General features: G+C 42.6%; 1 protein-coding gene across 1 annotated transcript; it reads left to right on the top strand.

Moving 5' to 3' along the window:
• Positions 1-17,394: 17,394 nt before the first annotated feature.
• On the top strand, positions 17,395-66,725 carry sfrp5 (secreted frizzled-related protein 5). The gene is made up of 3 exons (XM_038990618.1): positions 17,395-18,437; positions 34,870-34,947; positions 65,774-66,725. The coding sequence occupies exons 1-3, from the start codon at positions 17,849-17,851 to the stop codon at positions 66,100-66,102; spliced, it is 996 nt and encodes a 331-aa protein (XP_038846546.1). The 5' UTR covers positions 17,395-17,848; the 3' UTR covers positions 66,103-66,725.
• Positions 66,726-72,089: the final 5,364 nt, after the last annotated feature.

The raw sequence follows: 72,089 nt of genomic DNA, 5'->3' as shown, positions 1-72,089 counted from the left end.
TGAATTTGGCGCGCTCCAGCTTCACCGGATGTTGTCAATTTTGATCCCATTAACGGGATTCGTGCGCTAATAACCAATCCCTTAGCTTTTCTCAAACTAAGTTAAGAGATGTATCATGGGCCGAATTGGTGTAATTTTGACCTCATGAGAATTCGTTTTTCAAAGGTTTTCCAAAATGTCCAAGATAGAGGAAAATCTATAAGGGCAGACCTTTTTGGTCCTTGAGGCAAAAAGAATTCAGCATGAGCAAAGACACCTCTAGGTCAAACTAGACGGTCGATATGCGGGTTTAAGTGATACTGCTTGTATCAGTGCCACTTATAGTTCAACCGGTGCCATTCTTTTTGACCAAGTTACTCATGGCCTTTAGTTTGTGCCAAATTAGAAAAAAAGAAAAAAAGTAATTTTATGAATATAACTAATGTTCCCTGAAGGAGGGAAAGGAGGCACAACATACTATGGGGAGTCACACTCTCGCAACCTGGGTTGACGGCTCTACAATCACACCTGACAAGGCCAATGAAATCTACACCTTGCTGGAAGACCCACCTTACACAGGTGATAAGCGTGAGGCTCAGATTCATTCCCTCAATTTAACACCGCTCTTCCCCGAGCCCAGGAATAGGCGGAGCAGGGCCAAACAGGTGTTGTACCTCATTTCTCTTCTTCAGGGAACAGTAGTTAAAGTCATAACGTTACGTTCCCTTTCAGTCAGTCAACTTCGGTATAACATACTATGAGGAAATATAGTATGTTATGTGTGTGTTACACACACGGCGCGCTGCCTAGTGACTTTCCCTTGTCCCAGCAGTAAGCACACTGTGTGCTATAATGGGAGCAGTGACATATAAGCGATAAAACCTCACAAAAGTGTGGTGATGCCCAACTCGCCGCAGCACAAATATCTCCTATACTCAACCCTTTAACCCATAAGAGTCTAAGCCCTGTCTAAGCCGGGAGAGGGAAGGGGTTCTACTAAGCTATATGGAATTTTTTAAAGAAGGTCATACTAGAGGACATAGAAGGCACAGTATGTGGGTATGTGTGGGTGTATAGGGAGTGTGATGTAGTTGTGATGGAAGATGGGGTGTGTGTTTTTATGATTGGAAAAGTGTGGTGAGTTAAGTGAGTGAAAAAGGAAAATGGTTTACATTTTGGGTAGATAGAGGATATACGTTTCAAAATAAATTACAAACATAGTCTATTTATTTCCTTTCATGATGGACCCAACCCTATACCCTAGAAACCCACCTGAGCGACCCACACACAAAGGAGAAGTCCTTATCTGTTTCATAGGCCTACTGCAAGTAGCTTATATGCAGCCAAGACAGAAAGATAAATGCCGTCAGAGACTCACTAAAGCAGTACCGCCCTCTCCAGAGTCTGAGCCTGCCTCGCAGTGTTGGTCCAACAAAGCCAAAGCCCCCGGGTGGGTGAGCATAATATACAAGGAATTTCTCAAAGCTGCTAACGAGAACCTTGATGACCTTGTCCCTAGCCGGTGGGAATTCCGGTGGAGACCCCCACCAAGGTAGTGGCAGTGCTGGCAACACTAGCTGCAGTAACCCATGGGGATGGGGACACACTCGGAGAATCAGAGAGGGGGCAAATTATTGTGGATCTGGCGGCACAAAATAATCAAAAGGTCTGACTGCTCAGAGATGCTTGGGAAAATGGTCACACCGGTGGACCAGCGTGTGTGTGTTTCAGGGGAAAGGAGTGTATCTGAGCTCCATCAGCTAGGACTTGACATTAGTTAAGTAACTCTCCCCATTCCTGAAAAATGTTGCATGCCTTCTCAAACAGCTACAACTGTATATGCATTCACACATCAAGTCTTCTCTTGAGTTGGGCTCAGGGATGGAACCACTGTTGAACACCTGAGCTTGTGGTTGTTTGTGTGGGAAGGGTGGGGAGAGTGTGTGTATGTACCCCACATCTGTTGCTAAGGGGTAATGATGTTAGGGACAGTATTGGATGAATCACATTTGTAATGCCAGTCCTGTTTATAGGTAACAATCCTTTGTATGAAGTGCCTACATTATTATGCATATTATTTGTTAATTGTGGAAATAACTTTTTAATAATAAAAAAATAACAAAAAATAACAGTATAGAATACAATTGAGGAGAGGGAGTTTGAAATGCTTTTGGCTTTTAATCTGCTTCTGTCCCTAACATCATTACCCCTTAGCAACAGATGTGGGGTACATACACACACTCTTCTGAATGGCACCGGAGGGGTGCCATTTTACAGGCTCCTAACCAACTGTGCTATTTTGTGTGTTTTTTCACATAGTTTTTTACTGATTTTGTACATAATGTTGCTGCTACCATCTCTTATGACCAAAAATAGTTTCTGGATATCAGAACAGAGAGATTACTGCTTCTCCAAAGCTGGTCATTAGCGTGAAGTAAAGACGGAAAAATAGGGGGCGGAGATCGTCAGCAAGTGGTTAACCCGCCTCTATCATCCGTTCTTTTGGCCAACGTGCAATCACTGGAGAATAAACTGGATGATCTCAGTTCAAAACTATACTACCAATGGGACATTAAAAACTGTAATATCTTATGTTTCACCAAGTCGTGGCTGAACGACGACAGGAATAATATATAGTTGGCTGGGTTTTCCGTGCATTGGCAGGACAGAACAGCTACGTCTGGTAAGACGAGGGGTGGGGGTGTGTCTATTTGTCAACAACAGCTGGTGCGCAATGTCTAATTTGAAGGAAATCTGAAGGAATTGTACCTCATGAGCTATAGACCACACTATATTCGTCGTAGCCATCTATTTAACAACACAAACCGATACTGGCACTAAGACCGCACTCAACGAGCTGTGTAAGGCCATAAGCAACCAAGAAAATGTTCATCCAGAAGTGGGACTCCTAGTGGCCGGGGACTTTAATGCAGGCAAACTTAAATCCATTTTACCTCATTTCTACCAGCATGTCAGATGTGCAACCAGAGAGGAAAAAAACTCAAGACCACCTTGACTCCACACACAGAGACGTGTAGTAAAAGTTACGCTACAGGACTGTTTTGCTAGCACAGACTGGAATATGTTCCAGGATTCATCCAATGGCATTGAGGAATATACCATCTCAGTCACCAGCTTCATCAATAAGTGCATCGAAGACGTTGTCCCTGCAGTGACCGTAGGTACATATCACAATAAGAAGCCATGGATTACAGGCAACATCCACACCGAGCTAAAGGCTAGAGCCACAGCATTAAAGGACCGGGACACAAATATGGACACTTAAAATAAATCCCGTTATGCCCTCAGATGAACCACCAAATCAAATCAAATCAAATTGTATTTGTCACATACACATGGTTAGCAGATGTTAATGCGAGAGTAGCGAAATGCTTGTGCTTCTAGTTCTGACAATGCAGTAATAACCAACGAGTAATCTAACCTAACAATTCCACAACTACTACCTTATACACACAAGTGTAAAGGGATAAAGAATATGTACGTAAAGATATATGAATAAGTGATGGTACAGAACGGCATAGGCAAGATGCAGTAGATGGTATCGAGTACAGTATATACATATGAGATGAGTAATGTAGGGTATACATAAAAGTGGCATAGTTTAAAGTGGCTAGTGATACATGTATTACATAAAGATGGCAAGATGCAGTAGATGATATAGAGTACAGTATATACATATACATTATATTAAGTGGCATTGTTTAAAGTGGCTAGTGATACATTTTTGATCAATTCCCATCAACTTCCATTATTAAAGTGAGCTGGAGTTGAGTCAATATGTTGGCAGCAGCCACTCAATGATAGTGGTGGCTGTTTAACCTCTAACGAGTCTCCCTCCCGGATCCGGGATCCTCCTCATCAAAAAAGCTGACTAGCATAGCCTAGCCTAACGGGACAGAGATATCATATAATATAATTTCATGAAATCACAAGTCCAATACAGCAAATGAAAGATAAACATATTGTGAATCCAGCCATCATTTCCGATTTTTAAAATCTTTTACAGCGAAAACACAATATGTATTTATATTAGCTCACCACAATAGCCAAACACACAACGCCATGTTTTCACCATGTTTCCACCGCATAGGTAGCTTCACAAAACCCACAAATAGAGATAAAATTAATCACTAACCTTGAACAACTTCATCAGATGACAGTCTTATAACATCATGTTATACAATACATTTATGTTTTGTTCGAAAATGTGCATATTTGAGGTATAAATCGTAGTTTTACATTGCAGCCACCATCACAATAGCACCAAAATCAGCCAGAATAATTACAGAGAGCAACGTGAAATACATAAATACTCATCATAAAACATTTATGAAAAATACATGGTGTACAGCAAATGAAAGATAAACATCTTGTGAATCCAGCCAATATTTCCGATTTTTTGTGTTTTACAGCGAAAATACAATATATATTTCTATTAGCTCACCACAATAGCCAAACACACAACGCCATTTATTCACCGCCAAAATAGCTTTCACAAAACCCAGAAATAGAGATAAAATTAATCACTAACCTTTGGACAACTTCATCAGATGACAGTCTTATAACATCATGTTATACAATACATTTATGTTTTGTTCGATAATGTGCATATTTAGAGGTACAAATCCTGGTTTTACATTGTGAATACGTAGTCACAATACGCCAAAATGTCCGGAGATATTTTGGACAGTCACCTAATCTAACCAAAGAACTCATCATAAACTTTACTAAAAAATACATGTTGTACAGCAAATGAAAGATACACTGGTTCTTAATGCAACCGCTGTGTTAGATTTAAAAAAATTACTTTAGTACAACATACAGCATGCAGTTTTGTGAGACAGCGCTCACATATTCTCCGCCTTGTTGGAGCCAACATTTACCACAAAAATACAAAATAACATCATAAATATTATCTTACCTTTGTTGATCTTCCATCAGAATGTTGTGCAAGGAGTCCTAGTTCCAGAATAAATCGTTGTTTGGTTTTAGAATGTCCATTTCTTCTGTCGAATTAGCAACTTTGGCTAGCATTGTGGCGCGAACATGCCCATCAACTCTTGGCGCCTGGAATGAAAAATTCCAAAATTCCCAATAAATGTCGAATAAACTGGTCAAACTCGGTTGAAAATCCTACTTTATAATGTTTTTCTCATATATATCCAATAAAATCAGAACCGGAGCATTTCGCCGTGTATACGTAACGCATTTCCGAAGACAATGTGGAGTTCCCCTGTGCGCCGTTGAAAACTGACAAAAGAGCGGACCTGTCACTCTAAAAGCTCTTATTCGGCCTCACATCAAGCTAGACACCCCATTCAACCTTCTACTGCCTGTTGACATCTAGTGGAAGGCGTATGAAGTACATACAGATCCATAAATATAAGCCAGTTGAATAGGCAGGCCCTGACACAGAGCCTCATTTTCAGAATTTTCACTTCCTGTATGGAAGTTTGCTGCCAAATGAGTTCTGTTTTACTCACAGATATAATTCAAACAGTTTTAGAAACTTCAGAGTGTTTCCTATCCAATAGTAATAATAATATGCATATTGTATGATCTAGAACAGAGTACGAGGCCGTTTAATTTGGGCACGATTTTTTCCAAAGTGAAAACAGCGCCCCCCTATTAAGAAGAAGTTTTAACAGTCTGATGGCCTTGAGATAGAAGCTGTTTTTCAGTCTCTCGGTCCCTGCTTTGATGCACCTGTACTGACCTCGCCTTCTGGATGATAGCGGGGTGAACAGGCAGTGGCTCGGGTGATTGTTGTCCTTGATGATCTTTATGGCCTTCCTGTGACATCGGGTGGTGTAGGTGTCCTGGAGGGCAGGTAGTTGCCCCCAGTGATGCGTTGTGGAGACCTCACTACCCTCTGGAGAGCCTTCCGGTTGTGGGTGGAGCAGTTGCAGTACCAGGCGGTGATACAGCCCGACAGGATGCTCTCGATTGTGCATCTGTAAAAGTTTGTGAGTGCTTTTGGTGACAAGCCGAATTTCTTCAGCCTCCTGAGGTTGAAGAGGCGCTACTGCGCCTTCTTCACAACGCTGTCTGTGTGGGTGGACCAATTCAGTTTGTCCGTGATGTGTACGCCGAGGAACTTAAAACTTACTACCCTCTCCACTACTGTCCCGTCGATGTGGATAGGGGGTGCTCCCTCTGCTGTTTCCTGAAGGCCACAATCATCTCCTTTTTTTTGTTGACGTTGAGAGTGAGGTTATTTTCCTGACACCACACTCCGAGGGCCCTCACCTCCTCCCCGTAGGCCGTCTCGTCGTTGTTGGTAATCAAGCCTACCACTGTAGTGTCGTCCGCAAACTTGATGATTGAGTTGGAGGCGTCCTGAGTCCTGAGTTGGAGGCAAACATGCAAAGCATCAATACAGGACTAAGATTAAGATTGAATCCTACTACACTGGCTCTGATGCTTGTCCGATGTGGCAGGGCTTGCAAACTATTACGGATTACAAAGTGAACCCCAGCCACGAGCTGCCCAGTGACGCGAGCATACCAGATGAGCTAAATGCCTTTAATGCTAGCTTCGGGGCAAGCAACACTGAAGCATGCATGAGAGTACCAGCTGTTCCAGATGACTGTGTGATCACGCTCTCTGTAGCCGATCTGAGAAAGACCTTTAAACAGGTCAACATTCACAAGGCTGTGGGGCCAGACGGATTACCAGGACATGTACTCAGAGAATGTGCGGATCAAGGTAAGTGCATTCACTGACATTTTCAACCTTTCCCTGACCGAGTCTGTAATACCTACATGTTTCAAGCAGACCACAATAGCAGATCACCAAAGCGAAGTTAACCTGCCAAATGAAGTGCTTTGAAAGGCTGGTCATGGCTCACACCATCATCCCGGAAACCCTAGACCAACTCCAATTTGCATACCGCCCCAACAGATTAACATATGATGCAATCACACTCCACACTGCCCTTTCCAAACTGGACAAAGGGAACACCGATATGAGAATGATGTTCATTGACTACAGCTCAGCGTTCAACACCATAGTGTTGAGGGTAGGCAACAACACATCTGCCACACTGATCCTAAACAAGGGGACCCCTCAGGGGTGCATGCTTAGTCCCCTCCTGTACTCCCTGTTCACCCACAACTGCATGGCCAAGCATGATTTCACAGCATCATTAAGTTTGCTGATGACACAACGGTGGTAGGCTTGGTCACCGACAATGATGAGACAGACTATAGGGAGGAGGTCAGAGACCTGGCAGTGTGGTGGCAGTACAACAACCTCTCCCTCAATGTGAGCAAGACAAAAGAGCTGATCGTGTACTACAGAAAAAGGATGGCCGAAAACACCCCCATTCACATTGATGGGGCTGTAGTGGGAGCGGGTCAAGAGCTTCAAGTTCCTTGGTGTCCACATCACCAACAAACTATCATGGTCCAAACACACCAAGAGTGTTGTGAAGTGGGCACGACAACACCTTTCCCTCTCAGTAGACTGAAAAGATTTGGCATGGGTCCCCAGATCCTCAAAAAGCTATACAGCTACACCATCGAGAGCATCCTGACCGGTTGTATCACCACCTGGTATGGCAACTGCTCGGCATCCGACCGTAAGGCGCTACAGGGGGTAGTGCGTACGGCCAAGCTTCCTACCATCCAGGACTTATATAGTAGGTGGTGTCAGAGGAAGGCCCCAAAAATTGTTAGACTCAAGTCACCCAAGTCATAGACTGTTCTCTCTGCTACCGCACGGAAAGAGGTACCGGAGAACCAAGTCTAGGTCCAAAAGGCTCCTTAACAGCTTCTACCCCCAGGCCATAAGACTGCTGAACAATTCATCAAATGGACACCCGGACTATTTACATTTACACCCCCCCCACCCCCTTGGTTTTTATGCTGCTGCTACTCGCTGTTTATTACATATACATAGTCACTTTACAACTACCTACATGTACCCCTGCACATTGACTCGGTACCGGTACCCCCTGTATATAGCCTCGTTAATGTTATTTTATTGTTACTTTTAAGTTAATTTTTTTCTTTATTTAGTAAATATTTTCTTAACTCTATTTCTTGAACTGCATTGTTGGTTAAGGACTTGTATGTAAGCATTTTCCAGTAAGGTATACACCTGTTGTATTTGGTGTATGTGACAAATACAATTTGATGTGTTCTGTACGTGGCACTGTGTGCTCTTTTTAAATGGGTCCCAATCTCAAAAAGGCCCTATCATGCTAGTGGACAGGGGTGGTCTGCCAGTCATTGGTTTTAGCGGGTGGACTAGTACAGAACAATTGGAGGTTAACTCAGTAGCAAATCAAATCAAATTACATTTTATTGGTTGCATACACATATATAGCAGATGTTATTGTGGGTGTAGCGAAATGCTTGTGTGCCTACCTTCAACAGTGCAGTAATTCCCAACAATACACACAAATCTCAAATTAAATGATTTATTAACTTCTTCTTAATAGGGGGCGCTATTTTCAGTTTGGGAAAAAATCGTGCCAAAATTAAACGGCCTCGTACTCTGTTCTAGATCATACAATATGCAAATTATTATTACTATTGGATAGAAAACACTCTGAAGTTTTGAATTATATCTGTGAGTAAAACAGAACTCATTTGGCAGCAAACTTCCAAACAGGAAGTGAAAATTCTGAAAATGGGGCTCTGTGTCAGGGCCTGCCTATTCAACTGGCTTATATTTATGGATCTGTATGCACTTCATACGCCTTCCACTAGATGTCAACAGGCAGTAGAATGTTGAATGGGGTGTCTAGCTTGATGTGAGACCGAATGAGAGCTTTTGGAATGACAGAACCCCACATTGTCTTCTGAAATGCGTTAGGTATACAAGACGAAATGCTCCGGCTCGGACTTTATTGGATACATATGAGAAAAACATCATAAAGATGGATTTTCAACCGAGTTTGACCAGTTTATTCGACGTTTATTGTGAATTTTGGAATTTTTCGTTCCATGTGCCAAGAGTTCTTGGACATGTGCGCTCCACATGGCTAGCCAAAGTGGCTAATTCGACAGAAGAAATGGACATTCTAAAACAAAACAACGATTTATTCTGGAACTAGGACTCCTTGCACAACATTCTGATGGAAGATCATCAAAAGTAAGAGAATATTTATGATGTTATTTCGTATTTTTGTGGTTTGTGTTGGCTCCAACAAGGCAGAGAATTGTTGGGCGCTGTCTCACAATATTGCATGCTGTACGTTGTACTAAAGTTATTTTTTTAAATCTAACACAGCGGTTGCATTAAGAACCAGTGTATCTTTCATTTGCTGTACAACATGTATTTTTTAGTAAAGTGTATGAAGAGTTTTTTGGTTAGATTACGTGACTGTCCAAAATATCTCCGGACAATTTGGTGCATTATGGCTACGTATTCACAATGTAAAACCACGATTTGTACCTCTAAATATGCACATTTTCGAACAAAACATAAATGTATTGTATAACATGATGTTATAAGACTGTCATCTGATGAAGTTGTTCAAAGGTTAGTGATTCATTTTATCTCTATTTGTGTGTTTTGTGAAAGCTATGTTGGCGGTGAAAACATGGTGAAAACATAGCGTTGTGTGTTTGGCTATTGTGGTGAGCTAATATAAATATATATTGTGTTTTCGCTGTAAAAGATTTTAAAAATCGGAAATGATGGCTGGATTCACAAGATGTTTATCTTTCATTTGCTGTATTGGACTTGTGTTTTCATGAAATTATATTATATGATATCCCTGTGGCGCTAGGCTAGGCTATGCTAGTCAGCTTTTTTGATGAGGCCGGATCCCGGATCCGGGAGGGCGACTCGTTAGAGGTTAATTAAGAAATAATAGAAGGAGGAATGGCCGGACTATATATATATATATAAATACACTACCCTTCAAAAGTTTGGGGTCACTTAGAAATGTCCTTGTTTCTGAAAGAATAGCACATTTTATGTGCATTAAAATAACATCAAATTGATCAGACATACAATGTAGACAAACTTCTTCTCAATAGGGGGTGCTGTTTGCACTTTGTAATAATTTCGTTCCCAAATTAAACTGCCTCGTACTCAATTCTTGCTCGTACAATATGCATACTATTATTACTATTGGATAGAAAACACTCTCTAGTTTCTAAAACCGTTTGAATTATATCTGTGAGTAAAACAGAACTCGAGTTAGAGCATTTTTCCTATGAGGATGTGAGAATGCAGAATTCTGCAAGCTGTTCCCAGGTCAGTTTATTAATTTGCCTGTCTTCTATTGGTTGAGATGCACTGCATACGCCTTCCCCTGGATGTCAGCGAATAGTGAGATTTGAAATGGAGTCTCTAGGCAGATCTGAGAGGTTGTAAATAGCTTGGGAACGAAGGGTCCGGTCTTTGTTCACTTCGCTCTGACGCAGGAAGGACCTTGGCATGTCGTAGTAGAAAGCTCCGGTTATAGCTCTTAGATATATCCGGCTCTGTTTTTATTCGATATAGCTGTTAAAGACATCATAATGTTGTTATTTTAAACCGAGTTATATCAGTTTATGTCAGTATATTGCGATTTTCGGATATTTATTAGTGTTGCGTTCTAGGGAGTTGGTGATGTCTGGCCCACATGGCTAATGTTTACTGCTAATTGCAACGTTGAAGACTACATTCTACAACCGAACAACGATTCTTTTGGACAAAGGACAACTTTCCCAAGATTCTGATGGAAGCACATCAAAAAGTAAGAACTATTTATGCTGTTAATTCGTTGTTCTGTTGAAAAATGTAAAATGCATAATCCGCCATTAATTTCCGTGCGGTCTCGCTTTAACGCACGCTGTATGTCGTAGTAACGTTAATTTAAAAAATGTGACACAGCGATTGCATTAAGAACTAATGTATCTTTCATTTGCTGTCCAACCTGTATTTTTTAGTCAAGTTTATGATTAGTTATCGATTAGAATAGGTGCCTCTCCCAAGATTTCTCCCGACATTTTGTTGGCAGCTTGGCTACTTTTCTCATTGTATAACCACGATTTGTGCCGCTAAATATGCACATTTTCGAACAAACTCTATATGTATTGTGTAATATGATGTTATAGGACTGTCATCTGAAGAATTCTGAGCAGGTCAGTGAAAAAATTAATATTTTTTGCTGGGTTATACGTTATCGCTATTTTTGGCTTGAATCAATGCTGTTGTGTGGTTTGCTATTGTGGTAAGCTAATATAATGCTATATTGTGTTTTCGCTGTAAAACACTTAAAAAATCTGAAATATTGGCTGGATTCACAAGATCTTTGTTTTTCATTTGCTGTACGCTGTGTATTTTTCAGAAATGTTTTATGACGAGTATTTAGGTAATTCACGTTGCTCTCTGTAGTTATTCTAGTCGCTTTGGTGAGAGTTGTGATGGTGGCTGCAATGGTAAACTATGATTTATACCTGAAATATGCACATTTTTCTAACAAAACATATGCTATACAATAAATATGTTATCAGACTGTCATCTGATGAAGTTGTTTCTTGGTTAGTGGCTATTTATATCTTTATTTGGTCGAATTTGTGATAGCTACCTATTCCAGAAAAAAATGGTGGAGTAAAAAAAGTGGTGTCTTTTGCTAACGTGGTTAGCTAATAGATTTACATATTGTGTCTTCCCTGTAAAACATTTTAAAAATCAGAAATGATGGCTGGATTCACAAGATGTGTATCTTTCATCTGGTGTCTTGGACTTGTGATTTAATGATATTTAGATGCTAGTATTTACTTGTGACGCTATGCTAGGCTATGCTAGTCAGCTTTTTTACTGATGGGGGTGCTCCCGGATCCGGGATTGGGAGGAATTAGAGGTTAATGTTGTAAATGACTATTGTAGCTGGAAACGGCTGATCTTTTATGGAATATATACATAGGCGTACAGAGGCCCATTATCAGCAACCATCACTCCTGTTTTACAATGGCACGTTGTGTTAGCTAATCCAAGTTTATCATTTTAAAAGGCTAATTGATCATTAGAAAACCCTTTTGCAATTATGTTTGCATAGCTGAAAACTGTTGTCTGAATAAAGAAGCAATAAAACTGGCCTTCTTTAGACTAGTTGAGTATCTGGAGCATCAGCATTTGTGGGTTCGATTACAGGCTCAAAATGGCCAGAAACAAAGAAGTTTCTTCTGAAACTCATCAGCCTATACTTATTCTGAGAAATTAAGGTTATTCCATGCAAGACATTGAAACTGAAGATCTCGTACAACGCTATGTACTACTCCCTTCACAGCACAGAGCAAACTGGCTCTAACCAGAATAGAAAGAGGAGTGGCCCCGGTGCACAACTGAGCAAGAAGACAAGTACATTAGAGTGTCTAGTTTGAGAAACAGACGCCTCACAAGTCCTCAACTGGCATTAAATAGTACCTGCAAAACTCGCAAATCAACAGTCTCAACGTCAACAGTGAAGAGGCGACTACGGCCTGCTGGCCTACTAGAGTTCCTCTGTCCAGTGTCTGTGTTCTTTTGCACATCTTAATCTTTTCTTTTTATAGGCCAGTCTGAGATATGGCTTTTTCTTCGCAACTCTGCCTGGAAAGCCAGCATCCCAGAGTCGCCTCTTCACTGTTGACGTTGAGAATGGTTTTTAAATATACAACACACTTTTTGGGTTGTTGTGTTATTTCATAGTTACGATGTCTTCACTATTATTCTACAATGTAGAAAATAGTCAAAAAATAAAGATGTGAGTCGGTGTTTACAAACTTTTGACTGGTACTGTATATATTTAAAAAAATATATATATATTTACAAAACAAATATATGGGGGATTGGAAATGATGCAGACAATTATATTGATAGAAGCCACAATCTATTTGCAGTAGTATAGCTTTTCCACACCTAAATAAATAAATAAAATATATTAATTAATAAATAAAAGGTCATACCAAGGATTGTTTTACTATTTCATTAAATTCAGACCCCGTGAACTATTAATTTGTTTTATTCTAAATGATTTGATGAAAATGTATATTTGTCCTTTGTCATGATCGTCTTCTGGTGAAAGAGTGGACCAAGGCGCAGCGTAATACGAATACATCTTCCTTTTTATTGAGAGAAGATGAATACGAAACTAAACACTTTTACAAACTAACAAAAAAAAAAACAAACGACCGTGAAGCTACAAAACGAAAGTGCAGACACAAGCTACTAACGTTTAGACATAGACAACGAAGAACGCACGAACAGGAACAAACTCACAAACGAAACAGTCCCGTGTGGCATAAACACTAACACAGGAACAATCACCCACAAACAAACAGTGTGAACAGCCTACCTTAATATGGTTCTCAATCAGAGGAAACGTAAAACACCTGCCCCTGATTGAGAACCATATCAGGCTAATTGAAAAGAACCCAACATAGAAACACATAACATAGAATGCCCACCCAGCTCACGTCCTGACCATACTAAACAAAGACAAAATAAAGGAAATAAGGTCAGGAACGTGACATCCTTGGTGCTATTAGCACATACAAACACAGTGAATAACAGATTCACTACAAAAAACAAAGGAAGTTTGTTCTGAAGTGTCGGTCCTATATCTGACAGATATAAGAAAGATCAGGAAACATTTTATTTATTTTTTAAATGTATTTAACCCCTTATTTTTGACACTACACAGTGCCCATATATATTGTACTTACATTCATGTTTTCAACTGGTGCTGGGGGACCTTCAGAAGAGTTCTAAGACGCTTGTGGGGGTTGTAGAGCAGTACGGAGAACACTATCATGTTTGTGTGAGTCTCATCTTTCCATAGAGGGGTGGTTTGTAATAGTAATAGTTTGTAGGCCAAACCATTCGGACGCTACATACGATTTTGTGAGAAAGTCTGATACCGTTCACCGCAGATGCGGAAGTGCGACATAGGCGGATGGCGTAGATTGAGATGCATCCAATGCAAAAAAATATCTCTAGCTTAAACTGACAGATTTTTATGGGGATTTTTTATTTACGCTAATTAGATTTCCACGGGGCGGAAGGAGAGAGGGTCCCAAATTAGTAAAAGGGTAGAAAAGCATGATACTGGCTTGAGACTCAGAAACGGAATGCGCTGGGATGGAGTCAGACAGCTCTTTTTCTGGTTTCTTATGAAGCCTAGAGACTGAATATGGTAGCATGGATGTGTGTAACACTGCTTGGCCCCTCGACACCGCCGCCAAAAGCCAATAGCTGTAATAGTCAGCGGCTCATGAGTTTGTAGACTCTGAGGTGCTTGGTCTAGAATGGGACATAAAGTCCCTTCCCTTTTCGTAAACAAGGAACACCGGCTGTCCCGTGTCTTCGACATAGGAACCACTTGGATTGCATGCTTCTGGAATCGAGAGGATATTTTCTCCCTCAAAATGGGCACTGAGGCCACGGGACCAGTCAACGTGATGAAGCTGCAGAAGCGTGTGGGATGCACAACAAATTGTAGCCTGTACCCTGACGTCAATGTTCGCAGGGAGACACTGCGCATGCACACCATTGGTTGGAGCAGATAGCGAGACTCCCGTGAAGTGCCATCTGAAGGGGTTGGACACCGCCTTGTGAACTGGGAGCAATTGGTTCTACTTCCATTTCCACCACCTTTAACAACTGTGTGTCTGAACATGGGGAACACTTTTTATCGAACTCACATGCAGGAGACAACACTTTTTTCACCAGTGAACACTGGAACTCAGTTGAAAAAAACAGTGTTTATGTGCCAACGTTTCCCTAAAGCCCGGCCCACTCTGGGTACACTGGCTCCGGCGATCAGTGACGTATTCCAATTGGCAGTGCCACTTGGGGGTACTGTTGTCACAACGAGTCTCCCTCGGTTTAGGTTTAGGCGGTAAGATGGGTTCCGGGAACCGGTTGGCACCCAGCGCTGGACAGCACGACTCTGCTGCCAACAACTAATCGCCTATAGAGCCCATAATCTGTACCTCATATGGACTAGTGAGCTACAGGCAGGAATCACAGTAATGTTTTTGTGGAGAGGCACACTGGTCACTCAGACCCTTGCCAAGGCCCCTTGTTCCGGGACCTACCCCAGGGACTGAACATAGGCTAAACAAGAGAGCTACCTCAGAAACTCCACCGTGGGGATGCAGGAATAGCTAGTAATAGCTAGCTTGCCTCAGTGAGTAAGCCAACCTGGTTAAAACGCTATGCAGTGCTCATTTAGCTAGCCCGGTCTCAAAACTTCACATTGGACCGGATCAGGTGGGACCAGACCCTTCATCAATAAGTCTGGGAAGAGAGGCAAGCAGTGCTTGACCGAGGCTGACACAGGCAGTGGGGTGTACCCACCAAACCTGGCCGCCCTCTCTATTTGAGTAGCCTCCTGTAACCGGCGACAGAGCGCACAGGAGTCGGGTTGGGCGCAGGCAGACAAGGCAGACAAGACATTTGCTCCGACCACCCAATCCATCTCCGCTTCCAGCACCTCGGGCCCAGCCGATACTGGCATCCGGGAAGGGAAAGTCGTCATCGATAATTCCAAGCTTCCTCAAGAATGCTACACGTCTTTCCAGGACATTTGTACACAGTACGTGGCAATGCGCACATGGACTGGTTCGAGCGAGGGCCGCCGAAGCATGCTACAAGCCGAAGCATGCTACAAGCCAAGACACACTACACATAGCATAGACTGTGAGTATCTTTCAGAGAAATGCTATAACCACATGACTGGCGGCATGATCTCGACCCCGAAACCGGCTCAGCCATCGTCGTCTCGGTTGTTTTCTTAGCATCTTACCTATTGCACCAGCAAATTGAAGAATAACTAATTGTTTGTGATTAGAAAACTTATGAGAGCAAGCACAACCTTCAACACACAATGTTGTGGGGGTGAGCACACTCTAGCACTAAGAGACAGTTTAGTTAGCACAACATAATTGATTGTTTAAGTAGCGGGAATTGTTCCTCTTCACACCAAGGTGAAGAGCAGAATAATTGAATGAATGAATCTGAGTCTTAGGCTTATCACCTGTGGAAGGCGGGGCTTCCAGCGAGCCACGGAATTAATTAGCCTTTTCAGGTGTGATTGTAGATCCTTCAACTGAAGTCGCGAGAGTGCAACTCCCCATAGTATGTTATACCGAAGTTGACTGATTGAAAGGTAAGCTTCGCTGTGAACCCCTATTTATAATATTTTCACCAGCTTTAGCATGCAAAGAACATGCAATCACAAATCCACTAAAATGTGTCTGATTGAGGCCCCTTTGCTCCACATGAAGCTAAAGGGAATAAGTAAATCAATTGACAAATTCCCAATCTCTAGCCCTGCTTTATTGTGGTATTGATGTGAATGTCTGGACAGTGATGTTTTGGCAGCGGGGAGGTTTCAGCAAAGCTGCATGGTCACTGGGTTAAATGCTGTGTGTGTGTTTGACCCCCCTAATTAGTGGACATAGCTCTAAAATCCATTGGTACTTTCTTTGTCCACCCAATATGGTGACACAACAGAATTTGAAGAATCTGTAGAACACTGAGAAGAGAAATCACCTAATTGAGGGCATCCATATGAATCCAACACACCAGTCCACCCACTAAGTTAGAGTGCTTTGAATGAGATTGAATGAGAATTGGATTCATTTTGATGCTATTGCTGTGTGTTGTGTGTGTCAGTGTTACTGATGGAAAGAGACAGAAAGGCAGCGCGCCTCTATTCAACTCCACCATAGACATTAGCATATCTCACAGAGCGTAACCAAACGACCTAGCCACCTGTAGCTGCTGTAGCCTGCCTGACTCTCAATATAGTGCACAAACATTTCACTGCCACCCCACTCTGTGCGTGTGTGTGTGTGTGTGTGTGTGTGTGTGTGTGTGTGTGTGTGTGTGTGTGTGTGTGTGTGTGTGTGTGTGTGTGTGTGTGTGTGTGTGTGTGTGTGTGTGTGTGTGTGTGTGTGTGTGTGTGAGAGCAGGGAGAGTAGAACAGTCTCGACACATTGGGCTTTCCTCTCTCACTTCTTACTCTCCCTCTCCTATCTCTCCCGCTTTCTCTCGTTCTCCCTCTCGCTCTCCTTCTCTAACTCTCCTTCTTTATCTGTCTCTCTCTCTCTCTCTCCACAGCACACAGACACACACACACACTTGGACATTGGTAGTGCTACTCTCTCTCTCTCTCCTCAGCCTGCCTCTCTCTGCCTCAGGGAGGGTGATGAGGGTGGAGAATCTCATCCCCCCTCAGGACCTCCCCCTGGTCTCTGATTGGTTGAGGTAGCACTGTGTGAGGCCTGTGATAGGCTGAGGCAGAGCTGTGTGGGGCCAGTGGGAGGGAGAGTGTTCTGGGAGTCTGCTAGGGGACCTGACAGAATACAGGGAGAAACTATCCCACTAACTGATATACTGTAGCTGCTCCACACACACTGCTAGACACAGACAGAGAGAGAAGGATAGAGGTGGAGGCAGAGACAGCGGAAGAGACAGCTGTGGAGTGAGATAGAGAGAACTGTAGGAAGAGAGCAAGAAAGAGATAGAGAGATTTAGAATTTGACACAGAATTAGACAGAGGGAAAGGAGGCACACACAGCACTCACCCTCCACTGACCCCTCGTCTTACCCTCGACTCACCCTTATCTCCCCACTTACAACAACCTGAGACAGAGACACACAGCTCTACCAGCGCAGAGATGAGATGACTGGACACACACTAACACACACATTTTCTCTCTGTTGAAAGAAGACCAGAATACACACTTTCTTTTTGTTTTCTGTCTCAGCTCCTGCTCTCGTTCTTGGACAGGAAAAAAAGGATTACAGTTTATTTCTTCAGCACAGTCTTTATTCTCCAAAATCCCCGAGTCACGTTGGACAATTTGGATACGTTCCTCTTTTCTTTCTCCCTCCAAGAGCTCGGAGCAACATGGCACAGGGACAAAAGAACCACAGCGACAGCAGGCAGCAGCGGGCACAACTACTCACTAACCCCTTCTCCACCATGGCACTGTCCCTCTCCATGTCCTTCTTCCTCCTCCTCCTCTTCCTCACCTCCCCTGCCTCGACCGCCGACGAATACGACTACTACAGCTGGCAATCAGACAACTTCCACAACGGTCGTTTCTACACGAAGCAGCCGCAGTGTGTGGACATCCCCGCCGATTTACGCCTCTGTCACAACGTGGGCTACAAGAAGATGCGCCTCCCCAACCTGCTGGACCACGAGACCATGCCGGAGGTCAAACAGCAGGCGGGTAGCTGGGTGCCGCTCCTCGCCAAGCGGTGCCACGCAGATACACAGGTGTTCCTGTGTTCCCTTTTCGCCCCGGTGTGTCTGGACAGGCCCATCTACCCGTGTCGCTCGCTGTGTGAGGCCGTGAGGGATAGCTGTGCCCCCGTTATGGAAACCTACGGGTTCCCTTGGCCAGAGATGTTGACCTGTGATAAGTTTCCTATTGATAATGATCTGTGTATCCCCATGCAGTTTGCTGGGAACCAGGCCACCCCAGCTCCAGGTAAGATCACACACACACTTATTCACAACCTTTTTTTTTCTTGCATGTTTAGAGACTGTATACTAACTTGTGTAAAAGATAGCCCCTAAATTACATGGTAATTGTCCCTTCCCTATAGTAATAACTTGTTTAGTTGACTGTTTGTCAGGTTGAATGTTGTTTGTGCCTCCACACATCACACTGGCTGGGAGAGAGCTAGATGGGAGAGAGCACAAGCCCCAATGCAGGTTAACTCTTACTCCTGCTTCAGAGCTTTGAACAGAAGATATTGTAGAACAAGATTTACGTTTCATTTTACGTAATGGAAGGAATAATCTTTGGATAGGAAAGAACAAACCACTGAAACAATGTTGATAGTTATAGATACAAATATACACCTTTTAAGTCAATGTAAGTGCTATAAGATATTCTGTAGCTAGGGAAGAAAGTATAGTAATGTTTCAGGTTAGATATCAGAATGTATTATAGTCCGTTAGGTCAGCTAATATGCAAGTCAGTGTTTCTTCTACTGTATGAGAAAGCTGCAAATAATAGATAGACCACAATGAAATGTCCATGTGTTCAATATAACTTCTACTATAAAACAGAGTGACATTAAAGAAAGACCAAGGGGACGTTTTCATGTCAAATATTGCAACGATTTATTGTTATTGCAATGGCAGAGATGAAAATAAAAGTTACTGTAGACAAGGGACACATTTTCAGTTCATGTATCAGACTACAGTAGAACTGCTAGTGTGTGTAAAAAATAAAATGAAGAACAAGTTGACAGTTTCAGACTGATCTCAGTGACAGCAGCGTTTCAGATAAACCCTTATACCAGGCACAGTCTAAGGCTATTCCTGATTCTCTGAAAACACTTTCACACATTCTGCATTCAGCTTTTAACTCCAGGAGTAGGTTTATTCTGGGTCAGGGAAACCGACCCTAAACTTAAATGTGCTTCCAAACAAATTCTCAGTTAAAACTAAAAAATAAGAAAATATCAAAATCAGATGCTGATTGAAACCATATTTGACTTTTAATATTTTAACTGATTTTAGCGAGCAACATTTCTTGAACATTATCAGTGACTGGGCTGATCAGGGAGCTATTCTATAAGAAAATCTTAAGAAAATCATAAGAAAAACTATGTAACATACCCGTAGAATTCATGGAAAGGGATGAAGTATTCTTCACAATGATATAACATGAAATATAAAATGTTACATTTAGATGCAGAAAGTGATGAATAGATTATCATCATTCATAACGTTAATGTCAACATGGTCTCATTAGTCTATGTAAAAATAGTGATATTTAACCATTTGAGACATATTTTACTGACAGTGACATATTAGTTATATTTTTGCTAATGTAACAGAAAATGGCATTAAATCTCATATGGTAGGAGTGATGTGCTGACAACAGACCTTTCCAGGGAGTTTTTCCTAGCCACCGTGCTTCTACACCTGCATTGCTTGCTGTTTGGGGTTTTAGGCTGGGTTTCTGTACAGCACTTCGAGATATTAGCTGATGTACGAAGGGCTATATAAAATAAATTTGATTGATTGATTGAACAGACAGTGAGTCTAGTGAGAAACTAGCCAGGAGTAGTTTAAGCACAGAGAGACAAGCAGCGTGGAGGGCTCTCCGGCTACGACTCGAGTGCAGGACAGAGAAATACACACTTTTCCCAAATCAACAACTGTATGACCCCTGATGTGTGTGTTTGTGTGTGCATGGCAACTAGCGAGAGAGAGAGAGAGAGAGAGAGAGAGAGAGAGAGAGAGAGAGAGAGAGAGAGAGAGAGAGAGAGAGAGAGAGAGAGAGAGAGAGAGAGAGAGAGAGAGAGAGAGAGAGAGAGAGAGAGAGAGAGAGAGAGAGAGAGAGAGAGAGAGAGAGAGAGAGAGAGAGAGAGAGAGAGAGAGAGAGAGAGAGAGAGAGAGAGAGAGAGAGAGAGAGAGAGAGAGAGAGAGAGAGAGAGAGAGAGAGAGAGAGAGAGAGAGAGAGAGAGAGAGAGAGAGAGAGAGAGTCTATGAAGGGGACACTCTCCTCTGTGTCTCTGTTGTCCAAGCCTACTCTGTCTTTTGTCTGGTCGGCCAGTTAGACAGCCAATTAACTAGCCAACTAATTACTGAGGGCGAATTAGTCTACAGAGAGAAAAGGAGAGAGGGAGGGAGGGAGGGGGGCAGTTAGAGAGAGGGGGTGAGGGAGAAGGGGGTGTAAGAGAGAGAATGAGGGAGAAAAGGAGAGAGAAAAAGAGGGAGGTGAGAGAGTGATGGAAAGAAGGAGAGAACGAGTGGGCTTTAGAGAGAGAATGAAAAAGCTGGGACAAGAGGGAGGAGAAAGAGGGGAAAGAGAGTTAAGTGAGAGAGGGGAGGTTGTGAGGGAAGTAAAGTGAAAGAACAAAGTAAAGAAAAGAGAGTGGTTCCCTTCCAGTTTCAATGAGGATGGGAAAGAGAACGTTTCATTCATTCATTCCTTCATTTATGTTTCGTTTTTTACTTTGCTACCCAGGTTGGTCAATTTAGAACCAGGGCCCAGATTCACAAAACACTTGTTCCGCAAAAACTTAAGAAACATCTTAAGAAAAAAAATAAGAAGTTCATAAGATAGTTCTTAAGTGCAATTCCTCAACAATATCTTAAGATTTGATGATTTTCTTACGAACTTCTCAAATATCTTCTTACAAATCTTCTTAAGATGGTTATTGCTAGGCAACCGTTTTAACTAGCTATCTAGCTAGCAATGGCAATCATGTTAGCATATTTCTTATTGAGATTACTGTTGTAAAACATGTTATTGGGTTTAAAATAGTCAATACTGACACTGTCAGCTGAAGTTTGTGAGTGAATTAAACATCTTTGCTTTCATGAGATTTGTTTATCACTGCCCTGAGTTTCAGACAAGGGTTTATCTATTTTGAAATTAAGAACATTTCCAATAACTTTATTTTCAAGAATCAAATTTCTTCTTTACTTTTTGCTTAAGGATAAACATAAGAACCTTTTTGAGGAATAGCAACATTGCTTATCTTTCTTCTTAAGTCTATAGTTAAGGAGAAAATGGCAGTTAAGAAGAAATGTCTTCTTAAGAAGGTTTTGTGTATCTGGGCCCAGGTTTTCATCTACAGTGCACCATCTCAGGCAGTATGAATAGAATCGGTCTATGTCATACTAGAATCCTTCTGGTTCTATGCTTCAGACTGAACATTCTATTTAAAAGAGTACAAAGACAAGAAACTGGCTTAATAGAGTCAGACAAACTTGGCCGAGAAGGACAGGAGGACAATGTAAAGTGTGGATAGGAGAAGGATGAAAGAGACATATGGCCGACTTAATCTAGGAAAACGTGTCAGTTTTAATCAGACACTCTGAATGATAACACAAGTCTGCAAACCTTTCATGTTTCATCAGGAAATATGAAGTGTTCAGGGAAAACTCATTCAGCAAGTGTCTACGAACACACGCACGCACGCACACATACACACTCACACACGCACGCACACACACACACACACACACACACACACACACACACACACACACACACACACACACACACACACACACACACACACACACACACTCAACATGTGTGCACATGTCTACGTTGATAGTATTGGAAGACAGATATTCATAGAAGCTGTTTCATTGAGCTCATGCAGAGGAGAGAATGTGTGTCCCAAATAGCACCCTTTTCCATATGTAGTGCACTGCTTTTGAAAAACGGTGCATGATATGGAGAATAGGGTGCCATTTTGGATGCAGATCATATTCCATTATGAAAATATATGTTGTGTTTTTATAGGACTAGAATCAACTATGTGACATATTCACTTTCCTGAGCCATAACTCACTCTTTTACATGGTCCTTGGAAAGTAGACGGCATGAATTGTACCTGAACTTTATCTTTTTATATGGAAAACCACATGTTTATCTATTCAAATTATAATATATAGGCTACTTCAGAGTGTACATTTCATTTCAATGACTGGTTCATGGTCAAATAGTTACAATAAAGTTGCAAAGTCCAAGCACACACTGTGATATTACAACATATGCTGCTTTTGAAATACCCAAATGTTGGTACAAATAAAATAAATGCATTATTTAAATATTTTACTCTCTTATGTTCGGATTACTGCGTTTTTTAAAACACTGATCACAGGGTCAGTGTCATAAAAAAAAAACGATTTCAAGAACAAAATACATTTTTGACTTTTTTCTGGAAACCTGGTTACAGCTTTTGATTGAATATGGCTCCCGGTGTGTGTCTCCATCTTGTTAGAGTGGAGCATTTGAGATTTACGCTTGGCAAACGTGTGTGTGTGTGTGTGTGTGTGTGTGTGTGTGTGTGTGTGTGTGTGTGTGTGTGTGTGTGTGTGTGCCTGCGTGCGTGCGTGCGTGCGTGCGTGCGTGCGTCTGTGTGTGTGAAACAGATTGAACCCTTATCAGTTCTAGCCTGGCGGGTTAGAGGCTGCTGACATGCTGTTAAGATCCAGAGCTTCTCTGATGTACCGGCTCCATGCCTCTTAGTCTGATACTACACCTAACCCTGCAACGTTTCAGACACACCATAATAATCCTTCTAACACACAACTGCTACCAAACTCCTCTAAAGACGCAATCTACACTTAAAAATCATACAGTATAAATGCAACATGTAAAGTGTTGGTCCCATGTTTCATGAGCTGAAAAAAATATTCCAGAAATGTTCCATAAGCACAAAAAGCTTATTTCTCGCAAATATTGTGCACAAATTTGTTTACATCCCTGTTAGTGAGCATTTCTCCTTTGACAAGTTAATCCATCCACCTGACAGGTGTGGCATGTCAAGAAGCTGATTAAACAGCATGATCATTACACAAGTGCACCTCGTGCTGAGGGCAATAAAAGGCCACTCAAAATGTGCAGTTTTGTCAAACAACACAAAGCCACATATGTCTCAAGTTTTGAGGGAATGTACATTTGGCATGCTGACTGCAGGAATGTCCACCAGAGCTGTTGCCAGAGAATTAAATGTGCCTTTCTCTAACATAAGCCACCTCCAACATCGTTTTAGAGAATTTAGCATTATGTTCAACCGGCCTCACAACTGCAGACCACGTATTTGGCAAGTGTGGGCGCGTGGTTTGCCGATGTCAACGTTGTGAACAGAGTGCCCCATGGTGGTCGGTGGGGTTAGGGTATTGGCAGGAATAAGCTACTGAAAACGGAAAAAATAGCATTTTATCGAGGGCCATTTGAATGCACAGAGATACCGTGCCGAGATCCTGAGGCCCAATGTCGTACCATTCATCCTCCTCCGTCACCTCATGTTCCTGCATGATAATGCACGGCCCCATGTCTCAAGGATCTGTACACAATTCCTGGAAGCTGAAAATGTCACAGTTCTTTCATGGCCTGCATGCTCACCAGACATGTCACCCATTGAGCATGTTTGGGATGCTCTGGATCGACATATACGACAGTGTGTTCCAGTTCCTGCCAATATCTAGCAACTTCGCACAGCCATTGAAGAGGAGTAGGAAAACATTCCACATGCCACAATCAACAGCCTGATCAACTCTATGCGAAGGAGATGTGTTGTGCTGCATGAGGCAAATGGTGGTCACACCAGATACTGACTGGTTTTCTGATCCACGCCCCCACCTTTTTTTAAGGTATCTGTGACCAACAGCTGGATATAGTATCTGTATTCCCAGTCATGTGAAATTCGTAGATTTGGGCCTAATGATTTTATTTCAATTGACTGATTTCATTTATGAACTGTAAAACTCAGTAAAATCTTTGAAATGTTTTGCCCACTGGTGAAGACACATTTTTTCCACATGGTAGAGTACCAGCCTAGAGGTATCTCACACATAGAAATGAAAACAGAGATCCTTTAAAAAAAAGAAATTCATGTTCAATGAGGAACGGATCAATCAACTTCACAAGTACTTGGTCTGGTCTAGGGATGCCCCGGATAGTATCTGGAGAACTGAGGGGGAACTTCAGAGTTTTAAAATATAAGCACATAAACAGGTGGCCTTAATGGAACAAATCAAAGCACATTATTTATTTTTTTAGGTCGTGATTATTTGTTAAAAAAAAATTTCATAGCCTCTGTGCCTCTACTCAGAGCTCTAAAATCACTTCAAAGTGTAATGAATGGTTGGTCTTTAGAAACCTCTAGATCATTCTTCCCTGTATAGTCTTTCTGACTTTTTATCACTCAGAGGGATCTCTCCTGTCTGTCTGCAAGAACCAGATACTAGCTATTCTGCAATTACATGATATAGCACAGCTACACACACACGCACGCACGAACGCACGAACGCACACACGCACGCACGCACGCACGCACGCACGCACGCACGCACACACACACACACACACACACACACACACACACACACACACACACACACATGCATGTTCATTCACACACACATGTGCACGTTCATTCACAGACGCGCACACACAAACACACACGTACACACACATACACAAGCGAAAAAGGAAGAGTGAGGAAAGACAGAGAGAGAGAGACAAAGAGAGAGAGGAAAGATAGATAGATAGAGGAAAGAGAGAGCGAGAGGGAGCAAGAGAAAGAGGGAAAGGGAGAAGAGAACACGGTTAGGGAGCTGGTGTAGAAACTAGCACAACAGAGTTAGATTCACTTTCCACCTCTTGTTTCAGAGAGAGAGAGTGCAAGAGAGATAGAGCGAGAGGAGCACTACCAATGTCCAACTGTGTGTCTGTGTGCTTGTGGTGTTTGTGTGCTATGTGTGTGCACATGTCCATGTACGTGTGTGTGTGTGTTTGGGCACTGGGTGTGCGATTACATGAAACTGACACCTAGAGATAGCAAGGCAACACAAACAAGCAGCGGTACCTGGCGGGACCATGGGTTTTGGGGTTGTTATAGGAGAGAGCGGAACAGGGAGGCTGGAGTGTATGAAAGCATAACAAGCAGAAGAGGATTGGACTGACAGTGCAAGTGTGTATGTGTACTGTGTTGTAGGGTGTTATGTGTACTGTGTTGAGAAACATAAATGAACGTCTAACTCTGACGTGAGGCTGTGAGAACTGGTAGGCTAGGACACTTGTTGTTATTATTTTCTGTTTTAACCCAATCCCAAACCTTAACCCTTACGTTAGCCAGTCGGGAACTAATGACTAAACGTATTATTATATATGTATTTTTAACCCTTTTTGGCCCCAATTTCGTAATTTCCAATTGTCCCATCACTGAAACTGCCCTATGTACTCGGGAGAGGCGTCCTCCGAAACACGATCCTGCCAAGCTGCACTGCTTCTTGACACAATGTGTTGGAGGAACCACCGTCCAGCTGGCGACCGAAGTCAGCTTCCAGGCACCTGGACCGCCACAAGGAGTCGCAAGAGTGCGATTGGATAAGGAAATCCCGGCCGGCCAAACCCTCACCTAACCCGGACGACACTGGGCCAATTGTACGCCGCCTTATGGGTCTCCTGATCACGGCTGGCTGTGACACAGCCTGTGATCAAACCAGCTTCTATAGTGACGCTTCAAGCACTGCGATGCAGTGCCTTAGACCGCTGTGCCACTCGAGAGGCCCAATGCCTAAACTTAACCATTAACTTTTTTCTGTTTTGACCCTAACCTGTTCCAACCCTTAACCCTTGTCTTAGCCAGTCGGAATTAATGCCTAAACTTAACCGTCAAGTTTTTCCTGTTTTAAACCTATCCCCAACCTTAACATTTACCTTAACCAGTCAAAATTTGAGACAGTGACATCTTGTTGGTCACTGAGTGTGTGATGACTGGCCTGCTGTCTACTGTCAGATTGAATAACACTGATCCTAAACAGAGTGTGCAGTATCACACACACACACACGAACCCATGCATACACACACGCACCCGCACAAACACGCACGCACACACACATATAAACACACATGCATACACACGCACACACACACATAGACACACACTCATAGACACACACTCATATTTGCACACACACTCACACACTCCCATGTATCAGAGGGGCTTTTATGAATAAACTATGCACAGGTCACAATCTCACGGCTCATTTGGGCCGTTTAACTTACGAGCAGAGACACTTCTGACATAAAACGCTGCTGTGGCGGGGATGAAATACACACACACATGAAATACAGCATGTGATTTATGTCAGTGAGGCTAACATCTGGTTAAATGCACCATGCTCACAGACAGAGAAGAGTTTAAACATCGCCCCGCAGGCCGACCCCTGGGACCACTAAAATACAGCACGCTTCTCGCATCTGTAGGAATCCTATACCCACAGTGTGTATGTGTGTGTGTGAGTGTGTGTCCTCTACAGAACAGAAATAATATTCTCCAAAGGCATGGCCAGTGTTCCGTGTACAGAGCGTTGGATCAGATGTTCCCTTTTAACATCAGCCCAGCAGTATGACTAGTGGTCATTGTGCTATTGGTGACCTGACAGTGTTAGACTGGTCCCAGATCTTTCCTGCCAACTCCTATGGTCACTGGTCAGACAGCAACCTTAGGACCTATACAACACAAATAGATCTGGGAACTGGCTATGACAGTGCTGACTGTCTGTCAATGTTTAGAACATACACTGACCACTTTAACGAAATGATTAGAGGCTAGTGTATTTACATGACCCCTGTCCAGTTTGTACTACCATGTACAGATACTTATGCATGCAAACATGTACTCATAGAACTAAATAAAGAGAGAGAGGGAGGAGAGAGAAAGTAAGAGGGAGTGAGAGAGAGCCCATTCATTATCAGGCCAGCCCGTTCTCCTCCAAAGGTTAAAAGTCAAAGGTTGGAGGTTATCACCTGGTCCTAACTAGCCGTCTGGCCTGATAATGACAGGGGTCAGAGTTCAACATGCCTCACTGCACTGGGTCGCATCGAGGTGAACTCCTTAGTCACACAGAAACCCTCAGTGTGTGTGTGTGTGTGTGTGTGTGTGTGTGTGTGTGTGTGCCCTTGTCTTATTGTCAGCAACACACAATTAAAGTCCTGACCCCCTCTGTATAGCAGGCCTCACTGTGTTAATGCATGGGAACTCTCACGGTGGAAAGACAGTTTCTCTCTCTCTCTCTCTCTCTCTCTCTCTCTCTCTCTCTCTCTCTCTCTCTCTCTCTCTCTCTCTCTCTCTCTCTCTCTCTCTCTCTCTCTCTCTCTCTCTCTCTCTCTCTCTCTCTCTCTCTCTCTCTCTCTCTCTCTCTCTCTCTCTCTCTCTCTCTCTCTCTCTCGCACATGCACGCGCGCACACACACATACACACACACACAAACAGCCTCTCTCTCTTTCCGCCTTCTCTCTCTCCCTCTCTGCTCTGCCTGTTTTGAACGATTCACTTGGAGGCTGTTGCATCTTATTCATCCCATAGAGTAATAGATTGTGATTTCTCTGGGGTTGTGGTGTGTTGGCTGGCTTCCCAGTTGTCTCAGTGCCAGGGTTTGTGTCAGGAGAATGCATTCCTTCTATACAGCACAACCAACGCTCTGTCCTGTTTATTCATTAACAGGGGAAATCAATTAGACTGGGCTGGCTGCAGTCAGTGAATAGGTCCCAAATGGCACCCTAATCGCTATATAGTGCACTACTTTTGACCAGGGTCCATACTATATTGTCTTGTGATGTAAGTGAATTGAAGAAGTTACTTTTAATTAGATATTCCCTTAGCAATCATGAATTTAAAGAAATTTGATTTGTGATTTTTTTCCCTTGTCCAAATATACTCTGTTATTATGCATTTAAATTAACAATCAGGTAATATACAGTGCCTTTGTGAAAGTATTCAGACCTCTTGACTTTTTCCACATTTTGTTAAATTACAGCCTTATTCTAAAATGAATTAAATAAATGTTTTCTCTCCTAAATCTACACACAATACCCTATAATGACAAAGCTAAACAGGTTTTTAGACATTTTTGCAATTTTTACATAAGTATTCAGACCCTTTGCTATGAGATACGAAATTGATCTCAGGTACATCCTGCTTCCATTGATCATCCTTGAGTTTCTACAACTTGATTGGAGTCCACCTGTGGTACATTAAATTGAATGGACATGATTTGGAAAGGCACACACCTGTCTATATAAGGTCCCACAGTTGACAGTTCATGTCAGAGCAAAAACCAAGCCATGAGTTGGAAGAAATTGTCCTTAGAGCTCCTAGACAGGATTGTGTCGAGGCACAGATCTGGGTAAGAGTACCAAAAAATGTTTGCAGCATTGAAGGTCCCAAAGAACACAGGGGCCTCTATCATTCTTAAATGGAAGAAGTTTGGAACCACCAAGACTCTTCCTAGATCTGGCCGCCCGGCCAAACTGAGCAATTTTGGGGAGAAGGGCCTTGGTCAGGGAGGTGACCAAGAACTCGAGCTCTAGAGTTCCTCTGTGGAGATGGGAGAACCTTCCAGAAGGACAACCATCTTTGCAGCATTCCACCAATCAGGCCTTTATGGTAGAGTGGCCAGACGGAAGCCACTCCTCAGTAAAAGGCACATGACAGCCTGCTTGGAGTTTGCCAAAAGGCACCTAAAGACTCTCAGACCATGAGAAACAAGATTCTCTGGTGTGACTCTTTGGCCTGATTGCCAAGCGTCACATCTAGAGGACACCTGGCACCATCCCCACGGTGGTGGCAGCATCATAATGTGGGGAGGTTTTTTTGTGGCATGGTCTGGGAGACTAGTCAAGATCAAGGGAAAAATGAACAGAGCGAAGTACAGAGAGATCCTTGATGAAAACCTGCTCCAGAGCGCTCAGGACCTCAGACTGAGGTGAAGGTTCACCTTCCAACAGGATAACAAACCTAACCACACAGTCAAGACAAGGCAGGAGTGGCTTTGGGACGAGTCTCTGAATGTCCTTGAGTGCCCCAGCCCCAGATCCCGGACTTGAACCCGATCAAAAATCTCAGAAGAGACCTGAAATTAGCTGTGCAACAACGCTCCCGAACTAACCTGACAGCGCTTGAGAGGATCTGCAGAGAAGAATAGGAGCAACTCCCCAAATACAGGTGTGCCAAGCTTGTAGAATCATACCCAAGAAGACTCTATGCTGTAATCGCTGCCAAAGTTGCTTCAACAAAGTACTGCGTAAAGGATCTGAATACATACAGTATGTAAATGTAATATTTCTTTTATTTGTTTTTTTATTTATTAGCAAAAACATTTAAAAACCTGCTTTTGCTTTGTCATTGTGGGGTGTTGTGTGTAGATTGATGAGGGAAAAAAACAATTTAATTCGTTTTAGAATAAGACTGTAACATAATCAAATGTGGAAAAACCTGAAAAATTAAGTTACTGTATGTCAGCATATCTGCTTCTAAGTCCCTTGTCTGAATTCAACATTTCCAAATGCTTCGGTATTATAGTGAGGGAGGCTAGTGGGATGTTGTATGGGGAGAGAATCATGACAAAGAAGTATTTACTACAACTGTAAGCAAAGACCCAGCTTTGTTTGAAAAGTACAGTCAGCAGATGGCTAATGCATTTTCCCAATGACGTGCTATACCTGATCATAGCAAGCTTACTCACACTAACCCACAGGTATAAACACTGAGTGTACTAAACATTAGGAACACCTGCTTTTTCCATGACAAAGATTGACCAGGTGAATCCAAATGAAAGCTATGATCCCTTATTGATGTCACCTGTTAAATCCACTTCAATCAGTGTAGATCAGGTATCCCCAAACTGGGGTAAACGCGATGCAACCCCCAGGGGTATGCACAATGCCGTCGGAGGTACCCAAAATAAAAATGTGATTCAAATAAATAAATAAATGTTTGGTTTGGTTTTTTGGGGGGGGGTTTCAAACAGTACATTTATATTTTCCAACGGGTTATACATTTGGGTGAGGTTTTTTTCTCACCTGAGTAGCCTCGTTTTACTGCCAAAAATAAAATTAAACCATCTAGTGTTCAGCAAAATAACAACACAATGTCAAATACAGATAGCCTAGTCAAATAATTAACATCCAATCACAGTAACCGTTACTCTCTCATGGGAATTCCACTAATGGTACGTATGTAGCCAAACATAGCTGTTGCTCATGTTGGTATCAGTGCTGATGGCGCTAAAGCCATGCCAGGGAGACATAGGGTAGTGGTAACATGCGTGCAAGCAGTTGCTCCCGACGCCACTTGGGTACACTGCAGCATCCAATGAGAGGCTCTTGCTGCCAAGGGAATGCCTGACAGCTTGAAAGACGATTTGGACACCACAGTGAAACTGGTTAACTTTGTTATAGCAAGGCCCCTGAAGTCTCATGTATTTTCTGCACTATGCAATGATATGGGCACCGACCATGTAACGCTTTTACAAATTACAGAAGTGCGATGGTTATCAAGGGGCAAAGTATTGACAATTTTTTTTTAATTGAGAGAGGAGCTTAAAGTTTTCTTTACTGACCATAATTTTCACTTGTCTGACTGCTTGCATGATGACGAGTTTCTCACACGACTGGCCTATCTGGGTGATGTTTTTTCTCGCCTGAATGATCTGAATCTAGATTTACAGGGACTCTCCGTAACTTTATTCAATGTGCGGGACAAAATTGAGGCTGTGATTAAGAAGTTGGAGCTCTTCTCTGTCTGCATTAACAAGGACAACACACAGGTCTTTCCATCATTGTATGATTTTTGTGTGGAAATGAACTCAAGCTAACAGACAATGTCACATGTGATATAGTCGAAGCACCTGAGTGAGTTGGGTGCACAAATACACAGGTACTTTCCCAAAACGGATGACACAAACAAATGGATTCGTTATCCCTTTCATGCCCTGCCTCCAGTCCACTTATCGATATCTGAACAAGTGAGCCTCATCGAAATTGCAACAAGCGGTTCTGTGAAAATTGAATTTAATCAGAAGCCACTGCCAGATTTCAAGATTGGGCTGCGCTCAGAGTATCCTGCCTTGGCAAATTGCGCTGTTAAGACACTGATGCCCTTTGCAACCATGTACCTATGTGAGAGTGGATTCTCGGCCCTCACTAGCATGAAAACTAAATACAGGCACAGACTGTGTGGAAAATGATTTAAGACTGAGTCTCTCTCCAATACAATCCAACATTGCAGAGTTATGTGCATCATTTCATGCCTACCCTTCTCATTAACCTGTGGTGAGTTATTCACAATTTTCAATTAACAAATAAGGTTTTATATTTAAGATGGTTAAATAAAGAGCAAAATTATTGATTATTATTTGTGCCCTGGTCCAACAAGAACTCTTTGTGACTTCTGACGAGCCGGGTTGTGACAGAAACTCACACTCATTCTTATATTTAATAAATGTATCGTACAGTGTGTGTGTGGCAGGCTTACAATGATTACAAAAACAACATTTGAGATTGCGCTGACCCTGGTGCTAGAGGGGGTATGCAGCTGGAGGTTGAATGTTGAAGGGGTACGGGACTATAAAAAGTTTGGGAACCACTGGTGTAGATGAATCAGAGAAGACAGGTTAAAGAACGATTTTTAAGCTTTGAGACAATTGAGACATGGATTCTGTGTGTGCCATGGGCAAGACAAAATATTTAAGTGCCTTTGAACGGGGTGTGGTAGTAGGTGCCAGGCGTACCGGTTTGAGTGTGTCAAGAACTGCAACGCTGCTGGGTTTTTCATGCTCAACCGTTTCCTGTATGCATCAAGAATTGTCCAACACCCAAAGGAAATCCAGCCAACTTCACACAACTGTGGGAAGTATTGGAGTCAACATGGGCCAGCATCCCTGTGGCACGCTTTCGACACCTTATAAAGTCTATGTCTGACGAATTGAGGGTGTTCTGAGGGCAAAAGTGGGTGCAACTCAATATTAGGTAGGTGTTCCTAATGTTTTGTACACTCAGTGTGTATTACAGTGGTAAACATACTATTATCGGCAACCACATCCTTACCCCCGCTGTCTCCCCTCTTGCTCTCTTTCTCTCTTCCCTAAACGTTTGTGTGTGGATCAATGAACTTATTTCGGTCTCTATAGGAAATGGCATAAGACAACTGCATAGACATTCTTAATAAACCCATGTGATTTAACACACCCATGTGCACACACACACACACACACACACACACACACACACACACACACACACACACACACACACACACACACACAGGGGTATCAGAGTTAGTGAAATTGAGACGAGAGGCCTAATTTTAGTAATTTGCTTTGCTTTTCCCTTGATTTTCCACTGTAGCCTATCAGACTACACATGTGTGTTTCATGTTTGGACATACTGTATGACTGGTTCTCTGCTTCTACACACAAAATCACTGTTCATTAAACTTAGCTGTTACTGTTGCCATTTACCTTTCACACACAGACACACACACGCACACAAACACGAACACAGACACAGATGCACGCACGCACACACACAATCTAACCCCCCACCCCCAACACACACACACAGTAATGAGAAAACACACACACGAACACACATGCCACGCCTCAACACCAAAATATACAACTTCTCAAATTAAAACATTTTCTCCAGAGTAATTGCAGTGAAAACATCACTCAAGATCCTGCGCTATATATTCCCTCTTCAGCAAATAACTTCTGACAGGCTGCTTCTAAACAAGAGCTTCAGTCTAGACTAGGGCAAAAAACAGCACAGGCTGATCTATATATAGTGCATTCAGAAAGTATTTAGAACCCTTAACTTTTTCCACATTTTATTATGTTACACCTTATTCTAAAATGTATTAAATTGTTTTATTTCCCTCATCAATCTACACACAATAATACCATATAATGACAAAGCAAAAACAGGTTACATAAGTATTCAGACTCAGAACTTTGTTGAAGCACCTTTGGCAGCGATTACAGCCTTGAGTCATCTTGGGTATGACTCTACAAGCATGGTACACCTGTATTGGGGAGTTTCACCCATTCTTCTCTGCAGATCCTCTCAAGCTCTTTCAGGTTAGATGGGGAGACATATACACCTATTTTCAGCTCTCTCCAGAGGTTCGATCGGGTTCAAGTCCGGGCTCTGGCTGGGCCACTCAAGGACATCCGAAGCCACTCCTGCGTTGTCTTGGCTGTGTGCTTAGGATCGTTGTCCTGTTGAAAGGTGAACCTTCACCCCAGTCTGAGGTCCTGAGCACCTTGGAGCAGGTTTTCATCAAGGAGCTCTCTGTACTTTGCTCTGTTCATCTTTCCCTCGATCCTGACTAGTCTCCCAGTTGCTGCCGCTGAAAAACATCCCCACAGCATGATGCTGCCACCACCATGCTTCACATGGTGATGGTGATGGTGCCAGGTTTCCTCCAGACGTGACGCTTGGCATTCAGGCCAAAAAGTTCAATCTTGGTTTCATCAGACCTTTAGGTGCCTTTTGCCAAACTCCAATCGGGCTGTTATGTACCTTTTACTGAGGAGTAGCTTCCGTCTGGCCAATCAACCATAAAGGCCTGATTTGTGGCGTGCTGCAGAGATGGTTGTCCTTCTGGAAGGTTCTCCCATCTTCACAGAGTAACTCTGGTACTCTGTCAGAGTGACCATCGGGTTCTTGGTCACTTCCCTGACCAAGGCCCTTCTCTCCCGGTTGCTCAGTTTGGCCAGGCGGCCAGCTCTAGGAAGAGTCTTGGTGTTTCCAAACATCTTCCATTTAAGAATGATGGAAACAACTGTGTTCTTGGAGACCTTCAATGCTGCAGAAAGGTTTTTGTACAATTCCCCAGATCTGTGCCTCGACACAATCCTGTCTCGGAGCTCTAGAGACAATTCCTTCGACCTCATTGCTTGGTTTTTGCACTGACATACACTGTCAACTGTGGGACCTTATATAGACAGGTGTGTGTCTTTCCAAATCATGTCCTATTAATTGAATTTACCACAGGTGGACTACACTCAAGTTGTAGAAACATCTCAAGGATGATCAATGGAAACAAGATGCACCTAAGCTCAATTTCAAATCTCATAGCAAAGGGTCTGAATACTTATGTAAATAAGGTATTTCTGTTTTTTTTGTTTTAATGAATTAGCAAACAATTCTAAAAACCTGCTTTCGTCATTTTGGGGTGTTGTTATTATAATAATCCATTTTAGAATAAGGCTGTAACGTAACAAAGTGTGGAAAAAGTGAAGGGGGCGGAATACTTTCCGAATGCACTGTATGAACAAGCTGATTCTCTGCTCTACTGTAGCCTTCTACTCTACTTTAGTCCACTCTACTCTACTGTACTCTGGCTGTTGTATATAAGTAACTGCCTACACTAGCTGAAATTAATACATGTATTTTCAGTAATAATTCATTATATTGTAGCGACCTTAACCCAACACAGAGCTTTGTCGTGAAGAGGTTTGAATGTCTTGGTGTGAAATCCAAGGTGTTGGGCTGAAAGTCGGAAGGTCCAAGGTTCAAGTTCAGGTTGGGACTACCCTCTGCCTTTGCCACAATATCAATCACTCTCTCTCTATTTCTCCCCAGCATCTAAAGCCTGCCCTCCATGTGACAACGAACTGAAAGCTGACACCATTATGGAACATTACTGTGCCAGTGACTTTGGTAAGTACTACACACACACACAGACACACACACGCAGACACACACACGCAGACACACACACGCAGACACACACACGCACACACACACACACACACACACACACACACACACACACACACACACACACACACACACACACACACACACACACACACACACACACACACACACACACACACACACACACACACACACACACACACAGAAGTGTGACGTGTGATGTGTGTAGTTGGGTCATTCCACCAATTCAGTGCCTTTTGAGAAGTGTAACTTGGTCGGAAAAAAAGTTTGACTTCGCCTAATTTTTACATTCTGTCAACATGTTAAACTTCATAAGAAAACACGTTTTCCCATCTCAAAATAATATAGTAAGTGCTTATTAAGTGCCAAATAAAGTAACAGGGTTGACAATTTCATCTTAATTCAGCCATAAATCCCCTTGTGACATTGGGAATGGAAGCTTGTTGTGTGCAAAAGGTGTCAAATTGCCAAAAATAGTAAAACCAGCTCACCTTCTTTTACACTATGATTTATTTCACTATTAGATGTTTCATGCTTCTTTTGAAAAAAATAAATTAAAAAAGGAATAGTTTCATCATATTATAACGAGAGTTCAGTAACAGGGTTGACCTTAAATGAGGGACAGACGTAAATGATTCACTAATCACATGAAATAAATCATGATCTTCAGAACATATAAAACATCTGATTTATTGAATTCTCCATGTTGTCTTTAATAAAGGGCAATTCATTTAATATAACAGGCCTTGAAATTCTATATTGGTGCAGAATATTTTCATTTTAAAGGGACGCAAAAGTGGAACAACCCAGTTAACATGAATGGGTAATGGCATGACAGTTTTAGTTTGACAACTCAATACTGTAGATTGCCTTCTTACACACACACACACACACACACACACACACACACACACACACACACACACACACACACACACACACACACACACACACACACACACACACACACACACACACACACACACAAACACAAATCTCACTTCAGAGACGATGACAGTAATGAGAAACACATAGTATGAATAGTAAAAATAAATAAATAAAATCCACACATAAAACTGCATGTGTTCCTGCTGCTGAGGTAGTTCCTAGCTAAGACTTGTTTGCTACAACACCTTGCTGTTCAACTCTTCGTTCCGCAACACAAAATTCTAAAACTGGCTAGTTTAGCCTTCACTCGTCTCTCAGGCTTTTAGATGTTAACCAGATTTACTTTTCATTTGCTGCTATTGGGTAAAATTTGTCGACTGGAATATGAAGAAAAAAATGTATTATGATGGTTGTTTTCTTTTTTAGCTTACCCAAATTCAGCAACGTAATCTCATGACTTACTTTTGGATTACTTTCCCCTTAAGAGGCATTAGAAGACAGATATACTCGCTCAGGTGGAATAAACTTAAAGGTGCAATGTGCAGAAATCGCTCTGCCATTTCCTGGTTGCTAAAATTCTAATTGTACATCAAAGTTTTGTTTATGTGACAAAACAAGTGTAGATAATCATTGTACCATCTAAACCGCTGTAAAATATATATTTTCAATAACCAAAAGTATTGTATTTTCAGCTGTTTGAAGCTGGTGTACAAAACCGAAAGTCAAAGAAGCAAAAACAAAAATTATGAACGGGAAGCTTATAAATAGCGCACATAGAACAGATATACCACTTCTTAGACTTACTTGAGAATGAGAATGACAGATCTATGACTCACATTCTATGTGAATTTGGTCGGGTCGCCCAAAAACGTACATATTGCAGCGTTAAACTTGAATTGAAAACAGGAAGGTGTACATACAGTACCAGTCAAAACTTTGGACACACCTACTCATTCCAGGGTGTTTCTTTATTTTTACTATTTTCTACATTGTAGAATAATAGTGAAGACATCAAAACTATGAAATAACACATATGGAATCATGTAGTAACCAAAAAAGTGGTAAACAAATCAAAATATATTTTAGATTCTTCAAAGTACCCACCCTTTGCCTTGATGACAGCTTTGCACACTCGTGGCATTCTCTCAACCAGCCTTATGAGGTAGTCACCTGGAATGCATTTCAATTAACAGGTGTGCCTTGATAAAAGTTAATTTGTGGAACTTCTTTCCTTCTTAATGAGTTTGAGCCAATACATTGTGTTGTGACAAAGTGGGGGGAATACAGAAGATAGAACTCCCTATTTGGTAAAAGACCAAGTCCAAGAACAGCTCAAATAAGCAAGGAGAAACAACAGTACATCATTACTTTAAGACATGAAGGTCAGTCAATCTGGAAACTTTCAAGAACTTTGAACGTTTCTTCAAGTGCAGTCACAAAAACCATGAAGCGCTACGATGAAACTGGCTCTCATGAGGACCGCCACAGGACAGGAAGACCCAGAGTTACCTCTGCTGCAGAGGATACGTTTATTAGAGTTACCAGCCTCAGAAATTGCAGCCCAAATAAATGCTTCACAGAGTTCAAGTAACAGACATATCTCAACATCAACTGTTCAGAGGAGACTGCAACCACGACTAAAGGACACCAATAACAAGAAGAGACTTGCTTGGGCCAAGAAACACAAGCAATGGACATTAGACCAGTGGAAACCTATCCTTTGGTCTGATGAGTCTAAATTTGATATTTTTGGTTCCAACCGCCATGTCTTTGTGAGACGCAGAGTAGGTGAACGGATGATCTCTGCATGTGTGGTCCCCACAGTGAAGCATGGAGGAGGAGGTGTGATGGTGTGGGGGTGCTTTCCTGGTGACACTGTCAATGAGTTTTTCATTCAAGGCACACTTAACCAGCATGGCTACCACAGCATTCTGCAGTGATACGCCAACCCATCTGGTTTGCGCTTACTGGGACTATCATTTGTGTTTCAACAGGACAATGACCCAACACGCCTCCAGGCTGTGTAAGGGCTATTTTACCAAGAAGGAGAGGTATGGAGTGCTTCATCAGATGATCTGGCCTCCACAATCACCCGACCTCAACCCAATTGAGATGGTTTGGGATGAGTTGGACTGCAGAGTGAAGGAAAAGCAGCCAACACGTGCTCAGCATATGTGGGAACTCCTTCAAGACTGTTGGAAAAGCATTCCAGGTGAATCTGGTTGAGAGAATGCCAAGAGTGTGCAAAGATGTCATCATGGCGAGGGTGGCTACTTTGAAGAATCTAAAATTTAAAATAACACTTTTTTCATTATTCCATAATTCCATATGTGTTATTTCAAAGTTTTGATGTTATCACAATTATTCTACAATGTAGAAAACAGTAACAAATAATGAAAAACCCTTGAATGAGTAGGTGTGTGCAAACCTTTGACTGGTACTGTACATGTAATCAGATCCTCCCCAACGCTGATTACAAATAGGAAATCTAGTCAGCAGGTTGTGTTCAAGTTCAGTTTAACTGCATTTTGAAACAATTTAATGTGAATTGTGAAACAATTTAATCTACTCATTTTGATCCATTTCATATTTGAAATGGTACATTTCAGGCAATGTCCTGATAGTAACGTCCATACAACATTGAGGTAATGCATGGCTGCGGGAAGATGTTTTGGTTTGGGGGTACTGTTGAACAAAATAAAATAAAAATACACTACCGTTCAAAAGTTTGGGCTCACTTAGAAATGTCCTTGTTTTCCATGAAACGATATATGAAATTAGTTGCAAAATGAATAGGAAATATAGTCAAGACGTTGACAAGGTTATAAATAATGATTTTTAATTGAAATAATAATTGTGTCTTTGCTTTCGTCAAAGAATCCTCCATTTGCAGCAATTACTGCCTTACAGACCTTTTGGCATTATAGTTGTCAATTTGTTGAGGTAATCTGAAGAGATTTCACCCCATGCTTCCTAAAGCACCTCCCACAAATTGGATTGGCTTGATGTTAGCAAAAGACACCGTTTTTCTTACTCCACCATTTTTTCACTCCATCAGTAGCTATCACCAATTCGACCAAATAAAGATATAAATAGCCACTAACCAAGAAACAACTTCATCAGATGACAGTCTGATAACATATTTATTGTATAGCATATGTTTTGTTAGAAAAATGTGCATATTTCAGGTATAAATCATAAATCATAGTCTCACCAAAGCAACTAGAATAACTACAGAGACCATCGTGTATTACCTAAATACTCGTCATAAAACATTTCTGAAAAATACACAGCGTACAGCAAATGAAAGACACAGATCTTGTGAATCCAGCCAATATTTCAGATTTTCTAAGTGTTTTACAGCGAAAACACAATATAGCGTTATATTAGCTTACCACAATAGCAACCACACAACAGCATTGATTCAAGCCAAAAATAGCGATAACGTATAAACCACCAAAATATATAAATTTTTTCACTGACCTGCTCAGAATTCTTCAGATGACAGTCCTATAACATCATATTACACAATGCATATAGAGTTTGTTCGAAAATGTGCATATTTAGCGGCACAAATCGTGGTTATACAATGAGAAAAGTAGCCAAGCTGCCAAGAAAATGTCGGGAGAAATCTTGGGAGAGGCACCTATTCTAATCGATAAATAATCATAAACTTGACTAAAAAATACAGGTTGGACAGCAAATGAAAGATAAATTAGTTCTTAATGCAATCGCTGTGTTACATTTTTAAAATTAACGTTACTACAACATACAGCGTGCGTTAAAGCGAGGCTGCACTGAAATTAATGGCGGCTTATGCATTTTACATTTTTCAACAGAACAACGAATTAACAGCATAAATAGTTCTTACTTTTTGATGAACTCCCATCAGAATCTTGGGAAAGGTGTCCTTTGTCCAAAATAATCGTTGCTCGGTTGTAGAATGTCGTCTTCAACGTTGCAATTAGCAGTAAACATTAGCATGTGAGCCAGAGATACCCAACTCCCTAGAACGCCACAAAAATAAATACCCGAAAATCACAATATACTGACATAAACTGATATAATTCGGTTTAAAATAACAACATTATGATGTCTTTAAAGCCTATATCGAATAAAAACACAGCCGGATATTTCTAAGAGCTATAACCGAAGGTTCTAGTACGATATGCCAAGGTCCTCCGTGCGTCAGAGCGAAGAGGGAAAAGACCAGACACTTCCTTGCCAAGCTATTTATAACCTTTCAGATCTGCGTAGAGACTCCATTTCAAGTCTCACTATTCGCTAACATCCAGGGGAAGGCGTATGCAGTGCATCTCAACCAATAGAAGACAGGCAGATTTATAAACAGATCTCAGAGCAGCTTGCAGAATCCTGCATTCTCACATCCACATAGGAAAATTGCTCTAAGTCCAGTTCTGTTTCACTCACAGATATAATTCAAACGGTTTTAGAAACTAGAGAGTGTTTTCTATCCAATAGTAATAATAATATGCATATTGTACGAGCAAGAATTGAGTACGAGGCAGTTTAATTTGGGAACGTAATTATTACAAAGTGCTAACAGCACCCCCTATTGACAAGAAGTTTTAACACTATCCAAAAAGTTTAACCCATAACTTAACCATTCGGAATGATGCGGAGCAGGAGGAGCAACCCAGGGTGTCAAAACATTTACAAATTTGACGTTTGGAGAAACAGAAAAATTTGAAGTCAAATTTGTAAAACCGTGAGATCTTGTTGGGGTGAAACCTTAGCCAAGTCTTTTAGCTTGTCCCTACAAGACTAACTCTCAAAAACGTCTATGTTGAACTATCCCTAGATCATTGCCAAAGTCTTTAGAGTTGATATTGTTCTGGACTGGATACTGTGTGTAGAAATCATGTTGTGTTTGTGTGTTAGTTTTGAGAAAAGCCACACACGCTGTGTAAAACTATTCACTGAATGATTTTGATAATCATGGTCATTGCCCAAGCTGTCCAGATCTCTAGTGGCAATCAATCATTGTTAAAAACAAGCAACTAAAGCAAAGATATTCTACGTCTTTCAGGTTTTTGTACATGAGATCACAGAGTACACTTACCTATTTTATGTGTTTCAAAACAAGTTAAAGACTCATCCCAAAATGTAAGATATTAACCAAAATATTATTGCTGTCCATTACTCACAAGTTCATATGATACCAGCCATACCTTTAATTAATGAGAAGGTACTTCTGGTTGAAGCATAGCGGAACAGTGTCATTAATACAATTCCAAGAGAAACACAAAAAAGTGAATGTGTCCAAAATAGAACCCTATTCCCTACATAGTGCATAGAGCCTTATAAACCCTAATCAAAACCAGTGCACTGTACACGCATTGCACTAGCCATATGTCGCGGGTCACTACTTTAAAAAAAGGCAGAAATGCCTTCTGGAATGTGAACTTTCATGTGCCTTAATAACAGACTTGTATGCCATCTGTAAATGCGAATGAAAATGTTAAATTACGAGCCTACTGTAGTTGGTTTAGCCACAGAAAAAGACAGCAATCTTCCCGCTAGCCATGATTGGCTGAGATAATGAGTGGGCTGAACATGCCGAGAGATGAGTTTGGATTGGTCTGCCTTATAGCACGCTTCTGTGTACTTGAGCAGGTGAGTATGTGTAAGTAATCCTGTCTAACGCAGGTTTTTTATCTATCACATAGTATAACAGCATAAGTGTTGCTCACCACTTTCTGGAGGACCGAGTTTTGAAATCAGTGGAATTAGAGTATGACAGCTAAGTAGATGGAGAACACACCTTTCTCCGGATTCCATCTTCAAACTAAGGGCAACCATGGCATCCATGACAGGGAGAAGCGTCCATCTATGATGTATATGGGTAATATAGTCTAGAAAGCTATGCAAGTAACCATTTCAATAGAATGTCACTGCGACAACTGTTGATTCGCCTTGGCTATCTACTCCGATTTCAGAGCACGGGTAAGATAGTCTAGCTAGCTACATTTTCAGATATTACACGTTTCTAATTTTGACAAAAGGTCGTTTTCATTTCAAGTTAATGTACTGTTAGCTATCTAGCTAACATTAGCTGTCTGGCTCGCTAGCTAATGTTACATGTATGATCTTATTATTTGTATCTCAGAACCATATGCTTTGCTAGTTATAGCTAGCTAACATTGAACCTGGTTGGTTAGCTACCTGCAGATTTATGCAGGGTAGTAACGTCATGAGTTGGGATTATGGCTAATTGTTTACCTAGCTAGCTAGCTACATGTCTTAACAAAAGACTCCACTACGCAGGTAACCATTTCAATATAATGTCACTGCGACAACTGTTGATCGATGTACCTGTTAAATTCGCTCTGGCTATCTACGCCAATGTCAGAGCACTCAGCCTCAGGCAGACCGGCATTAGTTGTAAAAACACTGCCCCTCTGTGTCATTCAAACATACTTTTTATTATGTTTATTTGTACTTTTTAACAACTTTTATCTTTAATAATCATTCTATATCCCGCACAGCAACTCCACTCCCACTTGTCTCCTATTACACATCCCAACCCTCAGCTTCCCTCAGCCCATCCCATCTATCTCTGCTGGCCACCCACTTCGGGTTTCTACGCAACACATATCTTTGAACTATGCTGTGATGTTTAACGTACAATTTCAATCTATCTAATTGAATAGAATCCACAGATTGCGAGTTGAAGATAAATACTTTTATTAAGAGTATTAGTATATTAGTAATTGACTGACCGGTCTCTCCAGATCTCCAAACAGTTCTATTTCTAGGGTCAATTTTAGATCAATGCTATGCAGGGCAATACAAAAATAAATGGTCTATTGATTCTGTATCCTCACAACAAAATCTGCAGAGCTTCGATGATTTTATGCCCCAAATATTCAACATTTTGTTGGTGGCAAGAATTTTATATAATAATTTTAGCTGAAAAGTCTTGAATCTTGCGTTGTCTTATATATCAACTCATACCATGGAATCGGTACATCAAAAATCTCTTCCCAACTATTTTGCAATCTGTATGGATTACAGTGGTCAACATCCTGGTCCTCAAATGAAACTGGTATACTTTCCTATTTATGCTATTTGTATTCCTCTGCCAGTTTTGATCCTTTATATTGGGCAGACAGACCAGTTCCCTACCTCCTCTCGCTGCCACCTGCCTCCTCCATTTTTGGGGTAATGCTGTAATCAATTGGTTGTACTCTTGGATTGAGCAGACCTTCCCATATAATTCTGATAATTCCATGAAGGACATAACTCTACCATTCCAATTTACAATATAATTTAAGAACAAAATACCCTTTTCAAACATCTTTCCCACAAATACAGGTATTTTATCAACAAGCACATTTGAGTTCAGCCATAATATTTGTTCTTTCTTTTCAGGGGGATGAAGTTGAAATTGTAGCCAGCTCTGCAACGCTTGTTTGAAAAAGAGAGATACTTTGAAAAGGGTATCATTTTCAATTATTCGAAATTGTGACATGGCAATCTGCACAAAGGCAAATAGGCCATTTTTAAACAATGGATGAGCTTTTCTTAGTAATCTACTTGAGAACCATTTAGGGTTAAAAAAAACTTTGAATAAGTGAAGCTTTTAGAGAGAGGTTTAGTGCTTTAATATTTAATAATTGTCACGGTTTTCTAACGTAGAACCCAGAAGCAGACCAGGACAAGGAGAGTAAGACGAAGGTGAGTATTTATTTACAAGTTTAAGTGTAGAGATAGAAAGATCCAGGTAGCGGAGCGGGCAGCGGAGTTGAGTTGAGGGGATTGAATTGGCAGATCCAATGGAGTAACAGAAGCCACCGACGACCAGGTAGGGATGGAATGAGTGTTCCGGGTGAATGACTGTAGACAGAGAGAACGGAGATAAGTTCAAGGCAAGCAAGACGTACAAAACAACAAAACAAACTCTATCAAAATGGAGGCTGATACACTGGCACGACATACTGTTCATGGCTAACGATCCGGCAGGGAATGGATGTCAGGTCAGAGCTTATGAAGTGGAGGGATGATGATCAGGACCAGGTGTGCAGATAGCTGATGGGATACAGGTGCGGGTAATCAGAGATCTCCCAACTAGCTACGTCGTCCGGCAACCAGACAGGGTGCGTTCCAGGACACCGGAAAAACACTCCAGGACAGAACACAGGCAAAAACAGAATCAGGAAACGGGATTCGTGACAATAATCTCAGGTCTGGATTTGGAGTCACACTCAAAATTAAAGTGGAAAACCACACTACAGGCTGATCCAACTTTGATGTAATGTCCTTAAAACAAGTCAAAATGAGGCTCAGTAGTGTGTGTGGCCTCCACGTGCCTGTATGACCTCCCTACAACGCCTGGGCATGCTCCTGATGAGGTGGCGGATGGTCTCCTGAGGGATCTCCTCCCAGACCTGGACTAAAGCATCCGCCAACTCCTGGACAGTCTGTGGTGCAACGTGGCGTTGGTGGATGGAGCGAGACATGTTGTCCCAGATGTGCTCAATTGGATTCAGGTCTGGGGAACGGGCGGGCCAGTCCATAGCATCAATGCCTTCCTCTTGCAGGAACTGCTGACACACTCCAGCCACATGAGGTCTAGCATTGTCTTGCATTAGGAGGAACCCAGGGCCAACTGCACCAGCATATGGTCTCACAAGGGGTCTGTGGATGTCATCTCGGTACCTAATGGCAGTCAGGCTAACTCTGGCGAGCACATGGAGGGCTGTGCGGCCCCCCAAAGAAATGCCACCCCACACCATGACTGACCCACCGCCAAACCGGTCATGCTGGAGGATGTTGCAGGCAGCAGAACGTTCTCCACGGCGTCTCCAGACTCTTTCACGTCTGTCACATGTGCGTGTGAACCTGCTTTCATCTGTGAAGAGCACAGGGCGCCAGTGGCGAATTTGCCAATCTTGGTGTTCTCTGGTAAATGCCAAACGTCCTGCACGGTGTTGGGCTGTAAGCACAACCCCCACCTGTGGACGTCGGGCCCTCATACCACCCTAATGGAGTTTGTTTCTGGCCGTTTGAGCAGACACATGCACATTTGTAGCCTGCTGGAGGTCATTTTGTAGGGCTCTTGCAGTGCTCCTCCTTGCACAAAGGCGGAGGTAGTGGTCCTGCTGCTGGTTTGTTGCCCTCCTACGGCCTCCTCCACGTCTCCTGATGTACTGGCCTGTCTCCTGGTAGCGCCTCCATGCTCTGGACACTACGCTGACAGACACAGCAAACCTTCTTGCCACAGCTCACATTGATGTGCCATCCTGGATGAGCTGCACTACCTGAGCCACTTGTGTGGGTTGTAGACTCCGTCTCATGCTACCACTAGAGTGAAAGTACCGCCAGCATTAAAAAAGGGACCAAAACATCAGCCAGGAAGCATAGGAACTGAGAAGTGGTCTGTGGTCACCACCTGCAGAACCACTCCTTTATTGGGGGTGTCTTGCTAATTGCCTATAATTTCCACCTTTTTGTCTATTCCATTTGCACAACAGCATGTGAAATTTATTGTCAATCAGTGTTGCTTCCTAAGTGGACAGTTTGATTTCACAGAAGTGTGATTGACTTGGAGTTACATTGTGTTGTTTAAATGTTCCCTTTATTTTTTTGAGCAGTGTATATATAGGCACATTTTATTTTGTCTGGTTTACCATCCCAGATAAAGCTAAATAAACTGAGCTATGACTAAGGAGTTAATCAGGGCAATATTTCCGTAAATAGACAGTTATTTATTTCTCCATGTTTGCAGGATCTTGTCTATTTTTACAAGTTTCCTATTGAAATTCATTGTGGAGAGCTTATTTATATATTTTGTGATATGAATACCAAGTATGTCTACTTCACCATCAGCCCATGTTATACAGTCGTATGAAAAAGTTTGGGCACCCCTGACAATTTCCATGATTTCCATTTATAAATAATTGGGTGTTTGGATCAGCAATTTAATTTTGAGCTATCAAATAACTGATGGACACAGTAATATTTCAGTAGTGAAATGAGGTTTATTGGATTAACAGAAAATGTGCAATATGCATCAAAACAAAATTAGACAGGTGCATAAATTTGGGCACCCCAATAGAAAAATCACATCAATATTTAGTAGAGCCTCCTTTTGCTAAAATAACAGCCCCTAGACGCTTCCCATAGCCTCTAATGAGTGTCTGGATTCTGGATGAAGGTATTTTGGACCATTCCTCCTTACAAAACATCTCCAGTTCAGTTAGGTTTGATGGTTGCCGAGCATGGACAGCCCGCTTCAAATCATCCCACAGATTCTCAATGATATTCAGGTCTGGGGACTGGGATGGCCATTCCAGAACATTGTACTTGTTCCTCTGCATAAATGCCCGGGTAGATTTTGAGCAGTGTTTTGGGTCGTTGTCTTGTTGAAATATCCAGCGCCGGCCTAACTTCAACTTTGTGACTGATTCTTCAACATTATTCCCAAGAATCTGCTGATATTGAGTGGAATCCATGCGACCCTCAACTTTAACAAGATTCCCAGTACCGGCACTGGCCACACAGCCCCACAGCATGATGGAACCCCCACCAAATTTTACTGTGGGTAGCAAGTGTTTTTCTTGGAACGCTGTGTTCTTTTGCCGCCATGCATAACATAACGTCCCTTGTTATGACCAAATACCTCAATCTTTGTTTCATCAGTCCACAGCACCTTATTCCAAAATGAAGCTGGCTTGTCCAAATGTGCGTTTGCATACCTCAAGCGACTCTGTTTGTGGTGTGTGTGCAGAAAAGGCTTCTTCCGCATCACTCTCCCATACAGCTTCTCCTTGTGCAAAGTGCGCTGAATTGTTGAACTGAAACAACCATCTGCAGGAGGATGATGTTGTAGGTCTTTGGAGGTGGGCTGTGGGCTGTTTTTGACCTTTCTCACCATCCTTCGCCTTTGCCTCTCCGATATTTTACTTGGCCTTAACAAGAACTGTGCCTGTGGTCTTCCATTTCCTCACTATGTTCCTCACAGTGGACACTGACAGCTTAAATCTCTGCGATAGCTTTTTGTAGCCTTCCTCTAAACCATAATGTTGAACAATCTTTGTTTTCAGGTCATTTGAGAGTTGTTTTGAGGCCCCCATGTTGCCACTCTTCAGAGGAGAGTCAAAGAGAACAACAACTTGCAATTGGCCACCTTAAATACATTTTCTCATCATTGGATGCACTTGTCTATGAAGTTCAAGGCTTAATGAGCTCACCAAACCAATTGTGTGTTCCAATTAATCAGTGCTAAGTACTTACAAGTATTCAAATCAACAGAATGACAAGGGTGCCCACATTTTTGCATAGCCTATTTTTCACATCTGATTTAATTCATACAACTTAATATTGCTACACTAAAAATCTTTGTCTGGACAATACCCCAGTACTCAGCTTTTATTAGAAAATGAATGGCATGCCACTGTGATCATTTTCTGTGACGACAGAGTAAATTATTATGCAGCCTCAGAGAGGTGCCCAAACTTTTTCATACGACTGTAGGTAAACTGCAGGGTAAAGTAAAAGTTGTATTTTTTTAAGAATCAATTTGTAAAATTGTACACATATCATAATTAGGTTTTAGTCCAGAGAGTACAGAAAAGTTATCTAGATCTTCAATGAGACATTGCAGGGATCTAGCTTGTGGACTTAATATAAAACTTGAGTCATCGGCATACATGGACACCTTTGTTTTTAAGCCTTGGATTTCTAATCCTCTAATGTTGTTATTGGATCTGATTTTAATAACTAGCATTTCGATGGCCATAACGAATAGATATGGTGACAGCGGACACCCTTGTTTAACTCCTCTTGACAATTCAAAACTCTCTGAGAAGTAGCCGTTATATACTATTTAACACCCGGGGTTGTAATACATTATTTTTATCCATTTTATAAGAGAATTACCGAAATTGAAAAAAATTCTGGCATTTATAAATAAAATCCAGTCTTACTTTATAAAATGCCTATTCAAAATCCGCTATAAATACCAGGCCTGGCTTCTTAGATGTTTCATGATGTGCTATTATTTCTAGTAGTGTTGTATATTATCTCCAATGTATTGTCCATGTAAAAAACCTGTCTGATCAGGATGAACAATACCTGGTAAAACCCTTTTAATTCTGAATGCTATGCATTTCGCGAGTATTTTTCCATCATAACATTGAAGTGTAAGGGGCCGCCAGTTTATTAGATAGACTGTGTCTTTATATTTGCCATCTGGGTCTTGTTTTAATAATAATCAGACCTTCCTGCTGAGTACCGGACAGACTACCATTTCTATAGGAGTAGTTAAAACAATCTAACAATGGAGCTTTTAGTATATCAAAAAAGGCTTGATATACCTCTATCGGTATCCTTCCAGACTGAAAGGATTTAATAGCCTCAAAAAGTTATCCCTCTGTAATTTGGCCTTCACACTGATCTTTCTGTACATGTAATAATTTTCCATTTTTTATGTTATTTGGAAAGAATTCCTTACCGTAATCTTCATTCAGTGGGAGAGGATGTGTAACGGCGGGTGAGTGGAATGAATGAGGAGTCAACTGCAGAGAGCGAAATGTACGGGAAAACGCTTTAATGTCCTTCGAAAACGTAACAGGTCCAAACATGTGTGAATGCCCAAAACACTGGTGCTACACAAACCCCAAACCTTGTTACAAACACTGGACAGCGAAAAAAAAAAAAAAAGACACGCAACATCACCACACGTAACAACTAATAAGCCCGCACTAACACTAGCGGGCAAAACGAACCTAAATAGTACCCATCCCAAAACCCCAACAAGGAACAGGTGAAAACAATTAGACAGACATAAACGAAAAGGAAAAAGGGATCGGTGGCAGCTAGTAGACCGGCGACGACGACCGCCGAGCACCGCCCGAACAGGAAGGGGAGCCACCTTCGGTAGTATTCGTGACAGGATGAGACGGAAAAGAGAACGTCTGCCAAAAATTATTAGCTTCCTCTTTTAAAATATAATTCGGAGAATCATAGATGACTCCTTCTTCAGTAACGAGTTTCTGCAAATTATTTTTGTTAGCGTTCCTGTGTTGGAGATTCAGGAAGAATTTTGTGCATTTTTCTCCATATTCCATCCAGGTTGCTTTATTTTTGTAATAGATTACATTAGATTCTTGAATAAGTACCTCAAGTTCTTTTTGTTTTTCCTCTAACTTATTTTGTGTCTATGTAACACAGTTTTTTTGCTATCTACCTGTACTATTAGTTCATGGATTTCCCTTGTTAGTCTGGTCTCTTTAGCCAGAAACTGCTTTTTCATTATTGATGAATATTGAAGTGAATGACTGTCACGTTCCTGACCTGTTTTCTGTTAGTTTTGTATGTGTTAGTTGGTCAGGACGTGAGTTTGGGTGGGCAGTCTATGTTTTCTGTTTCTATGTTGGTTTAAGTGGTGACCTAATATGGCTCTCAATTAGAGGCAGGTGTTTTCCATTTCCTCTGATTGAGAGTCATATTAAGGTAGGTGTTTTCACACTGTTTGTTGTGGGTGGTTGTCTCCTGTGTCAGTGTCTGTATGTTACGCCACACGGGACTGTTCTCGGTATGTTTGTTAGTTCGGTTTTTGTGTAGTCAGTTTTCCTGTTATTGCGTTCTTCGTGTTTCATGTAAGTTCGTCGTCCAGGTCTGTCTACATTCGTTTTGTTATTTTGTTAGTTAATTCAAGTATAGTTCGTTTTCTGTCTTCGTTGTTTTGTCGTGTCTTAAATAAATCATGTCATTTCACAACGCTGCGCCTTGGTTCAATCCATGCTCCTCCTCTTCGGATGAAGAGGAGGAGGACTACCGTTACAGAACCACCCACCTCTCCAGAACCAAGCAGCGCAAGTTCGAGCAGCGGCCAAGAGATCAGGACTCATGGACTTGGGAGGACGTATTAAACGGCAAGGGTTGCTACACATGGGAGGAGATCCTGGCTGGAAGGGATCGCCTCCCATGGGAACAGCTGGAGGCACTGAGGAGAGCAGAGGCAACCGGACAAGGGAACCGGAGATATGAAGGTACGCGGCTAGCGAGGAAGCCCGATAAGAAACCCCAACAATTTCTTGGGGGGGGGCTAAGAGGTAGTGGGCCAAGGGCAGGTAGGAGACCTGCGCCCACTTCTCAGGCTAACCGTGGAGAGCGGGAGTACGGGCAGACACCGTGTTACGCAGTAGAGCGCACGGTGTCTCCTGTACGTGTGCATAGCCCAGTGCGGGTTATTCCACCTCCCCGCACTGGTAGGGCTAGATTGGGCATTGAGCCAGGTGTCATGAAGCCGGCTCTACATATCTGGCCACCAGTACGTCTCCTTGGGCCGGCTTACATGGCACCAGCCTTACGCATGGTGTCCCCGGTTCGCCTACATAGCCCGGTGCGGGTTATTCCACCTCCCCGCACTGGTCGGGCGACGGGGAGCATTCAACCAGGTAAGGTTGGGCAGGCTCAATGCTCAAGGGAGCCAGTACGCTTGCACGGTCCGGTATTACCGGCGCTACCTCCCCGCCCCAGCCCAGTACCACCAGTGCCTACACTACGCACCAGGCTTCCAGTGCGTTTTCAGAGCCCTGTTCCTCCTCCACGCACTCTTCCTATGGTGCGTGTCTCCAGCCCAGTGCCTCCAGTTCCGGCACCACGCACTAAGCCACCTGTGCGTCTCCAGAGCCCTGTACACACTGTTCCTTCTCCCCGTACTCGTCCTGATGTGCGTGCCCTCAGCCCGGTGCCACCAGTGCCGGTACCACGCACCAGGCAAATAGTACGCTTTGAGAGTCCAGTGTGCCCTGTCCCTGCTCCCCGCACTAGGCTTGAAGTGCGTGTCTCCAGTCCGGTGCCTCCAGTTCCGGCACCACGCACCAGGCCTACAGTGCGTCTCAGCCGGCCAGAGTCTGCCGTCTGCCCAACGGCGCCTGAACTGTCCGTCTGCCAAGCGCCGCATGAACTGCCCGTCTGTATTGAGCCTTCAAAGCCGCCCGTCTGCCATGAGCCTACAGAGCCTTCCGCCAGACTAGAGCCGCTAGAGCCTTCCGCCAGACAGGAGCCGCTAGAGCCTTCCGCCAGACAGGAGCAGCCAAAGCCTTCCGCTAGACAGGATCAGTCTGAGCCATCCGTCTCCGCAGCGCCATCTGAGCCATCCGTCTCCTCAGCGCCATCTGAGCCATCCGTCTCCTCAGCGCCATCTGAGCCATCCGTCTCCCCAGCGCCGTCTGAGCCATCCGTCTCCCCAGCGCCGTCTGAGCCATCCGTCTGTCCCGAGCCATTAGAGCCGCCCGTCTGTCCCGAGCCGTCAGAGCCGTTAGTCAGTCAGGAGCCGCTAGAGCCATTCGTCAGTCAGGATCTGCCAGAGCCGCCAACCAGACAGGATCTGCCAGAGCCGCCAACTAGACAGGATCTGCCAGAGCCGCCAACCAGACAGGATCTGCCAGAGCCGCCAACCAGACAGGATCTGCCAGAGCCGCCAACCAGACAGGATCTGCCAGAGCCGCCAACCAGACAGGATCTGCCAGAGCCGCCAACCAGACAGGATCTGCCAGAGCCGTCAACCAGACAGGATCTGCCAGAGCCGCCAGCGAGCCATGAGCGTCTAGAGCCGTCAGCCAGCCATGAGCGTCCAGAGCCGTCAGCCAGCCATGAGCGTCCAGAGCCGTCAGCCAGCCATGAGCGTCCAGAGCCGTCAGCTAGCCATGAGCGTCCAGAGCCGTCAGCCAGCCATGAGCGTCCAGAGCCGTCAGCCCGCCATGAGCGTCCAGAGCCGTCAGCCCGCCATGAGCGTCCAGAGCCGTCAGCCAGCCATGAGCGTCCAGAGCCGTCAGCTAGCCATGAGCGTCCAGAGCCGTCAGCCAGTCATGAGCGGCCCCTCAGCCCAGAGCTGCCATTGATCCAGAACTGTCCCTCAGTCCAGAGCTGTCTCTCTGTCCGGAGCTGCCCTTCAGTCCGGAGTTGCCCCTCTATCCTGAGCTACCTCTCTATCCTGACCTACCTCTCTGTCCTGTGCTATATCTATGTCCTGAACTACCTTATCCCGGTGATGCCCCTTGTATCGATGTTAACCAGGAAATTAAGTGGGTGGAATAGGAGGGTGGTCAGTCGTAGGGGGAAACGTAAGCTGGGATTGACTATGGTGGGGTGGGGACCTCGCCCAGAGCCTGAGCCACCACCGTGGTCAGATGCCCACCCAGACCCTCCCCTAAACTTTGTGCTGGTGCGCCCGGAGTTCGCACCTTAAGGGGGGGGTTATGTCACGTTCCTGACCTGTTTTCTGTTAGTTTTGTATGTGTTAGTTGGTCAGGACATGAGTTTGGGTGGGCAGTCTATGTTTTCTGTTTCTATGTTGGTTTAAGTGGTGACCTAATATGGCTCTCAATTAGAGGCAGGTGTTTTCCATTTCCTCTGATTGAGAGTCATATTAAGGTAGGTGTTTTCACACTGTTTGTTGTGGGTGGTTGTCTCCTGTGTCAGTGTCTGTATGTTACGCCACACGGGACTGTTCTCGGTATGTTTGTTCGTTCGGTTTTTGTGTAGTCAGTTTTCCTGTTATTGCGTTCTTCGTGTTTCATGTAAGTTCGTCGTCCAGGTCTGTCTACATTCGTTTTGTTATTTTGTTAGTTAACTTCTTGCGACTACAGGGGGTGCTGTTCCGAATTAGCATTTTGTCGTCTCCAAATTAAACTGCCTAGTACTCAATTCTTGCTCGTACAATATGCATATTATTAATTCTATTGGAAAGAAAACACTTTCTAGTTTCATACAAAGTTGGAATGATGTCTGTGGGTGACCCAGAACTCTTTCTACAGCGAAATCCATGACAGACAGTGAAAGGTCTGAGAGCGAAGCTCTGGTTTCAGATCAGTTTTTAAGGTCTCTGTCTATCCTATGGAACGACACGAACTGCACCCGCCTTCCCCTGGATGTCAGTAACCAATGAGAAGTGGAATGGGCCTTCTCCGTAGCTCTCAGAGGTTATAAAAGACCAAGGAGTGAGAGTAGCCCCCCTTTCGACGCTCGCCCTTACGCAGGAAGGGACCTCCGGACGCCATTTTCACAGGCTCGGTTATCAACTTGAAATGTATCCGTCTGTAATTTAATTCGATATAGGACTTAGAAACATCATAAGGTAGTTAATTTAAACCGTTTTATAGGAAATTATATCCGTTTAGTGCGATTTTGAGGAATTTCTTTGTTGTGCACTCTGAAACTTTGGACACGTTTTGTGGTCCCGTTCGATCGTTAGTGGATATTTCGAAGGACAGAGGACATCTATCGACCAAAAGACGTTTATAACATAGAAAGGATACATTGCCCAAGAATATGATGGAAGAACAGCTCATAGTAAGCAATATTTAATATGATAAATTGTTGTTCTGTCGAAATATTTTAAACGCATATTTCGCCATTTTGTTTGGTGTAGCTTCACTTGGCGAACCCTGTATTGAAAAGTAAGGATAATTTTACAAATGTAAATCAGCGGTTGCATTAAGAACTAATTTGTCTTTCGATTCCTGTCAACCCTGTATTTTTTAGTCAAGTATATGATTAGCTTTCAATTAAACTAGATCACTCTGATAGATGACGTCAGACATATTGAGGCTTGATTTCCTAGTATTTTTATTGTGTAACCACGGTTTTGTATGGCTAAATATGCACCTTTTCGAACAAACTGTATATGTATGTTGTAAAATGATGTTACAGGAGTGTCATCGGAAGAATTCTGAGAAGGTTAGTGAAAAAATTAATATCTTTTGGCGATGTTGACGTTATAGCGCTCTTTGGCTGGAATCGATGCTCTGGTAACGTTTGCACATGTAGTATGCTAACTTATCGATTTATTGTGTTTTCGCTGAAAAACGCTTAGAAAATCTGAAATATGGTCTGAAATCACAAGAACTGGGTCTTTCCATTGCTATGCTTTGTCTATTTTTATGAAATGTTTTATGATGAGTAAATTGGTCATACACGTTGCTCTATCTAGTAATTCTAGTCGATTTGTGATGGTCGGTGCAATTGTAAACTGTGATTTCTACCTGAAATATGCACTTTTTTCTAACAAAAACTATCCTATACCATGAATATGTTATCAGACTGTCATCTGATGGTTTTTTTTATAGGTTATTGGCTATCAATATCTTAGTTGAGCCGAATTGGTGATAGCACCTGAAGGAGTAAGAAACTGATGGAGTTAGAATAGTGGTGTATTTTGCTAACGTGTTTAGCTAATAGATTTACATATTTTGTCTTCCCTGTAAAACATTTTAAAAATCTGAAATGGTGGCTTTATTCACAAGATCTGTATCTTTCATCTGGTGTCTTGGACTTGTGATTTAATGATATTTAGATGCTACTATCTACTTGTGAAGCTATGCTAGCTATGCTAATCAGTGTGTGGGGGGTGGGGGGTGATCCCGGATACGGGGTTGAGGTTCGGTAAAGGTTAATTCAAGTATAGTTCGTTTTCTGTCTTCGTTGTTTTGTCGTGTCTTAAATAAATCATGTCATTTCACAACGCTGCGCCTTGGTTCAATCCATGCTCCTCCTCTTCGGATGAAGAGGAGGAGGACTACCGTTACAATGACCCCTGAAGGTACATTTAAAGGTATCCCAAACAATAAGGGGATTTGCTGAACCTATATTATACTGGAAAAATTCAGTTATAAATTATTTTGTCTTAGTTAAAAATAAGTTGTCCTCCAGTAAAGAGTTTTGATTAAATTTCCAATATCCCCGTCCACGTGGAAAATCTACAAGAGTTATGTGAATGCCAATTAGATGATGATTCGATCACATTCTGTCCCCTATTATAACTTTTTTCACCTTTGATGCAAGCGAGAAAGAGACAAGAAAGTAGTCAAGACGACTAGCTTGATTAAGTCTCCTCCATGTACAGTACATCTCACTAGGTCGGGGTTTTTTAGTCTCCAAATATCCACTATTTCTAATGTGTCCATAATATTGGGGATTTCCTTAAGGGCACGGTGATGATAGTTTGTAGAGTGATTACCTTTACGGTCCATTGAGGAACTTAACACTGTGTTATAATGATTTGATCATTTGTTGCCTGTAAGTTCAGTAAATTGGTATAATTGTTTTAGAAGAAGTATGGATCATTCTGATTTGGACCATATAGATTAATGAGCCAGATCTCTTTTGATATTTGAGTTTCCTGTGAACACTATATGTTATATTACTTTTCTTTAAGCCATGTAAAGACTGATCATCTTTTTAATAATCTGCTGAACCGTTACAATTATAAATGGCTATACTTATTTCACCCCTTACCATAACTAGATACTATTCTCAGTCTAAATTGACCATAATTAATGCTTGTAAAGTTATTGCCATCAGAGGTATTATATGACGGTCAAAACTAGAGCTTTCAAATGTCTGATATTTAGAATTCAAGAAATAGGTTCTAGCAATATTTGTTTTATTCCCTTGCCTGTTTGCCTGTGAGCCAATGCCACAGATGTTAGAAAATTGAGACAAGATATTATGTGTGTAGTAAATCTGAGTAGGTTGATGTGTATGATATTGGATGTGATTTAGTGAGTGTGTACGATGTCTGTATAAGAGTAAGATTATAATGTGTGATGTCCAAATAAATAATAACTCCACCAATTTGCATGGTTGAGTGTCTATTTGTGTAACATGTAGTGCGTATAGCCTTAATATTCATGATGATAATTGTAATACATACGTATCACCGTCATAGTTGCATCATAATTACCTTTAACATCATTGAACAACACATTCCAGCATTTCCATAGCAATTGACGTTTCACATGATCATGAAAGAGACCTTGCATTACTCTAGAGACAGCTTCACTACAGTACAAATGTATTCCGTACAATATGTTATTATTCCCCAATACCCCTATTCTGATATCTTCCCCTTGCTTGTTGTAAACATATATAAACTTGTAGACAAATACATAAAAAAAGATAGACAACAATAAACACATTAAATTATAAAACAGTTCTCGACAATAGAGAGAGGGAGAGAAGAGAAGAGAAAAGAAAAGAGAGAGAGTGAAAGAAGACAGCGAGATCAGGTGTGTATGTGTACTGTATGTATAAGTCCGTATGTGTAAGCGAGCATGCAATTGAGTACTTGTGTGTTCATATCCACTTCATGATGTTCAGATATTTTTACAGTTCCCATACTTTCCTTTGTCTTTGTACCGGATATAGCCTCTTATGACGTTTGTTTATCTCCCTTGGAAATTGGTCATTGAGACTAAACATTTGGTCCCTTTAGCTCCCTTCCCCTGCTTTTGATCAGCTCCTTTTGTTGGTAGTATTCAAATTTTGCGATGATCGGTCGGGGACCCTTGGTCTTGTCGCTCTGAGCTCCATGTCTGTGTACTCAGTGGAAAGCCAGCTTGTTTACAGTCTCTAGAGGAAGTTTCAAGACGGATTGCATGAATTCTCTGATCGCGAAGTCTGGGTTATTGGATGCGTCCTCAGGAATCCCAGAAAAAAATAGATTTTCGTGCATGCTACGGCTTTGTATGTCTAGTAGCGACTCCGTCATCACCCTGTTTTCCCTGAGTAGACAATCCATTTTGAAATCGTGGATTTTTACCTTGGCTGTGAGTGCCTTGTTCTCTCTTTGGAGAGTGGGAATTTCACTCTGGCTAAACTCCAAACTCCCCCTCAGCCCTGCTACCTCCTCACACAACTTTTCCAGTGTTGCATGGATTCCAGCCAGAGCACTAGCCTCTACTTCAACGGTAAGTAAATCGTCCATGTCTGTAGACACTGTCTTTCTTTTCTTTGGCGGGTTGAAGTTCTTTTGTGAGGTAGTCTTTCCATGATGGAGTATGTTGTTCTTCCATAATGTAAAGCTGTTGGTACTCATCGATTTCCCTCAGGATCTCCTTAGTATCCCGGCTGGCTCTTTACTGCAACCAGTTGTTCTACGAAAAGATAACAATGAGTCTTTCCCATGACGATGACAGGTGTCCGTAGTACAGCCAGCTAGCACTCGCGGAATCCACGGGGGAAAAAAATGGAACAGAAATTTGCAGTCCCAGCTGTAAAGGCTATCCACGTCATGAAATCCTTAGCAACAAAACTTTAGTTCTGTTTAAAATCGATTTAATGAAAAAAATAATTATATTAACAACAAACCGAGTGTAGACAGTACAGTGTTCTATTGTGCGCTCTGATGACGTATCTGATGACGAACAAAGAATTGCCAGCAGCACAGTTGTAGTCACCAACGCTCTGGGTAACATAAAAACAGCCAGTCCAGCTCTGCTAGGGCGAGTAAAATGGTCAGTGAGCTGTTCTTTCATTTGTGTCTGGAAGTAGCAAGCAAGCTAGCCAACCTTAGCCTGTTAACTTGGGTGCTTGACTGCTGTTGTTAGGACAGAACGGATCAACCCTTAAAGAGATGGGTGGGGCTACAGCTTAAGAGGGTGTGAACAATGCGGAATGGGTGTAGACAAGGAAGAGCTCTCCAGTGGGTACAAAAAGATTCAAAGGCAATTATCTCAAAAGTGAGGTTACAAGCTTATCAACTTTCAAAGCAGAATTACTTCCCATTGTTCCTCAAATGTAGTGTATGATATACCATTTTGTAGTTCTGTGTCTCTGCTTTCATCCAATGTAAAAAACACAATTTCAAATGTTGCTATATAAGACCGAATCAAGGCGGTCAGTCACATATAGGGAATAGGATGCAATTTGGGACACATCCAATGTCTTAACCTATTTAATCCCATCGGTCACAAAAGTGACCGTAAAAAACTTTTCAGTTATAAGGCTCTAAATCTTTTACTGAATGACTTATCAATGCATTTCCAGCAAATATTGAAATAATAAAGGGTCTCAATGAAAGATGTGTAGTGTCACATGTTTAGTGTAAATTGTCACATGACCAGAGCTTTTTACTTCCTGGTTGCACCATGAGAAGAGGATGGCTGCATCAAAGCTCCCAAACAAAAGGTTAGTAAAGTATGTTAACATAAAGATAGGACAAAGATTTTTGGTACACATCATCTTTAAGGTGGCTAGTATTGATACATGCATTTGCAATTACTCAACTTTGTTCAGTGTGGTCATAGAATGTGTAAACATGTTGACGGCAACAATAGTGACCCGTGGGATATCACAGTGCATCTAGGTATACACATACTGATACACATACATAGGTCTTGTTCTACCTAACTTTCTACTCTTTCTTTTAGTTTCACTTTGAGTCAAGTTCGGGATATGTTGGATCTAGGTGACTGCCCAGACAAGGCATGCAACATTGCAGTTATCCCTCAAAATGAGAAAGATGCTGTCCTGAGTGATTGTGATAGCGATGGGTCAGATATGGACTATGGACAGGCCATTTGCCAGCCAGGCTGTTGAATGCATATGCTGAACCTATGCTAACAGATCATGACAGGAACAACGTTATCAGTGATGATGACCTACCCCTCACCCCCCATCCACAACCTCCCCCACCCCCCTCCATTGTTGATAATGAAGAGCCAAGGGCCTCTACCCGCCAGAGGGTCCAGTCAGAAGAGCCAAGGGCCTCTACAAGCCATAGATGTCAGCCAGAAGAGCCAAGGGAAAAGCTGCAGGTGGCCAAAAATAAAGATTGAGTGTTCAAACGATCGAAGAGGCCTGCCACCGCTGTGATTCCAAAACACATAGTATACAGCCCAAATATGCAAAAGTTTGGCATGATACCACTGAGCCACGGAAGGAGGTCTTTAATGGCTGCTACTGTTGAAGATCAGGCAAGATATGACAAAGCTTCTCACTGGCCAATCAACACGATGTACCGGTTCCAGAGAAGTCGTCATTGTGACAAACGCACTACCTATGCATGTGAGAAATGCAAAGCGCCACTGCACATTGAGTGCTTCAAGATATACCATGGACAGTAGAAAAGGAGATAAGAGCGAATGAAAAAGGGCTGAAAAAGACAATAAAAGAAAAATAGAAAAGTCGATAAAGGGTGAGGAGAAGCAGTACAACGGACTCTAGGAAGAAAGGAAAAGTCGACGAAAAAGACAATCAAAATGACTGAAATGTTTTTGGAAAAGAAGGTCAATTGATTCAAGACCTACTGTATGACAGTAGGTCTGACTCATCACAGTTTAAAATAGTTATGCACAAACTAATCTTGCACTTGGTTCTGAAGCCTACCTCTATGATGTGTATATATATATATATATATATATATATATATATATATATATATATATATATATATATAAGCACTCATTGTGCAGTGGCGCTTTTTATATAAATAATTGTATTTTGTTCAGTGTAGGCCTCTACTTGAATGCATATTCTACAGGCAACCTCTATCCTAAATGTTACCTTTATGTTCAGTGGGAATGAATCACACGACTGCTATACAGTTGTTAGTGAGTGTTGCACTAAAATGTCACAATGACAATGTTACAATGAATATTGCACTAAAGTACAAGTTCAAAAGTTACAATAAAGTTACAATATTAATGTTTCAATACATATTGCACTAAAGTAACAATGTTACAATGTATGTTACAATAAAGTAACAATGTTGAAATACGTTGATGGTTGTTTTTTTGTCTTTGCTCTCAGTGTTCATATCGTGTTGTATAAGGGTTTTTGATGTGTAAAATAGTCACACTAGAATGTGACGGGGCATTCTAGAGGCAATGCTGGGGACTGCCAGTGACAGAGTTTTAAATGTGTTAATAACTGGGTTGGGATTTATAAGAACTTTGATAACTGCATAGGAGAAATATGTTAATTTAGTATACGTAACATTATCCCACCGGTCACAATTGTGACCGACCATAAAACACACTTTTTCACCTACTTTTCCATTAAAATTTCAAAAAAGAATGATTGATTACTTCAAAGGGTTACTAATGACACTTGATTTGGATATTTTCATGTCTGGGAAAAATTCGGGATTAAATGGGTTAATTCTCTTTCCCATTTAGAGAAGCAGCCAACACTGCTGTGCTATTCTTTCTCATCTAGCATGAGGTCACACACACACACACACACACACACACACACACACACACACACACACACACACACACACACACACACACACACACACACACACACACACACACACACACACACACACATCTCTTGTCATCTAACATGAGGTCAGAAACTCATCTAGATATATTTATTTGTCTGTTTTAATTGTGAGATTGAATAATGGTAAATTGTGGAGTCCAGGGGGAATGAAGGAGAATAATAGGGTTAGCTTGAAAAAGCATGACGCAATAACTCTCTTATTAGAATGTAATATGATTGCGTATGATGGCAGATAGCAATTTGAAGACACACAGAAACACACATGCAAATGCACACACACAAGGTGCGGTCGGTGCCGTTTAAGATGAGGGAGGACAATACTTTTTTTATGAGCATGGCCTTATTTTAATTACAACATATTGGATGACTGTCATATTCATATTCCATTCACCCAGATCAATGTAACATTGATAGGTTTAGGCTAATACATGATACTAACATTTTCCCTATAAGCATCATGAGGTTTCCCAAATAGAACTACAACCTAACCTGTGAATGAAAGTGTACAACCTAGGTGCACAGGTCAAGAGAAATTTGAGTCATCAAGGTGACAGACATTGACACATTCAATACCGCCTTGCACATCTTGCCTGCATCTAGCTGATCTAGGGTGTAATCATTAGTGCAACATTTGCAAACTAGACAAATTCAGGTATGTTTATCCCAGTTTCATTCCGTTTGCTTCAGTTTAAGAAATGTTTTTCAACAGAATCGGCGGAATGAAAACACCCCTGAACACACACAAACACAATTCACTTTCATAGCAGCCAACATACAACAGCATGATCACATTGATTGTTGTATAATTCCTACTCACATCTATGTGTTTTCCTCCTCTCACCTCTTCCATTTGCTTGTGGACTTCACTGCCACAAATCAAATGTTATTTGTCCCATGCGTCGAATACAACAGGTGTAGACCTTACAGTGAGTGCAATGCTTACTTACAAGCCTTTAACCAACAATGCAGTTTTAGGAGAAATATGTGTTAAGTAAAAAAATAGATAAGTAAAAAATAAGAAATAAAAGTAGAGCAGCAGTAAAATAACAATAGCGAGTTGATATACAGGGGGCATCAGTACAGAGTCAATGTGCAGGGGCACCGGTTAGTCGAGGTAATTGAGGTAACATGTACATGTAGGTAGAGTTGAAGTGACTATGCATAGTTAATAAACAGAGAATAGCAGCAGCGTAAAAGAGGGGGGGCAATGCAAATAGTCTGGGTAGCCATTTGATTAGCTGTTCACGAGTCTTATGGCTTGGGGGTAGAAGCTGTTGAGAAGCCTTTTGGACCGAGACTTGGCGCTCCGGTACCGCTTGCCGTGCGGTAGAAGAGAGAACAGTCTATGACTTGGGTGGCTGGAATTTTTGACAAATTTTAGGGCTTGACACCGCCTGGCATAGAGGTCCTGGATGGCAGGAAGCTTGGCTCCAGTGATGTACTGGGCCGTATGCATTACTCTCTGTAGTCCCTTGCGGTCGGAGGCCGAGCAGTTTCCATACCAGGCAGTGATGCAACCAGTCAGGATTCTCTCGATGGTGCAGCTATAAGTTTTGTCGTGTCCTCTTCACGACTGTCTTGGTGTGCTTGGACCATGATAGTTTGTTGGTGAAGTGGACACCAAGGAACTTGAAGCTCTCAACCTGCTCCACTACAGCCCCGTCGATTAGAATGGGGGCGTGCTCGGTCCTCCTTTTCCTGTAGTCCACAATCATCTCCTTTGTCTTGATCACGTTGAGGGAGAAGTTGTTGTCCTGGCAACACACGGCCAGGTCTCTGACCTCCTTATAGGCTGTCTCATCGTTGTCGGTGATCAAGCCTACCACTGTTGTGTCATCAGCAAACTTAATGATGGTGTTGGAGTTGTGCCTGGCCACAACACATCAGCTTCCTGTGACCAGGCAAAAAAACGTTTCCAAGCCAACCTTCATATCATAAATGCTAACTGCTACACACAACATACATCATTGTCAACATGTTAACAGTATAGTCAACATAAATACTAGAACTAACGTGTTAGTAAACCCGTTACAAGTACAGTGTACAGTCAGCAGCAAGCAGCAAGCAGTTTGGCAGTTACACCGGCCTCAGTGGAAATAAATTAATAAAACCAAAAGCTTAACTTGACTTGGAAGAGTTCCCGTGTTGGATAGTTATAGCCAGCTAGCTAACATAGCATCCCTCTCTGTTTGAGCCGGGTGTTTGAGTAGGCTAAATTAACTAGCTGCATTCGCTACCTAACTAAGTGAAAGTGAAAAAGAAAGAAATTAAATCAATTATAGCTATCTCTCTCTCTCCTCTCCTTAAATTTTTATGAAATTAATTTATTCAAAACTGTTCAACTATTGTCTTTCTCTGTCACGTCTGCTCCCGCTCTCTGTTACCTGTTTGCTGACGCTGTTACTGTCTCATTCCATGTCCGTTATTTATTAAATATTTTACTCCCCATACCTGCTTCATCTCTCCAGCTTCAATTCATGTGACAGAATGCATCAGCCGACATACGAAGCATCTGGGAGTACTGGCGTTCCGGTTGGTTGTGATGTCGGCTCTGGGTCGCCGTCGATGGAACCGGGGGTGCCTAGCCAGCTCGTCGGGCTTCCACACTCTAGCTGGCTCGAGAGGTTTCCTTGCCCCGGTTGGCTTGGAAGGCACCCATCTCACGTCAGGCCTCAGCCGGATCATCAGGTCTTGTTCGCCTAACCGGTCCAGGAGTTTTTTTGTTTTGTTTTTTGTTTTGTTGGTGATGTCAGGGTGGATTCCGCAACCGATGGAACTGGGGGTGCCTAAGCCAGCCCGTCAGGCTTTCACGTCCTGGCTGGCTCGAGAGGTTTCCTTGCCTCTGTTGGCTCGGCGGCTTCCCATCCCACGTCACTCTCCACTGGATCTTCGGGCTCCATCGCTGCAGCAGGATCAACAGGCGTCTTGCCTCAGTCAGATTGTCTGGCTTCCATGCCTCAGCCGGCTCACCAGACTCTCACACTCCTGCTGGTTCGTTGGGCTCCCACACACCAACAGGCTTGCCCAGCGCCCATGTCTCGGCCGGTTCGCCCCGGTGGGACGCCGGGTGGCTCCCCAAGAGTGGGGGGTACTGTCACGTCTGCTCCCGCTCTTCCCCTCCTGGGGCTTGAGGGCACCAGGCTGCCCTGCATCATGCACTCCTGTCATCAATTACGCACACCTGCCTTCCCTCATCACGCGCATCAGCGATATTGGACTCACCTGGACTCACTCATCACATTTACCACATTTTATGCATTGCAATGCTAGCTAGCTGTAGCGTATACTTTCAGTACTAGATTCATTCTCTGATTCTTTGATTGGGTGGACAACATGTTGCAAGAGCTGATAGGTTGGAGGACGTCCTCCGGAAGTTGTAATAATTACTGTGTAAGTCTATGGAAGGGCGTGAGAACCACGGACCTCCTAGTTCCGGTATTGCATTTAATTTACCCAGAGGAGGAAGGAAACTAGCTGTCTTCCGGCTATTGCGTAGAAAGTAACTTCGACATGATTTCAAGTTGAATTAAAGTTTTTTGTCAATCAGGCAACCAAAATTGGACGTTGATTTGATGTTGTCAGGTTTTTACCCACTGGGCAGCTGGATATCCAGTCAGTCACTGGCAATAACTGCTGACCAAGCAAAGCAGTCCCAGAGAGACCTGGCTGTGGACCTGCTAGGTATAACCCTCTTAGGTGTGGTCCTGTAAATACCCAACACCTGCGTGTTAGTGAGGCTGACGTGCTCTCGCCCCAGGAAGTGCTGTTTCTGCTCAAAATGACAGGCCCTCTCTTTCTCTCTCTCTCTCTCTCTCTCCATCACTTTCTCCTCCTTTGCCTCTCTCTTGGTTTCTCTCTGTCTCTCTCGGTCTCTCTCGGTCTCTCTCGGTCTCTCTCGGTCTCTCTCGGTCTCTGTCTGTCTGTCCCCCTCGTTCTCTCGCTCCTTTCATTTTCATTGTATAAAGCAGGTTGAGCTTGTCATCAGGACATAGGCCAGACTCACTCACACACAGACTCTGAGAACATTACTTATGACATATCTCTAGGTGGGCACACAGGGCATTTTACTTACAGCTGACCCCTTTGAAGCTTTCATCATTGTGTGTGTGTGTGTGTGTGTGTGTGTGTGTGTGTGTGTGTGTGTGTGTGTGTGTGTGTGTGTGTGTGTGTGTGTGTGTGTGTGTGTGTGTGTGTGTGTGTGGTGTGTGTGTGTGTGTGTGTGTGTGTGTGTGTGTGTGTGTGTGTGAACTAGGCCCACCTAGCCATCCAACCTGCAGAGACAACTCTTTCCATGGCCATTTTATTGTATGTTACTTGCATTATTTTGTGCAATGTCTCAGGTCAAATCCTAGTCAGTGGGACACACAAACACTAAACAGACACATATTCCCCTGAACATACTAAGACCATGTGTGTATATGTGTGTATGAAACTTATGAAATGTATGTTTATAAAAGAGCAGGCGAGAAGTGAAATGGCAATCTTCCAGGCGGTTTGGAAACATAGCAATGTTTCATACCAACATTGGTCCTTACCCTCAACATGATTAATTTTGCCTGTCAGGGTGTGTTCGCATGGAGAATTCCTCTCTGTTACACACACACACACACACACACACACACACACACACACACACACACACACACACACACACACACACACACACACACACACACACACACACACACACACAGAGCAGTCCCATTTAACCCGCCTTCACGTGTATACATTAAGCTGTATAAATGAATGTATTGGAGTCACGCTGTTGCTATCTATTTGTGATTCACCAAAATGTAAACAACCATATAGAGGAATATACAGTGCCACATGTAGGAATATTTACATTATAAATGCTTTATAACTGGGTTTCAGTAAGTAAGAGAATAAAAACCTGGCTAAAAATCATGGGCTGCGTTTCAAATGGCATAATTTTCCTTTTATAGTGTGTTACTTTGTATGCCATTTTGGGACACATCCGCCAGTGTAACTTTCCATTGTAGTGTTTAGGTGCTCAATAGAGGGACAACGATTAGGGCGGACACACACACACACACACACACACACACACACACACACACACACACACACACACACACACACACACACACACACACACACACACACACACACACACAGAGGATGTAGTCTTGAGGCAGTCCCAAGGTAATAGCGATTAGTTGTGTCAGGGGTAAATGATGACCCTCTAGAGCAGGGTTTCCCAAACTCGGTCCTGGGGCCCCCGGTGGGTGCACCTTTTGTTTTTTGCCCTAGCACTACACAGCTAATTCAGAACATAAGCAACTCATCATCAAGCTTTGATTATTTGAATCAGCTGTGTAGGCACCTATGGGAGGGGCCCCAGGACTGGGAAACCCTGATCTAGAGAGGTGTAAAGGTGTGCCTGGGGCGGGATCTAACTGTGTGTGTGTGCATCTGTGTGTGTGCGTGCGTGCATTTGTGTGCTGTCAAAGCAATGGCCAAGTCACAACCTAAAACACATGATTAGCTTTCATATACTGTAGTCTTTGAATGATCAAGTCCAATGTTAGGCTGATTTGATTTGCAAAAGAATGGATTGTATCTTTTGTTTGTTTATCTCATGGATTTAAGTTGTCTCTGTTTACCCTACCATAGATTCAAATAAGTTACATATGTTGTTTAAAGGCAACACAATCATTAGGATGATCATCTGAAATAAAATTGATGTCATTGATCCAATTTTGTATATCTCTCCATATTTCCTCCCTCTCCATCTCTCTCTCTCTGTCACTTTCCCTTCTCGCTCTCTCCTTTCTCTCTCCCTCCTCCCTCCCTCTCCGCTTCTCTCCTCACTCCCTCTCTACGTCCTCTCTCTCTCTCCCTTCTCCCATAGCTATCAAGATGAAGATCAAAGAAGTGAAGAAAGAGAAGGGCGACCGTAAACTCATCGCTGCCCAGAAGAAGAAGAAGGTGCTCAAGATGGGTGTCCTGCGTAAGAAGGACTTGAAGAAGCTGACACTGTACATAAAGAATGGAGCCAACTGCCCCTGTGCTCAGCTCGACAGTCTTGGCAGTAACTTCCTCATCATGGGTCGTAAGGTGGACCAGCAGCTGCTGCTCATGTCCATCCATAAATGGGAGAAGAAGAGCAAGGAGTTGAAGTTCGCCATCAAGTACATGAAGAGTCATCAGTGTCCCACCTATCATACTGTCTTCCAGTGACCTTAGTGATACAACAACCACAACCCTACTCCCAGTCTTCCCCAGTTGTCCCTCCCTCTCCCGTCTATCCTTCCATTGTCCTACCTATCATACTGTTTTGCTGTGACACCGTGGAGATGTATCCTTCATATCCAGTGGTGTTGTGATGCCTGTAGAAGTGGGTATACTCTAATTCTGCCCAAAATAATCTCAAATGGCCCGCCCATCAAAGGAAAGGCAAAAAATATATATATTTTCCTATAGTTTTTATGTATTTTCCTATAGATTTTTCAGGTTTTCACTCTCAGAATCACCCTTTTTTTATATAGAAAAACGATAACAAATGTATGTTCTAAGTCCACAATAACGCTCAAACCACATCAGGGGACCATTTTTGAGGCCTGGGAAAAATCGTAATAAAATATTTTTGGCAGGTAGTAGTTGCCCATTAATTCAGTTGTGCACCTAGCAAGATACCATTTATGCACTACAAATGCAAAATACAGTAACTACATATTTTTTGACTGTATGATCTGTCTTCAAAGTATTTTTCTGTCTAGACAGACAACATTCTCTGATACTCAATGATATCCTCTGATCAACTGGTTTGTTATTGTGTCAGGAAACTTAATTCCACATTAATCAGATAATATACTTAGCCATTAGAATGGATCAAAGACTTTTGAACAAATCCGTAGTTACTGCATTTTGCCTTTGTAGGGCGGAATTTGGCTAGTGGTGTTTTTGTACTGTACAATGTCCTACTTGTGATGGCAGAGTTTGTAAAACAAATGCCCTCCCAATTGATACGGATCATCATGATATCATTCTACCAGGTAGGCCTACTTTGTAGTCAACATTTAATTGGAAAGGTTTTTTGCCAGACATTTTCATTCAAACAGCCCATGATGACTGAATTGCACACCGATTTCGGACCACACTTTTTCAATACCTGGTTTGCATACCCATTGTTGCCTTAGTTAGCATTTACTGGTAGATATCAAAAGTTGAAACGTCTTTCCTACCTACCCTACTAATCGATGTCGTTCTTCTGTGAGCTGCTCCATGAAACAGCCAGTTGATAGCTGCGCGCTCTTGCTGTCTGCTCTGAAACTAGGCTATGTGTGCAGCTCGCATGTGAATATACACCATATTTATAAAAGTATTTGGACACCCCTTCAAATGAGTGGATTTGGGTATTTCAGCCACACCCATTGCTGACAGGTGTATAAAATCGAGCACACAGCCACGCAATCTCCATAGACAAACATTGGCAGTAGAATGGCCTTACTGAAGAGCTCAGTGACTTTCAACGTGGCACGGTCATAGGGTGCTACCTTTCCAACAAGTCAGTTTGTCAAATGTCTGCCCTGCTCGAGCTAACCTGGTCAACTGTAAGTGCTGTAATTGTGAAGTGCAAACATCTAGGAGCAACAATGGCTCAGCCGCGAAGTGGTCGGCCACACAAGCTCACATAATGGGACTGCTGAGTGCTGAAGCGTGTAGCACGTAAAAAAAATGTCTGTCCTCTGTTGCTACACTCACTACCGAGTTCCAAACTGCCTCTGGAAGCAACATCAGCGCAAGAATTGTTCTTCGGGAGCTTCATGAAATGGGTTTCCATGGCCCAGCAGCCACACACAAGCCTAAGCTCCAAGTGTCGACTGAAGTGGTGTAAAGCTCGAAGCCATTGGGCTCTGGAGCAGTGGGAATGCGTTCTCTGGAGTGATGAATCACGCTTCACCAGCTGGCAGTCCGACGGACTAATCTTGGTTTGGTGGATGCCAGGAGAACGCTACTTGCCCCAATGCATAGTGCCAACTGTAATTTTTGGTGGAGGATGAATAAAGGTCTGAGGCTGTTTTTCATGGTTCGGTCTAGGCCCCTTAGTTCCAGTGAAGGGAAATCTTAACACTACAACATACAATGACATTCTAGACGTCTCTGTGCTTCCAACTTTGTGGCAACAGTTTGGGGAAGGCCCTTCTCTGTTTCAATATGACTATGCCCCCACGCACAAAGCGAGGTCCATACGCAAATGGTTTGTCGAGATCGGTGTGGAAGAACTTGACTGGCCTGCACAGAGCCCTGACCTCAACCCCATCAAACACCTTTGGGAGGAATTGGAATGGCTGTGAGCCAGGCCTAATCATCCAACATCAGTGCCCTGGGAAGTCCCAGCAGCAATGTTCCAACATCTAGTGGAAAGCCTTCCCAGAAGAGTGGTGGCTGTTATAGCAGCAAAGGGGGATCAACTCCATATTAATGCTCATGATTTTGGAATGAGATGTTCGACGAGCAGGTGTCCACATACTTTTGGTAATGTAATGTATTTCACGTGCCTTGCGTCTGTGTAGGATACTTTGTGCATTATTTCTTTATTGTACTACATAATTGATCCGATGTATACCGCCATTACGCTAGAAGTACACTCATTAAGAAATGAAGGTAGAGGCCTCCCGGGTGGCGCAGTGGTCTAAGGCACTGCATCGCAGTGCTAGCTGTGCCACCAGAGATTCTGGGTACAAGCCCAGGCTCTGTCGCAGCCGGCCGCGACCGGGAGGTCCATGGGGTGACGCACAATTGTCCGGGTTAGGGAGGGTTTGGCTGGCAGGGATATCCTTGTCTCATTGTGCACTAGCGACTCCTGTGGCGGGCTGGGTACAGTGCACGCTGACTAGGTCGCTAGGTGTACGGTGTTTCCTCTGACACATTGGTGCGGCTGGCTTCCGGGTTGGATGTGCGTTGTGTCAAGAAGCAGTATGGTTGAGGACACATGGCTCTTAACCTTTGCCTCTCCCGAGTCCGTACAGGAGTTGCAGCGATGAGACAGGACTGTAACTACTACCAATTGGATACCATGAAATTGGGGAGATAAAAGGGGTAAAAAAAAAGAAGTGAGGGTATGCAGTGCTCACGGGGGATTAAGAAGTGAGTATACTTCCACTTACATTTTTTGGGGTATACGGCGTATACCTGGGTATACTCTCCACTAAGCCACTGTTCATATCTCACAAATACCTCTCATATCCTATTAGTATCGGATTAGTATTCCCATCTAGTCTGGTCCCAGATCTCTTTGTGCTCTTGCGAACTCCATTTCTGTCCTTGTCAAGCCAAAATGACAATGAGTGACAGGGAGTTGGGTATGATAGCACAAACATACTGGCACTCGGGCTAGTTTTCACCTGGCTATCTATCCCTCAGTCTCACCCAAGTCTCCCCAGTCTCTCTCCCAAGTCTCGCCCAGTCTCACACCAGTCTCCCACATATCCCACCATGCTCTAGAAAACACCCTCCATGCCCCTCGGCTCCAGACCCCTCCAGACCCCTCCAGACCCTCTAGACCCCTCCAGACCCCTCCAGACCCTCTAGACCCCTCCAGACCCCTCCAGACCCTCTAGACCCCTCCAGACCCCTCCAGACCCTCCTAGACCCTCCTAGACCCTCTCAGACCCCCCCAGACCCCCCAGACCCCTCTAGACCCCTGTAGACCCCTCCAGACCCTCTAGACCCCTCCAGACCCCTCCAGACCCTCCTAGACCCTCTAGACCCCTCCAGACCCCTCCAGACCCTCCAGACCCCTCTAGACCCCTGTAGTCCCCTCCAGACCCCTCCAGACCCTCTAGACCCCTCCAGACCCCTCCAGACCCCTCCAGACCCTCTAGACCCCTCCAGACCCCTCCAGACCCTCCAGACCCCTCTAGACCCCTGTAGACCCCTCCAGACCCTCTAGACCCCTCCAGACCCTCTAGACCCCTCCAGACCCCTCTAGACCCCTCCAGACCCTCTAGACCCCTCCAGACTCCTCCAGACCCTCCAGACCCCTCCAGACCACTAGTCCAAACATTTAACCTTTTTGTGGCCCAATCTCCTTTCTGCTACCCACCCACCCCCTGTAGACTATTCTGATAACTCACTCCCTAGCCCCTACCCTACAGTAGCACTTTCTCTAGCCCCTACCCTTTCTCTAGCCCCTACCCTAGCCCCTACCATACAGTAGCACTATTTTATACCTGACCTGAGAGCCCCAAAGAAACGCAGACTGTCCTGTTTTTGAGATGGTTACTACAGATTTTTGATACAGAGGTGGTGGTGTTACTAACCTGCCATTTTGGAGTCAGCGTTTATCACAGACACAAGGTGACGGGATCCTCCAAGACACTATTAGATTGTTAGATCCTATAAATAAAACAATCACATGTATATTTTACAGATGTCCCCTTATCATTATGACGATAGCAGAGGGGGTTAGTAAAATGTATGGTAAGACTTGCACAGATTGCGGTAAGGACAATGCTTTTGGTGCTTTGAATGATTTTATAATTCTTTGAAAGAATGCAGACATTGGAGTAAAGCAAGCTTCAAGATTTATTAATAGTCAAAAGGGAGAGTTTATGCTTTTGAGAAAAAGGGGTAAGAGAAAATGCATGTGTAAAGTTTGAGTTAAAGGTTGTGCCCTTAGCAAAGCCGTTTGTGTGTTCAGTAGACACTGAAATAGACAAGTTACCTGTCTGTCCAGAGTGGATATAGAAAGTTAGGTAGCTACTGATGACACCTTATTTGAATGTTCTGTCATACGCTCAAAATCATGACTGAGCTGGATCAGGTATTTCCTGAAAACACAGACGATGCAAAATTCCAAGGTTTTTCAGAAAACCTTATTGGAGAATATCCACATGTCCTCTCTATTCCCTCCCGATTCCAGGAGTATTTCAACCAGGATTTCTAGAAAACCAAGGAATTTTGGGAAAGTTATCAGAATTTTTCAGGCCTACACAGAAACATTATGGAATATTCAAATAACGTGTTTCCATTCCTTGTTATGTTTCTCATTTTATGTAGATAAGAATGAAAAAGTTAATTAAATGAAAAAATTATAATAATTGGTTGTTGATATCAGAAATATCAAAAAGAAGATGGATGTATGAATTCCTAGAAAGAAGAAGATATGGATGGATGGATTCCTAGAAAGAAGAAGATATGGATGGATGGATGGATGGATTGATGCTGCCACTGACTATCGTACAGAGCAGCCTGCATTGGGACCATAGGCCTACTCCTCAGAAAGAGATAGAGAGAGAAGGATACTAAATCTGACAACAGAAAGAAAAAGAAGAGAGGCCAGAGAGAGACTCATATTATGGAATAAAACTACCCATTGGGTGGTGAACTCTCTGGTTCTCACTATGTTTCACTAACACTATTGAAATATGTCACTTTTTAGTAACGCTTGATTTCTCTAGTTACCAGGTATTTACCTATGTATTAAAATATATTGTGAGAACATATCGGTTCATTTGGGAATTGAGTGTAATATAGACCAGAGAGTACTTTTTGTTAGAAGAAATGTCACATTACATACCAGATGACAATTCCAGTAGTAAAAGGGCTGTAAAGTGACAGCGTTCAACTTTAAAATGAAAAAAATGAATTTGTTATAATTTGCTTGAATTATACTTTATGGTATGGTACACCAGTAATCATAAATACAGACATAGCACCTGAATTCATGAAAAGATTAATTTAACTTACGCAGTTATGTTTTTAACCCTTTAAAACTTTAAGTAGTTCTGTTACTGAACCACTTTTTATTGTTTTGCAAAAGTAAATAAATCAAATATAGTTGACATTTTTATAAAGATAACTATCTTAATGGTGCCATTTATTTTCAAACCAAAAGATATATGTGATTTTGGCATTCACTATCTAACGTTGTTTACTTTATGGAACTTTTAGGCATTTTTGTTTGCTTCTCTTTCTACATTTCTAATACTAACTCAAGTCTAAGAAGGGATAAGATAGTAAAACAAGGGACCACACACACGAGCGCACACACAACAGCCTCTGTCTCAGAGGGCTAAGTCACCTTTTCTAAGTGCCTTTTCTCCAGGCAGCATTAGCGATTATGTGGGTGTCCTCCTTCTCTGGTCCTTGTATGTGTGTGTGTATGTGTGTGCGTTTCCTCCCACGTTCCAGCCTGTCTCCTCAGTAGCAGGTCTGAATAT

Source organism: Salvelinus namaycush, chromosome 4 (genome assembly GCF_016432855.1).
Source record: "Salvelinus namaycush isolate Seneca chromosome 4, SaNama_1.0, whole genome shotgun sequence".
NCBI classification, from domain to species: domain Eukaryota; kingdom Metazoa; phylum Chordata; class Actinopteri; order Salmoniformes; family Salmonidae; genus Salvelinus; species Salvelinus namaycush.
This window is presented reverse-complemented; position numbering and strand designations above follow the sequence as displayed.

What these genes read in the sequence shown, in the direction of transcription:
- sfrp5 (XM_038990618.1), top strand. Translation starts at nt 17,849, where the DNA reads ATGGCACAGGGACAAAAGAACCACAGCGACAGCAGGCAGCAGCGGGCA. An exon ending in CCAGGCCACCCCAGCTCCAG is followed by an intron (nt 18,438 to 34,869) that starts GTAAGATCACAC and finishes ATTTCTCCCCAG; the next exon opens with CATCTAAAGCCTGCCCTCCA. An exon ending in TTACTGTGCCAGTGACTTTG is followed by an intron (nt 34,948 to 65,773) that starts GTAAGTACTACA and finishes CTTCTCCCATAG; the next exon opens with CTATCAAGATGAAGATCAAA.